This window comes from Dipodomys spectabilis, unplaced genomic scaffold (assembly GCF_019054845.1).
Source record: "Dipodomys spectabilis isolate Male_0828 unplaced genomic scaffold, ASM1905484v1 ptg000234l, whole genome shotgun sequence".
NCBI lineage: Eukaryota > Metazoa > Chordata > Mammalia > Rodentia > Heteromyidae > Dipodomys > Dipodomys spectabilis.
In genome coordinates, this window is record NW_024870911.1 from 19930278 (window position 1) to 19991225 (window position 60948).

General features: G+C 49.1%; 2 protein-coding genes across 3 annotated transcripts; one reads left to right on the forward strand and one right to left on the reverse strand.

Annotated features, from left to right (window-relative positions):
- The first annotated feature begins 20197 nt into the window (after window positions 1-20197).
- Window positions 20198-29062, forward strand: Ppp1r1a (protein phosphatase 1 regulatory inhibitor subunit 1A). Its single transcript, XM_042698764.1, has 7 exons — window positions 20198-20363; window positions 24324-24384; window positions 25852-25889; window positions 26274-26337; window positions 27223-27375; window positions 28274-28368; window positions 28932-29062. The coding sequence occupies exons 1-7, from the start codon at window positions 20280-20282 to the stop codon at window positions 28935-28937; spliced, it is 501 nt and encodes a 166-aa protein (XP_042554698.1). The 5' UTR covers window positions 20198-20279; the 3' UTR covers window positions 28938-29062.
- Window positions 29063-29841: 779 nt separating this feature from the next.
- Window positions 29842-60373, reverse strand: Pde1b (phosphodiesterase 1B). Of its 2 annotated transcripts, XM_042698763.1 has the most exons (16): window positions 60180-60373; window positions 59943-60065; window positions 41537-41650; window positions 40120-40302; window positions 39877-39943; window positions 38989-39105; window positions 36055-36195; window positions 35590-35690; window positions 35361-35486; window positions 35133-35234; window positions 33541-33661; window positions 33164-33245; window positions 32736-32844; window positions 32111-32241; window positions 31685-31804; window positions 29842-31285 (listed from the first exon to the last, which is right to left on the reverse strand). In XM_042698763.1, exons 2-15 carry the CDS (start codon window positions 60050-60052, stop codon window positions 31701-31703), a joined length of 1608 nt encoding a protein of 535 aa, XP_042554697.1. In that variant the 5' UTR covers window positions 60053-60065; window positions 60180-60373; the 3' UTR covers window positions 29842-31285; window positions 31685-31700. The 2 variants fall into 2 exon arrangements, with proteins under 2 accessions (XP_042554697.1, XP_042554696.1); XM_042698762.1 differs by having other exon boundaries at window positions 29842-31804.
- Window positions 60374-60948: the final 575 nt, after the last annotated feature.

The following is a 60948-nucleotide window of genomic DNA, read 5'->3' on the forward strand; positions in this document are numbered from 1 at the left end:
CGGAGACAAGAGACTAGCTACATCATGCCTTTTTCTCCCTGAAGTAGGAGTGCTGTCTCTAGCAACTCCAAAGTTGACTTGATCTATTTGTTCCTCCTTTTTTCATTTTTTTTTCTTTCTTTTTTTGTAACAGTCCTGGTGTTTGAGCTCAAGACCTGGGTGCTGTCCCTGAGCTTTTTCGCTGAAGTTTAGTGCTCTATACCATATGAACCATACCTCCACTTCTGCCTTTCTGGTGGTTAATTTGAAATACAAATCTCTCACAAACTTTCCTGCTAGGTCTGGTTTTGATCTGGGATCTGCAAATCTCAGCCTCCTGAAGAGCTAGGATTACAGGCATGAGCCATCAGCATCCAGCTTTCTTTCTAAATCAAAGTACCTAGGTCATATGGAAGATACCATGACATCAGCTGCTTATCAGCAAAACTTAGTGTATTCTCAATTCTAGGGCAATTATATGCCCAGAACCTACTGCATGACTTTTTTAATTAGTTTCTCAGAAGCAGCAAAGACAATGCCAAAGAAACCTTAATGCAAGTTGAAGGCACAAGAGAAAGATGTTACAGAGGGCTGTGTTCAGCACAGCACCTCATGTGTGCATGGCTCCAAGGAGATCTAAAGTGACTGATCAGTGTTGTTTGCAAGCCTTATCCAGTTCATGCTCCTCTTGATATCAGGTCCATCCATCAACAGCTAGCTCATGGGAGCTTAAGGGGCAGGAATTTGTTGTGCTTAGCCAGGACAGCAAGCTTCTGGAATGGAAGAGGTAAAGGGCAGGCATCTCATGACATCCGATGTTTAAAGTTTCCTGTTCAAATGACAAAGGATATCATAGGCACAACAAGCTGAGCAGGAAACTTCATGGTTTCTGAGAGAAGGGAGAGATTGACAGAGAGAAGATAAAGAGAGAGAGGGAAAGTGAGGGAGAGTTCAAGTCCTTCGATTCCACCCCACCATGCATGTGAATGGAAGCCTCAAGTGGCAGAAATCTCCCATGGAGAAATTAATGAAAAGTGAGCGCATGCGCACTGCCTCTTCTGTGATATTTAGGGATTTGAAATATTGCTCTCATTAGTCCCAGCTTGACTCACGTGTGACTAGAATCTACTTCTTTCGAACTCCCTTTAGAGTGTTTCATCTTCTCGGTAACTACGTGGCACGTTTCCCGGGCACATTTGCTCAGAGCATAGACAATATTCTGCCCTAAAAGAAAATTTAACTACGGCGCTCTGAAACTTACCTAATAATGATTGGGGTTTTACCAAAAAAACACGCATACAAAAAAAAAACCTCCCACCTTCCCTCACTCTGTGCAAGTGATTGTCTACAATAGTTCCCTGGGTCCACACTCCCTCTAGTGGCCACATCTGGCTTGGCATCATTGTTATATCTGGCCCATTTACCCTCTTCTGATCTACATAGTAAATATTCTTTTTTAGTTCCATCCTTAAAAGTACGCAGGCATGGAATCACTTCCACTTATTTTGTTAATTTTTTGGGTGATATTGGTGTTTGAACTTAGGACCTCATGCTTGCTAGGCAAGTGCTCTCCACTTGAGCCACTCTTCCAGTCCTTCCTTTTGTTTTCTTTTCTTTTCATATTATTTCAAGCCTGGGCTCTTTCTCCAAAGACAATATTATCCTTGGACTGTGCGAGTAACTCAGTGGTAAAATTCATGCTTCACATGTGCAAAACCCTAAGCTCAATGGGCAGAAGAAGAAGAAACAAGATAGAGAAGGAAGAAGAGGAGGAAAAGCCAGAGGAGGAGGAGGGGAGAAAGAAGGAGACAGGGAGCAGGAGAAGGAGGAGGAGAAAGAGAAAGGATGATTACTTATTCTCCCAATTCAATCAAGATAATTGCTTCTTTCTTTCCCTCCTCTTCTGATTTTTCTCAGTACAGGGCCACAACTTGTATCCTACAGGGGCCCCATGGTTCTGACTCTGAATAAATCTGATTTTTAGAGACAGAATATCCCAGGTACAAGATTTGTTCATTTCTCTCTTACCCTTTAGACCTGTAATAATTTCACTAACCTTTTCTCCACTCTTGTTTATTTATAAAGTCGAACACATACCATGGTTAGACCCACAGAAGACATGTGACATCCACAGTCCCAGGCCAGGCTCAGTGGACATACAAACTCAAGCCAACCAGAGTCCATGGGATATGAAATAATTCCCAATGCCTGTGATGAAACCGTAAATGAAACCCCTCCACAGTTCCTTCTGTGACCCCAAATGCCACTCAAAGCCATGGAGACAATCAGGAGCTGGGATGGCCACCCTGGCCTCACTTACAAAAGATGAGTACACATAACCTGAAGCCAAAATTTTACAGTCTGGTGCTCTGCCGCCACACGGAATTTCAGCCCAGCTCAGCTGCATTTATACAGCTGTAGGTCAGTTACCTGCAGAGATTTGACCCACTAAAACCCACTGGGTAGTTTTTAAATTCACCATCAAGGAGGGAAGGGGTGACATTGTCCAAAAAGAAATGCATTCTTTACCTGACTTATGTAAATATAACCTGTTATCACCTTTAAAAGCTTTTTAAATAAATACATAAGCTGAGCACTGGTGGCTCATGCCTGTAATTCTAGCTACTCAAGAGGTACGATCTGAGGGTGGTAGTTCAAAGTCAGCCCAGAGAGAAAAGCCCCGGTGAGACTCTTTTTTTTTTTTTTTTTTTTGGGGGGGGGGGGAGGGTCCAGTCATGGGGCCTGAATTCTGGGCCTGGGCACTGTCCCTCAGCTCTTCAGCTCAAGGCTAGCACTCTACCACTTGAGTCACAGCGCCACTTCAGGCTTTTTGCTTATGTGGTACTGAGGAATCGAACCCAGGGCCTCAGGCATGCAAGGCAAGCACTCTACCACTGAGCCAACTTCCCAGCCTCCCAGTGAGACTCTTATCTCCAATTAACCACAAAAAGTTGGAAGTGGAGCTGTGGCTCCAAATGGTAGTGCACTAGCCTTGTGCAAAACAGAGTTCAGGGACAATGCCCAAGCCCTGAATTCAAGCCTCACGACTGGTAAAGATAGATAGATAGATAGATAGATAGATAGATAGATAGATAGATAGATAGATAGATAGATAGATAGATAGATAGATTCACCATCTAGGCTCTAGGAAGGCCCACAGCACATCATCCCTCCACTCTCCTAGCCCAGACCAGTGGAGAAAACATCCAGAGAATAGAGATAGGGACAGGAAGAGGACCACAAGATCATTTTATTAATGGCCAGATGACTGCCAGCCAGCCAAAGCACCCTGACCTATCTGGCGATGCTAAGCTGGAAAGTTTTCAGGACACAAGTCCAAAGGGGCCTCCTTGCCTTCCTGCTGTCTGACTCATTTAACAGAGAAGCAAACAGCAACCCTCTCCCAGAAGAGAGGTAGGGAGCATGAAGGCCCTGTTCCAACCCCTGCCTTCACTAGAAAGGGCAGGAGAGAAAGGGGCCAAGCTATTCAGAAACACACCCCTGTGGATGGATGCATTAACCCGGCCCCTTGTGAAACTCAGCCTAGGAAATGTTCTGTCTCTCCAGCTGTCAGAGCCTGCAGGAGGGAGAAGTCACTGTGAGAGGAGAGCCTTTTATGTTGCATGAGTTTCCTAATTGCAAATTACCACAGATTCACTAGCTTCATACAACACCGATTTATTATCTGGCAGTTCTATACTTCAGAAATCCCAGATGGGTCTCACACTAGGCGTGTCTGCAGGAAATCTGCTTCCCAGCCCTTTCCCACTTCAAAGGGGCGGCCCACATTCTTTGGCCCCGGGCCTCTGTTTTCAAAGCCAGGCCAGCCAGACAAGGCCTTCTCACCTGCCATCAATCTGGTCCTCCCTTCTGTCTTGCTCAACCACATTGATCAACTCTTTGGATTGATTATCTTGGGCCTGTCTGGATAATCAAATCAATCTCCTTTTGTTTCCTGTTATTTTATTTTACTTTTTGGTGACTTTTTGGGGCTTGAATATAGGCCCTGGGCACTGTTATTAAGCATTTTTGCTAAAGGAGAGCACTCTACCACTTGAGCCACAGTTCCATTTCTGGCTCTTTAATTGGAGATAAGAATCTCATGGACTTTCCTGCCCTGGCTGGCTTCAAGATCTCAGCCTCTTGAGTAACTAGGGTTACAGGCATGAGCCAACCGAGTCTAGTAATCTCCTTATTTTAAGGCCTGTTGATTAGCAATCTTAGTGCAAGTGTAACCTTACATATTCACAGTATCTGGGGATTGTCATTGTACAGAGCCATTGATTATTCTGTTTCCTGTAGGACTGGCCATTGTCAGGTCTGCTGGGGGCAGGGCCCCATGCACATGTGGCCCTTCCTTGAAGTCCTAGGCCAGCAACAGTAACCGAGGTAACTGGCCTAGGCTCTGAGGTCACTTCCTCTTCCTTTGAGGTCACAACCTCCTTCGGACTCTGAGAGGTTCCCAGGTTCTGAGGTCACTTCCTCTTTCTCTGAGGTTATGCCTCCTTTGAACTCGGAGAGGTTCCAGGCTCTGAGATCATGTCTCTCCTTCCCCGCCCCCCCATACATAATCAATCTCCATCATTAGTGCCCTCTCTGCACACCTGGTGCACCCTCTGCATACCTCCATCTCATGTGGGCCCGAAGTTTGCCTCTTCCTAATAAACTTTTCCACCCAAACAATCACATGGAGGTCCCCTTTCTCAATCCTTGCCTTAAACCATCATCTTAAACCACTGATGCCTAAGACTCCCAGATCATCTTGGTAGGTACTGAGATCTATACTGCCACACCTGAGATGCTGGCCTCAGTCAACACTAGGCAAAACCTCCAGAGACCTGTGCTATCCAGACCCCTATTCTCTGCTCTGCCAGCTCCCAATCCTAGCCAGTGTTTGGCCCTGCTCCTCCTCCCTGCCAAGGTTTTTCATTGTGCCTCTAGTACTTCTCCGCTACAATCTGAAAATTCCTTGATATTCCTGATATCTTTTAAATGTTCTATTACCTAATCTTTTTTTTTGGGGGGGGGGGTCGGTCATGGGGCCTGAACTCTGGGCCTGGGCGCTGTCCCTCAGTTCTTCAGCTCAAGGCTAGTGCTCTACCACTTGAGCCAAAGTGCCACTTCCAGCTTTTTTTGCTTATGTGGTGCTGAGGAATCGAACCCAGGGTCTCATGCATGCAAGGCAAGCGCTCTACCACTGAGCCTCCTTCCCAGCCCCTATATTACCTAATCTTAAATAACTTTTTTTTTTCCTGACAATCCTATGGCCTCTCTAAACCTCTCAAGCGGAAATACCCTAAACCACTAGTTACTTACGAACCAGAAGGTAGAAGAGTTGTCTGTCTTCTTTCTCCCCTGTTGCTGCTCTAAAACACATTCCCTCCTTCTCCTTCATGCCCTGATGAACCCACTGCCTGGCCTTCCTCTTCCGTTCCTGCAACATTCACCACTCATGAAGATGGCTCCGATGCACTGATTTCTCAGTCCTTGTGCCAAGTTCACTCCACCTGCACTGTACATGGTAACTCCTAAAATCCAAAAGTGAGGGGTCCTACTGAGGCCGGATAAGTTAAGGAAAATAAGGCCTGGGGAAGACAACTCAGAAACAAGGTATTTAGAAACAACAAAACACTATTTTTGCTTCTAGGACAGACAACAGGAGACCCTCCTTACCTGAAAAATAAACATCTGTTTTATGGCAGGATGCAGTCTTACCTGGAAGGAATGCCCAACACATCCAAGAACTCAAAAGTGTCACACCAAGCGATTAAGAGCAAAGATGAACATCTATCTTTGCATAACTTTAAAGTCAGACCCCCGGTTTTTTTTTTTTCATATAAATACCCCTCTGATGTCAAAGAGCTGTGCATCTCTCTCCCTTTGAGCACACCCACACTCGGTTAGGATGTGCCCCTGCCTTTCTGCTTGTCTGTTTGGGTGCTTTTTGGCTGCTTTCCTGCTTGCTTACTTACTCAATAAGGCTCTACCAAGTTTTCTAACCATTATGACTTACCCAGAAACTCTTATTCTGCAATCAAAGTCAAGAACCCTACGTGAAAAGTCCCTGCTTTTAGAGGGAAACGTCACAAATGCTCACTTGTACCGGGTGACACCACTTTGTTTTCATCCTTCTATTTCCATTGTTCTGGAGGTCCAGGTGTAACAACCTGGTGATCTAATCTTGACCATTTTTCCCCAGATAATTAATGACCACATTTTACCCAGCTTCCTCTCAGCTAGATGTACTCAGGTGACTAGGTTGTACAGAAATAAGATTTGAGAAAAGATTAGGACAGATAGGAATGGTGCCCTTAATGGCTGTCTTCTCATTCTCTTTTCTAAACCCTTACCCCTAACAAATGGAGTAAGACAAAGAGATGGGAGCCAGAAGGACCTCACGAATTGGTTCAGAGGTAGAGCACCAGCCTAACTAGCAGGGGAACCTGAGTTCAAACTCCAGTATTTGAGAAAAAAAATATCCAGGCACCCGTGGCTCACGCCTGTAATCCTAGCTACTAAGTAGGCTGAGATCTGAGGATCATGACTTAAAGCCATCCAGGCTAGGAAAGTCCATGAGATGTTTATCTCCAATAAACTACTCAAAAAAAGCCAGAAGTAGGGCTGTGGCTCAAGTGGTAGAGTGCTAGCCTTGAGCAAAAGAAACTCAGGGGCAGTTCCCAGTCCCTGAGTTCAACCCCCAAGACGGGCAAAAAAAAAAAAAATGGTGGGAGCTAGAGGAGCCATCTCAGGCCACTAACTAGAAGTCATATATTGAAGAAGAAAGAGAAACAAGACAGAAAATCTTCAGGTTTGTGTTTAACAGGCCCCCTGTTTAACTTCATAGTATTATGCCTTGGTATTTTTTTTGGGGGGGGGGTCCAGTCATGGGGCCTGAACTCTGGGCGTGGGCGCTGACGCTCAGCTCTTCAGCTCAAGGCTAGCACTCTACCACTTGAGCCACAGCGCCACTTCTGGCTTTTTTCTTTTTGCTTATGTGGTGCTGAGTAATCAAACCCAAGGCCTCATGCATGCAAGGCAAGTGCTCTACCACTGAGCCACCTTCCCAGACCATATGCCTTAGTATTTATGCCATGGTATCAAGACCTTTCATCATACCTGAACTACTATCTCAATATTCTTGCCCACCTCAACTCTCTATCTCAGTAATTATGGCCATCCATTTCTAAAATCAAACGCCTGAAGGACAGTTTTGATTTCTGCCTGTCTCTTGGTCTCCACAATCAACAGACCAGCAAGGCTACAGACTCTATCTCCTGGTCACATTTTGATTTCACCCTCATCTTCCCACCCCCTCTGCCACCACTCCAATTCCAGGTCAACTCCTCTCACCTGCATTAATCACTACTTCTACTCTTCCTCTTCCAGGCCCACCTCCATTTAGCATTGAAACAAGCGAGATCTTTCTAAAGTCTAGATCAGATCCTGGCAGTCAGCCTGCTACTTCAAATCTTTAGGGAGTGTCCAACTGGGCTTCAAAGAAAATCCAAACTATTACTATTATTATTTCAATGTGTGTCCAGAGCCCCACACTCACTAGGCAAGTGCTCTACCACTTGAGCTACCTCCCAGCTCAAAATCCAAACTCTTTACCAGGCATAGCCTGGCTTCCAAACATGCCCCAACCTTATCTTTTTCCATTTGCCTGCTCAATCTATTGTAGCCATGCTTTTATCCTTCATGGTTCTTAGACAAGATGAGCCCAGTTCAGGGCAAGGGTTCCTGTGCTTGTCCTCCTCTTGCTGTTTGCTTAACAGGCTCCCTCAGGTCTTAGCTCCAATGCTACCTTCTCCATACAAGCTCCCCTCCCACCCTGTTCAGCCACTCTGTCACCTTCCTTTCTATTACCCCCATTGCACTTTCTGTGCTCCAGAATTGGCCTATTTCTACATCGGTTTGATTTGTACCTTACAAAAACATAGGAAACCTGTGAACTTATCAATGGTCATTATCCACTATCTTTCTCTCTCCAGTACCTTGAATAGTAACTACTAGGCCAAGACTTGGAGTTCAATGAATGAAGGTGGGTGGGACCCAGGAGTGAGCCAGACACATGAATGGATGCCTGGTGAATAGCGGCTCTTTTCCCAGAACAGAGCAAGCAAAGAACAGACAGGGGTTTTAACACTCACCCATGGTGAGGAAGAAAGCAAGCGTTTCTCCAATAAAAGGAGAAGCAGAAAACAGCCCGGCTCTCTCAGAGTCACTGGGGAAGAAACAGATTCTGGGAAGGGCTGAGAAGCCCTCTTACTCAGAGGCTCCCCTCCTAGCCTCTATGGAATTAGTGTAGAGCTGAGAAGGCCTCTGTCCAGAGAACCTGATGCGGTAGCAGAGATCCACACACATAGCCTGAAGTTATGTTTCAAGAAGCCTTTGCAATGCATGTAGGGTAAGGGGTGGAAATTACTTTCTCTTGCTCCCACCTCCTGCCACAAAATATGGAGCTCTAGCAGGAGGAAGGGCAGACAATTTCCACAGACCTGCCTCGAGCCCTCCCCTGAACTAAGCAGGCAGAGCGTCTAAGGCCCCCCATAATCTAGTAAAACAACTGATTCTTTCCACTGCTGGCTGCTTCTTTCTGTCCCAGGTACCCCTTCTCCTTCATAATCTTTCACCCATTGACTCTGATATATAGTTTTAGAACCACCTAAGATCCCAAAACATTAAGCCAGACAGCTTCTGCTTGGGCACTTCCAGCAACAGAGTAGATCTCCAACACACAGGCTCTGGTGGCCCATAGGGAGTCTACTCCCTCTCAACTAGCCCAAATCTCTCTCCGTCTAACTGACATGGAGGGCTTCAGGCTGATGGAGTGGCACAGATAAGTCCGTTTTTGTTTCCATGTGAGCTCTTGGAAATATCTGAAGATAATGATTATTCCAATAATAAGTGCTACCATTTAACAAGCTCTTACTGGGAATTATGCTGAGAACTTAATGTATACTACCTCCTTCAGTAGCTGCAACCATCCCTAGAATGTAGGAATGGTTGTGGTCATTCCACTGACAAAATAAGAAGCTCCGAGAAAACAAAGCAACCAGCCCACAGGCATTCAGGTACTAAATGAATCAAGATTGTCACAGGGCTGGGTGCCAGTTGCTCACACCTATAATCCTTGCTACTCAGGAGACTGAAATCTGAGGATCACAGAAAAGTTCATGAGATTCTTATCTCCCACAAACCACGAAAAAAAAAAATCAGAAATGGACCTGTGGTTCAAGTGGTAGAGCACTAGCCTTGAGCAAAAGAACTCAAGGAGAATGCCCAAGCCCTGAGTTCAAGTTTCAGGACCACACACACACACACACACACACACACACACACACACACACACACACACACACAATGTCCCAGGGCCACCCAAAACCCAACCCTTTCCGGTTATACCAGGCCCATCTTTCAATAGAGTCTTCTCCTAAAGAAGAAAACTAACAAACCACAGACATCCTGCAGGCATTTTTTTTAAGATAGCCTGTTTCTCTCTCTCCCATTTCCTTCCCTAAACTCCAACTTCAATAAAATCCTTGAAGCCACCTGGCCTCATACACCTTCCCCGACACTGAGAATAAATAACAGGAAGTAATGCTGATACTCAAAGGCGGAAACAGAATCTTCCCCCAAAGCACTGGGACTGGGCCTCCATCTTCCTTCAGTCAATACAGACCCAAAAACCCCACTTGCTGCTACCCTCCGTCTGCCTCCTTTGTCACATTTTACCTCCCACTTCCCTCAGAAATGTATCCGTCCACCTCCTCTTTGTTCTCACATTCTTCTTTTCCAAAGTCCTATTCAGCCTGTAATAAAAGAAAAGGAAAAAGAACAATCTAACTCCAATGCGCCCTGCTCTGCAAAGCTTTCCCTAGTCTCTTGCTCAATGCTCCCAATGCCCTTATTCCTGCCCTCCTAACAGCGGTCACTATTCAGCTGTTCCTATTGTCTGTTCTCATGTCTCCCTCCCTAGCTGAACTTCTCCAGAGCAGAATGTCAGCTGCAATCTCTATAGCCGTTACAAGGTAGTAGTTTCACAAATGGCTATGGGTGTCAAAGACAGATTGATTCACTTTTGGTACCTCAAATGGAAAAACAGGAGTTATACTGCAGAAAGCTTGGAAGCAGGACCAACAGCAGCCAGCAGCTGAGCCCCCCAGGTTATTGGACAGAATAATGGGAGATTGGATAAAATAAGGTCATTCCAGTAAGTCCCAGGAAATAATCAGGGGTTGACACAGGATGTGCTGCCCCCTAGTGGCCATTTTGCCTCCGGGCTGTTTCATTTGCCTCCTCTTCCCTATCAGAAGAGAAAGCTGGTGTAGACTGAGAACCTGGTACATTTGGAATTACCTCCATGGCTTTTGTGAAGGGATGTTAAAACTGTGATTTCAACAAGGCCTTGTATTTGTCAGACTTTGCATCACTATGACAAAATACTCAATGAAAACAAGGGGAGAAGGAGTTTTCGGGCTCACAGGTTGAGAAGTTTCAGCTCATAGTCCTTGGTGCCACTATTCTGGATCTACAGTGAGGCTGTGATAGCAGGTGGCAGAGGCTACTCATCTCATGGTGGACAGGAAGTAGAACGGAACAGCAGCAGGAAGGGGCCTGAACAAATGCAGCCCTCAAAGACATAGTCCCAGTGGCCTTTTTCCTCCAACAAGGCCCACCTTCCAAAATTTCACCATCTCCCAATAGGCTGTCTCTTCAAAGTCTGAATCCATCCATGGATGAAACCATCCATTAGGTCAGGGTTCTCATGAGCTAATGGTCTCACAGACATAGGCAAAAGTGAGCTTTACTAAGTTCAGTCCAACCAAATTGACCATCAAGATTAACCATGGCAGATACCAAGCTGTAACAGGTTAAATTTCAAAGCAAGGAATCCAAACAGCATATAAAGAACTCATACTATTTTTATTTTGGAGACAGGATCTAGCTATGTAACCCAGGCTAGCCTTCAACTTACCTTAGCCTATTGAGTGCTGATTACAGATATGTTTCACCATGCCCAGCCTTCATATAAAGAATTTCAAAGGGGATTTAAAAAAAAAAAAAAAACTATTCCTCACCACCTCAGCCAGATTATAGAGAGTAAAGGAGGCCCCTAGTCTGGAGGGAAAGGGGCATTTCATGAGGAAGAAATAGAGGGAGAAAGTTATACTTACAGGGTGGCCCAGGAGCTGAGTGTGTGGCCCATAGGTGTGGAGAAGAGTCAGAATGTTCTGGAGTCTGAGTGCTTACAGAAGTTTAAGACATCAAGTCTACTCAGGAGGCTGAGATCTGAGGATCAAGGTTCAAAGCCAGCCCGGGCAGGAAAGACCGTGAGACTCCTATCTCCAATAAACCACCAGAAAACCGGAAGTGGCGCTGTAGCTCAAGTGGTAGAGCGCTCGCCTTGAGCTGAAGAGCTAAGGGACAGCACTCAGGCCCAGAGTTCAAGCCCCATGACCAACAAAAAAAAAAAAAAAAAGACATCAAGTGCTCATGGCCCATGCCTGTAATTGTAGCTATTCAGAAACTGAGATCTAAAGGATGGAAGTTTAAAGCGAGGCCCACCAGAAAAGTCCTTGACACTCCATCTCCAAAATCAGCAAAAAGCAGAGCTGGAGGCTCACGTGGTAGAGCACCTTCAGCAAGCAAGCAGAATGAGTGTAGGGCCCTGAGTTCAAACGCCAATATTGACCAAAAATAATAATAATAATGTTTAAGAGAGACAGGACTAAGGAACTTAGTAGCCTGGCAGGGCTTGTGTGAGATCCCCTGGGCTCCGAGAGTTTGCCTGACAAAAGAAGAATGAGCTGTGGTACCCCAGGAGAGGGAGGCAGGTACACCCGCTTGAGTCAATCTTGGGTCCCATCCAATAGGGACTCAAGGGAAGAAAGGACCTGGGCGGATGAGGAGGAGTCTCAAGCTCCTAGAACAAGAAAGCACAAGTGAATGGGGCTGATGGGACCCCTGAGGAGCCAGGGAAAACCCATGAGAGAAAAGTAACTAGAGAGCCCAGAGGAAGCCCAGGGATGGAACCACAGGGAGGAGGAAGAAGCTAAATACCAACTGGAAGGGTGACAGCTATGCTGCTTGTCTGCTCTGTACCCTCCACACGCACACAGACCACCCCACACATGCTTCGAAGCACACCTGCAAAAGCAGGAAGGCCTGGCTGGAGGGCAGGGACAGCAAGGCAAACAGAGGCCCATCTCCCACCATTTTAACCCAGGCCAGGGCTCAGAGCCTGAACAAGTAGTATTATCTCATTGCAGCATCGTATATTTGTCCTTTGTTCTCATTTCTGAATGGAGACTGTACCTTATCTCTGTCAGAAAGAAAGGAGTCTTTATTGGATTTTCATCCAGGAGCACAGAAGGAATACATACATATATGTATATGTATATATATACACTACTATATATATATATATGTATACACTACTACTACTCAGAAGGCTAAGATCTAAGATCTAAAGATGGAGGTTAGAAGCCAGCCTGGGCAGAAAAGCCCCTGAGAGTCTAATCTCCAATTAACCAGCAAACAGCTGCATGGGCTGTGGCTCAAGTGGTCAAACCAAGTGAGAACGTGAGAGTGAAGGCCTTCAGTACCCATGCATTCAGAACCTCAGCATGTAGAAACAGAGATGCTGTGAATGAAGGATCTCAACTTGAAATTGCCCTGGCTTTGGGGTGAGCCCGAAATCAATGCCTGGTGTTCCTATCAGAGGAGAGGACACGGGAGACACAGGGAAGAAGGACACTCAAGTTCTGCTGCCATATTTCAAGGGACCACGCGGGACACTGGAAGATGAAATATTTTTGCAGGGCGCTAATGGCTCATGTCTGTAAGCCTAACTATTCAGGAGGCTGAGATCTGAAGATCACAGTTCAAAGCCAGACCTGGTAGGAAAGTCCCTGAGACTCTTATCTCTAAGGAAGTAGAGCTGTGGCTCACAGTGGTAGAGTGCTAGCCTTGAGCAAAAAAGCTCAAGGACAGCACCCAGGCCCCAAGTTCAAGCCCCACAACTGACAAAAACCAAAACATATATATATATATATATATATATATATATATATATATATATATAATGTGCATTATATATTATATATACATATATATATATATATATATCCATTCTTCCATAGAGCCCCCGACCCAGCCAACACTCTAATCCTGGACCTCTGGCCTCCAGCATTGGGAGAGAATGAATGTGTGTTGTTTCAAGCCACCCAGCTGGTGGTACTTTGCCCTGGGAAGCCATACTGCTTGGTACCTCCCAGCTCAGCAGCACAAATGGCTCCCTCCTGGCACAGGCTGGAGCCTGGGCCTGATGTTCTCCAACAAGTCTGTAACTTTCAATTGACCCCATCTTCCTTTAGCCACTGTCCCCTGCTGAGCAGCCCCAGGAGAAAACCTGGCATCTGTTCCCTGTGCCACCTATCACAACATGCCCAGAGCCCAGGGGGCCTTCTCGTCCTGATCCTGGTAACCTACCCTCATCCTGTCCTGTGGCTCCGGAATTTTCCATCCTCCAACCCCCAGTCAAAGTCATTAGATTTAATCATTCACAGGTCGGGCGTTAATTAGTAGGGCAGGGTGATTGTCCCTGCTGATGAGGACACAACTGGACATCAAGAACCGCTGATCTGGCAAGGGGAGGGGAGGTCCAGGACCAAGACCTGGGCAAAAAGACACAGGGGTGTCCTCCCTCCCAAACTCAAAGCATTGAAAGTCCTTTCTTTGGATTTGATTTGGGGGGGCGGGGGGGACAGAGTACTGGTATTTGAACTCAGGGTCCAAGCACTGTCCCTGAGCTTTTTCACTCAAGGCTAGCACTCTTCCACTTGAGCCACAGCTCCACGTCCAGTTGTTTAGTGGTTAATTGAAGATAAGAGTTTCATACACTTTCCTTCATAGAGTTGGTTTCAAACCACAATCCTCAGCAATCAGCCTCCGGAATAGTTAGGATTACAGGGGTGAGGCACCAGTGCCCAGACCTGCTTCTGCAGAAGTCAAAGGAGAAAACATCTCATGGGTGCTAGGTAATTTGGGACATTGGCTTCTCCAACTCTTGTTGTAAAGTCCGGTTTGTTTCGTTTGTTTGTTTGTTTTCATGCGGTCCTGGAACTCAAGGGTCCTTGAGCTTCTTTTGCTCAAGGCGCTACCACTTGAGCCACATCTCTACTACTGGCTTTTTTGGTAGTTTAGTGGAGAAAAGAGTCTTACAGACTTTCCTGCCTGAGCTGGCTTTTAATCACAGTCCTCAGATGACAACCTCCTGGGTAGCTAGGGTTACAGGCATGAACCACCAGCATCTGGCTAGGAAGTTTGTTTTAAGGCTAAGGAAATTGACTTCAGAGTTGGGAAGCATCTTGTCCAATGTCACAGATCTCCTAAGTGTCAGAAGTAGGATTTGAACCTATGGAGACCCCCCACCCCCCATTTCAAAGACAGCTAAGCATGAGGAGGAGCAGTGAGTCTGAACCACCAGAGGTCACTCCCACTTCCCTCTTCTGTCCTGCTGTCCCTTGTGCCCAGCATCTTGTCCTTCCACTTCTGTAATTCTCAAGATTGATCACTACTTGGCTACACATCATGCTCCTAGATTATGCTAGGCTGAAAGCTGTTATAGACAGAAATTGGATCCGCTTGGAAGTACACTATAACTTCTGCACTTAGCGTAGGGCCTGTCCTGTAGGGTCAGTCAAAAAGTATTATCTAAAGAATAAATTTGAAGGCTGAGAAGTTGGCTCAGTGGTAGAGTGCTTGCCTCGCATGCATGAGGCCCTGGGTTCGATTCCTCAGTACCACATAAGCAGAAAAAAGCCTGAAGTGGTACTGTGGCTCAAGTGGTAGAGCGCTAGCCTTGAGCTGAAGAGCTGAGGGACAGCGCCCAGGCCCAGAGTTCAGCCTCCACAACAACAACAACAACAAAAGAATAAGTTTGAGCTGTGCACTGGTGGCTCACACCTGTAATCCTAGCTACTCAGGAGGCTGAGGTATGAGGATCACAGTCTAAAGCCAGCCTGGGCAGGGAGGTCAATGAGACTCTTATCTCCAATTAACTACTAAAGGGCTGAAAACAGAGCTGTGGCTCAAGTATTAAAGTGCTAGCTTTGAGCACAAAAGCTCAGGGACAGTGCCTAGGCAATGAGTTCAAGCCCAGGACCAGCACACACACACACATACACACACACACACACACACACACACACACACACACGTGGAAATTTAACCTGTGAGTGGGTTAGAGATAGAAGGCTAGCTAGAAGCTACCTAGGGATTGGCCTTCTAGACTGCCAATGATCATAGAGACCATGGATTTCAGGAGGTCACTGGGTCCACCCCCTGCTTCAGTCCAGCCATTCCCCTGCCATAACTGAATCTGGCTTCTCAGGATAAACCCCAGCATGGCTGGGTCTTAGGAAGCTCCTGTCCCTTTCTAACCCGAGGGGCTGGGATGGCTGCTTCCTAAGTCTCTTCTTCCTCTGCCAGTGGTGAAGAGGCACAGCTCTTTGGAAATGAGAATCCCTTCTGCTCGAATCAGCAGCTCTGGCCCCATTCCCGGGAGTGCCAGCTGCAGGGAGTGTGCACCGGAGCCTGGCAGAATTGCAGCATGGGCTTTTTCACAAGCAGACAAGGCCCTGTACCGTCAGGGGAGGCCCAGCCTTCCAAGGCATTCCAGGACACCAGTCATCTAGGCCAGCAGTGCTTCAGGGACCCACAAGACACTCTGGAAACTTCTCTTGAAGACAGGACTTTTAGCCGGGCTTTGCAGCAGTGTGGGACACATGGTCTCATGGAGAGGCATCTTCCTCCAGAGAAGGCCCTGCTCCCACACACACACCTGTCCTCCATCCTTTTTCACAAGATGTAGGCCCTAGGGATTCACAGTCATTTTCAAGAGAGCAAAGCTATCTCCAAAGAACAAAGACTTCCTCCTCAGTGAGGGTTTCCAGAGCATATACCATAGGCCCTGCGACCAATCATTCCTAAAGAGTTTCCAGGAATGCGGGAGGAACAGCAACACATTAGTGTGAGCATATGGCAGTCTGGGGGACCACTTGGATGGGGTTAGTGCTCCTTTGGGTTAAAAACAGCTTTTAGTTAGGCACCAGTGACTCATGCCTGACGCATGACTCCTAGCTACTTAGAAAGGCTGAGATCTGAGGATCATGGATCTGAGGATCACTTTCTCAGGAAAGTCCAGGAGACTCTTATGGCCAATGAACCACCAAAAAGCCAGAAGTGAAGCTGTCACTCAAGTAGTGGAGTGCCAGCTTTAAACAACAACAAAAGCTAAGGAACAGCACTCAGACCCTGAGTTCAAGCCCCAGCACACACACACACGCACACGCGCGCGCGCACACACACACACACACACACACACACGCAGCCTTTAACCTTACCACCTTAGAACAATGCGTGCAAATGTTTACATGCACCATGTATTCAACACACAGGATATGGCTGCTACACACTTGCCAGGCCAGAAGAAATGCAAAGACAAAGGTAAGGTCTCTGCCTGCAGGTTCTAATCCCAACTCTGAGACTCTCCAGCTCTGCATACGGAAATAGGAGAACAGGAAGACTCTTGTAGAAGAAGAAAATAAGCCCCCATGGTGGGATCACCCAGGGTGTTGTTAGCAGAGGGAGACATTAAACCCAATCTTCCACATCCCAGCTCCAGCAACCAATCACCATGTCACCACTCCACACCATGGGCCCGATAAGACAGCAACTAGCTCCCGCCCTCCTTCCTGGTGGCTGGTGAGGTTGAGTGAATTAATGCATGAGGACATTAGTGGAAGAAGGGAGGGGCAATGAGTAAAAGCAGAGTGCTCAGGGCAACAAAGAGCAGCCACTGAACCCTAAGTCCGGCACGGGGAGGGGTGTGTGTGTGCGCGGGGAGTTGAGGGAACCATTAAGTGACTGCATCACCAAGTCACACGGTTGTCACCTTAAATATTCATGGACCAGAGGTATGCGCCCAGGCTGGACTGCAGACAACCCGGTCCTACCTCATGTAGATTAATGCGTGAGGGCTAGGGTTGGGACTGTAGGCTCTGATTCTCCCTCAGCTAGGTTGGCTCCCAGAGCAGGTGCAGGCTTCTGCAACTCCCAGGCCCTGGGTGAGCCACCCACGCCTGTTTACATACACCCCCATGCCCAGCAGGCACTAGCAGTTACTCACTCAGCTCTGGGCACAAATAAAGGGCAAAGCAACACGCATATACACACCTTCACAGAAGGCTAGCGCCAACTCACCCGGTACCAGAGCCTGCGCTTTCAGCCACACTCCACCGCCCGCTACCCACAAATGCGTCCCACACCTGTCTCTCCGGTCTCCTCCTCCCCCTCCTCCTCTGGGAGCTCTCTCCTCCCTCTCTTCCTTCCCTCTTCCTGCTCTCTCCTCCTCTGCCCCTACCCTGGCATTTTACTCCTCAGATCCCTCTCTCCACATAGTCCTCTCAATCTCTCCCCAAGGACCTAAGCACTCTCTCCCTCTTCTCCCTCTCGCTAACCCTCTTCCTCCCCCCTTTCTCTTTTTCTCTCTCCTAATTTGTAGCTTTCAAATAAATCTGGGGAGGGGGGAGGCAGTCTCTGAATCTGGAACTTACAAAAGTGAGACTTAGGGAGGAATTCTCATGATCAGACCAAAGTTTGAGGAAAAGGAAGGAAAGGACAAAGAATCTAAGCACTATTAACAGCCAAGAGCTGGCAGCTCATACCTATAATCCTAACTACACATTGAGAGCTGAGAGGATTGTGGTTCTGAGCCATCCCAGGCAAGAAAGTCCACGAGACTCTTATTTCTAATTAACCACCAAAAAAAAAGCCCAAAGTGGAGCTGTGGCTCAAGTGGTAGAGTGCCAGCCTTCAGCAAGAAGGTTAAGTGAGAGTATGAAGGCCCTGACTTCAAGCCCCAGTAAGCAGGCGCGCGCGCGCGCGCGCGTGTGTGCACACACACACACACACACACACACACACACACACACACACACACACACACACACACACACACAGAGCTAGGCACTCTGGAGAGCGTGGAGAAGTGACCCCTAACTGCCAGTCCTGCCTGAAAACAAGAACCAGTCACAAGCAGCTCTTGATGAAGTGTGTTAGTCATCTTAACATGCCTAAGACTGATACTCAATCTTCATCTTAGGAACCAAGAACTTCGCCCATTTCACAGAGAAGTCTAAGGCTCAGTGAGCAAGGCCTAGTACCCAGAGAGAAGGATGGAATCGATGACTTCAAGTCCCACAGCCCTGGGAGAAGGGGACAGGGAAATTAACCTATTCAACTTCCCTTTCTCTGAGTGTGTCCCAGTAAGAGGAAGGTGAGTGAGGAGAAGAAATGGTCTCTAATAGACCAGACCCTCCATCTTCCCAGCTTCAAGGCTGTCACAACCTTCCACTGCCCCTTCTGGGATTGGGGGTACACAGACATTGGTGGCCACTGGGGATGAGGGGTGCTTGGAAGCCTGATCCACTATTTAAGGACCAGGCCCAGTACTCAGACGGAGAGCAGAGGCCTGCCCCCCTGCAAGTGTAGTCTGGGTGTGAGAAGGCATTCCTAGAGTCCAAAACATCACCCAGGGGCCAATAAACATGCAAAGCAAGGTCTAGCAGCCAGCGCCTTCAGGGTCTTTATAATCCCAGCCTCCGCCCTGAGAAAACTGAGCCGAGCCTCCTAAGTAAAAAGATCCTGCTAGGGGAGGAGGACCCAGGAGGCTATTTTGGGAGGCAGTTGGGGAAGGGGCCAGACAAATATGGGCCAAGAGGGTAGAAGACTGAGAGTTGAAGCTGCCCCCTTCAAGGGGAGAATGGATGACCATCAGATTCCCCAGAGAAAAAGGCAGAGATCTGCGAAGAACCTGTCAGTTGCTTGGCTTGGGGTTTAAAAAGAAACAGAGCTCCTAGCTGAGCCCCTGCCCCTCCTCCAGTACTCCCTGTCCTTCTCCCTTCCACGGCTCTGCTCCCCTACCTCCTCCCCTTCCCCCCCCCCCCCCACCAAGAGGCACGCAAGCTCATGCCCAGCACCTCCCCCTCCCTCTGTCCAATGATCCCCAGTCCCTAGCACTGGGCAAACCACAGCCTATGAATAACCTATCTCCCTCTCTGGCTAGTTTTGGTTGACATCTTGATCTCACACCAAACCAGTCAGTTCTTCACATAGTCTAACCTCCAGGTCTTCAGGCACAGCAGCTGATTTTCATCCTTCTGCCAGTAGTGAAACTAGACAGACAGCCCAACTGTAAACATCTCCACCCCGACCCAAGGGGCTTCCTTTTACCAACCCACCCCATTTGCCCCTTGCCAGCCTTTCACCTATTTTACAGCCCCATAATGTAGCAAGCAGAAAGTGAAATCTATTTCACAAGCATTCTTTGGCTCCCTATCCCCAGTTGCTCCTTCTGCCGAACCCCAGATGGTCTCTTTCCAAGCTCTCCACCTATTCCCATTGACACTTGAAGACAGGACCCTTCCTCCCCCACCACACACACACCCTCTGAGTCCTGCAGCTCCTTCTCCCTGCCCCGACGGGTGTCCCGACTCTGCAAATCCCCTCCAAGTTTTCATCTCCATTCTAGTGTTTTCCTCTCAAGGGAGTCCCTCTCCAAGTCTAACCTTAATCTTCTTCCTGCGGCATGTCTAGATTCCCATTTTTTCCCCCACCTTTTCTCTAGGTGACAATCGCCTTTAGCTCATAAATGGAAACTCTCGCGTGTGCCACCTGCTCTCCGCTGTGTCCCTCCACTTTCCCACCCCCTCCCCGCAGAACCTGCCCAAGCCGGAAGAACTTCTTGATAACGGCTCCCCCATCTCCACTCCCTGCCCACACCTCCGAGGATACCTGGGTACCTGCCCTGGGTGTCCATTAAGACAACCCCGGGGCGGCTTCTGGCTGGCTGGCCCCTAGGGGTGGTGACCCACTCACCTCCACCCCCTCCTCCTCCCCCGAGCAGCTGGCGCAGCCACCAAGGGGTTAAGGTTCCAGGCTGGGGAGGAGGGAAGGGTGGAGAAGGGAACCGGGAGGGGCGGGTGCCGAGCCAATCGGTGGCCGCGGAGTCCCCGGTGCCGGGGAGCCCGGAGCGCAGTGCCGGGAGCCTCGCACAGAGCCGAGCGCGCCGGGCTTGGGGCCGGGGCCGGAGCGCAGCGAGAGGGAGCGCGCCCGCCCCAGCCCCGAGTCCCCGCCGCGCCGCGCCGCGCCCTCCCCGAGTCCCGGCCGCCGTCGCCGCCGCCGCCACCACCGCAGCAGCGCCGGCCCCGCGCCCAGCCCCGCCGCCGCCAGCCATGGAGCCAGACAACAGCCCCCGCAAGATCCAGTTCACCGTCCCGCTGCTGGAGCCGCACCTTGACCCCGAGGCGGCGGAGCAGGTGCGCAGCAGGGCGGGGCGCGGGGCCGGGGGACCCGGGAACGCCGGATGGCACACCCCGGGATCCCTTGCCTGGTCCTGCCTCGTTCTCCCTCGCCAGTTCGACACCCACCCACCCCCACCCTACACCCCTCTTTTTGTTTTGGAGGGCGAAGGCTCTCCATTCGGGAGGGAAGAGGGGAGGGGGTCTTTCATGCCCTCCCCACCATCGGAGCCACATTCCCCCCCCCCCCCGCCATCGGCGCTTCGAGGATGGACGGAGCGTGTCCCTTGGAGACGGGTGTCCCCCTAGAGTGGCTCTCTCCCCCCTCCCCAGCCCTGGGGGAGGGGGCTTGCCTGAGGACACGACCCTCTGCCCCGCCCTTGAGCAATGTCGCACCCCCCCACCCAGTCAGCCCCTTCCCCTCCGCCAGAGTTTCGCAGCTGGGTGTCAGCGCGGAGGGGCGGGCAGGGTGGGCAGGGCGGGGGTCGGTAATGGAGGAAGAGTCAGAAGAGGAGAAATGGCCCTGCCGGTCCCCTCCTTACTAGAGGAGGGACTGAGGACCACGGGCAGGGCTGGGGCAGGGGGGATGGAGAGGGGTGGTGGGGATCTGCCGACTCAGCCTCCCTCGCTCAAGTCTGAACACGTGGGTCCTGATGTTCAACTACTGCCCTTTGGAGTGGGGGGGTGGGGGAGTTGAGGGGGTGACAGTGGGCTGGGGGCAGGGCGGGCGCTGGATGGGGTCCAGGAGCTGGGGTCCGCACGGAGCCATCTGCTGGCAAGGTGCGGGCCTCGGCGCAGAGGTGGGAGGCCGGGGCCCTCGCCCAGCCTCCTGGCCTGGTCTATTTTTAGCTGGGAGCAGCCTGGCAGAGCCAGTGTGCGCGCCGTGTGTGTCTCCGTGAGAGTAAGCGTGTGCGGGTGTGGAGGTTACAACCGACTGCCTGTTTGCCCAATATTTGGCTAGTGCCTTCCTCTCCCCCTTTTTTTCTTTGCATTCTTTATTTGCCTAGACCTCCCCATTCCTAAGGAGTAGCTAGTTCCCACAAGGCCAGCACTGGAGAGCCCCCAGGCTCAGTCCCCAGACTCCCCACCTAAGAAACTTTGTGACCTCTTAGGTTGAGCCAGAGATGGTGGCGTTTTTGTTGTGTTTCATCATTGCTCGGGTCGAACAAGGTCTGAATGGGCACACAAAGGGCGGGTTCCGCGGGTCTCCCAGACTGTAGCTTCCCTAAGTCTAGGAGGGATCTCTTACCCAGTGCCTCCTTCCCCTCCTCCCTCTGGCCTGGGGACAGTCTCCCCCTCCACCTCGCTCAGGTGTGGCTTTAGGAAGAGACTAAGCTGAGAGCTCACAGACTGAGGGTGGGGAAGATGGGCAGTACTTCCGTGGGGTGAGGGGAAAGGCTATTCTGCCTGGTAACAGAACGAAGACACCGCTAAGAGGACTGGCTAGGATGACTTCTAACCCAGGGGGAGAGGGAAGACTCCAAAAAGTGGGCCCCCCCCCCCAGAGGACTGGGGTTCCAAGGAGAACTACCTCCCACTAGCACAGAGCCCACACCTGCTTCTGTTTGGTGTGGAAGCAGGCAGGTGTGTCCGGTGTGTGTGTGTTGGGAGAAGGAGGGGGCCAGCACCAGGACCATGACACTAGAAAGCCAGGGGTAGGGAAAGAGCTGGGACATAAGCCTGCTCTATTCAGACGTCTCTGTCTCCTTCGCCTGAAAGTCTACCTGCAAGTCTGACCTCAGCCCCTCCTGCTGGGCCCTCAGTGTGTAGGCAAAAGACTCCAGGCCTGGCAGAAGCTCTGAGTTACAGAGCAGAGCGGCAAGGGGTGGAGGGGTGCCCCCCAACTATCAAAGCTTTGGCATAAGTTTTGTGAAAACAAATCAGAAGTGAAGCTCCCGTGTGTCCTTGAGAGCTAGGGTTTTGGGGTAGGTACAAGGAAAGAGAGCACTTCTTCTCCATGGTTCCAGAGGCTAGGAGTCAGGGAGCCTGACTTTCCTCCCAGTGCCAAGAGGATTTCACCATTTCCCAGGATGCTGAGCACTTCAAAACCCAGTCCAAGCCTGGGTACTGGTGAATCAAACCTATAATCTAGTGACGGAGGAAGCTGAGATCTGAGGCTATCAGTTCAAAGCCAGCCCGGGCAGGAAAGTATATGAAACACTCCTCTCCAATGAACTACCAAAAAGCTGGAAGTGGAGCTGTAGCTAAAGTGGTAGAGCATTAGCTTTGAGCAAAGAAGTTCAGGTACAGTGCCCAAGCCCTGAGTTCAAGCTCCAGTACATGTACACACACGTACACATGTAACACACACACACACACACACACAAGAAGAAAAAGCAGTCCAGGGCTAGGAAATTAAGGACTATCACATAGCCTTGGGACCCTTCTAAAGGCCATTTTTGTCACATGTGATGTCTCCCTGGGCTACCAGTTCCTATATTCTCTCAATCCACCCCCTCCACCCCACCCTCTCACTCAGGGTCTCCCTCTACTCTTCTTACTCCCATCCCTTCCTCACTAAGGCTGGAAGAAAGCTGGGGAGTACTCCCCTAGTAAAGTGATGCCCCCACATACATGAAACGCACATGCCAGATGCTCCATCCTCCGCCTATTTGTACCAGGAATAGCCACAGACAACTCGCAGTTAAGGTTTGGACAGTGTGCGTGTGTGTGTGTGTGTGTGTGTGTGTGTGTGTGTGTGTGTGTGTGTGTGTGTGTGTGTGTGTGTGTGTGTGTGTGTGTGTATACTGCAGGGACCTTGAAATGTCACTAAAAACAGATGCCACTGGATTCTCCAGGAATGACAGTGCCCTACCCCCATACTGAGCATACCATTTTTTTCCTTTGGGGAAGAGTCTCCCTGGCTAGCTTTAATAGCCCCTCTTGCTCTACCCACTTTAAAGAGAAGGGCAAGGTTTCAACACCACAACCTTCTACTGCCAGGAATGATAGTAAATCCTCACACCAAGATGAGGATTTCATTATCCAGCATCTCCTCTCTCCACTGCGAACAATTTTAGGCCCTTCTCTGGCCCCATTAGTCTTTCCTGCCCACTGCTGCCTGGAGGAAACAGGGGCTCCAAACCCATTGTCTCACTCTCTTCCAAATCTTTAAAGCTTTCCCCAGAGAAGGCAAAACTACATGTCCCAGAAGCCTTTGGACTGACTTCAATACAAACAACTTTATCAGCAACAGGACAAAAGAACAGCAGGAGGAGGAGGGGTCAGAATCCTAGCAGCCTAGCAGCTTATATGTTAATTTCTTAGAAGAGGATGAGAACTAAGGAAAATATTTTGTTGTTGTTTTGAGACAGGATCTCTCTTTATTGCCCAGCTGGCCTTAAACTTTTACTTTATAACCTCAGCCAGCCTCTAACTCAGGGACACCCCTACCTCCATCTCTATCCCCACCCCCAAGTGCTGGGATTGCAGACTTGTGCCACCAGATCTTCCCTCTTGGAGTCCATCCTCCCAGCCTGGGTGGGCTTGAGGAAGGCTCTCTGCAGACACTGGCCCACAAAAAAGATCATCTATGGTGGGAGGAGGGCTGGGAGGCTGAGGGAAAGCCCTATGCCCTCTCCGGTTATTTTCTGACCATTGATCCAGGATGGACGGAAGGACAGCAGGCCAGAGATCGATGCCTTAGAGCAAACAGAGCTGCTAAGATGGAAAGCTGGATGGACCCAGGGGAGACAGAGAGACAGAACAGGGGGGTGGGGCCACACAGGGAGCTAAGGTGGTCTTTTGGGTCGCTTTCCCAGGGTCCTTACCTACTTCTCAAGGTGAGTTGATCCCACCCACTCAGCCCTACCGAAAGCGGGGGATGGGCATGCGACTGCCCACTCTAGCCTACTGGGCCCAGTGTAACCTGGGTGTGGGGTTTTTTTGTTTGTTTTGTTGTCTTGTTTTTTGAGGGATGTTACTAATTGATGTTGAGTGAGGTCCTGTGTGCATTTGACCTCTTCCTCCCTCTCCCAGATTCGGAGGCGCCGCCCCACCCCTGCTACCCTTGTGCTGACCAGTGACCAGTCATCCCCAGGTAACCCAAGGGATGGATTATAGGAGGAAAGGGGGAGGGGGCACAGGACTAGCCACATGGACAGATCTGAGAGCTCAGGCTTCTCCTCCCATCTCAAAGGCAAAGAGGGAGTGTCTGTATTATCCAGATTTCTCTGGCTTTTGGAAAGATGGAGCAGTGCTAGAAAGTCAAGGGGGCCACCTGGTTCTTAAGCCCCCCTAGGAATTGGGATGGTCAACTGAGTGCTGGTTGCTGTGGCAACAGCCTTCCAGGTTTCTCCAGCAACTGAGACACAGGCTGCCCCCACCCCCAGAGGCAGTGACAGCTGTGAGGGGGAGGGACCGCCTCCATTAGCTAGCTTCAGGGCCCTCAGAGGGGAAGGGGAAGGTTAGAAACAGCTCAGGGTGCAGCTGGGGATTCTGGTCACCAGTCTCCCCACCAAGGTCTGAAGAGAGAATAAGGTTTCTGAGATTCTGTTCTATCCAGGGAGCCTGACTGAAGTGGAGGAGAGGTGGGCAGGCTGATGAGCCAGGCTGGCATTTGAGGTGCCCTGAGTCTCCAGCTCCTCTCCAGCTACCATCCATGATATATGTCCCTGGATCCTGCACAGAATAAATGTACTGTTCTCCATCAGTGTAGACTATGCTGGCTTACTGTACAGGACTCAGTTCTAGCCTTGGGGAATCGTTGGAAGGTGGACATAAAGAAAGGAAACACTGAAAGACCACAGATTGTCTGGGGTCGGGAAGGTGGCTCAGTGGTAGAGTGTTTGCCTTGCCTGCATGAGGCCCTGGGTTCGATTCTTCAGCACCACATAAGCAGAAAAAGCCAGAAGTGGTGCTGTGGCTCAAGTGGTAGAGCACTAGCCTTGAGCTGAAGAGCTGAGGGGCAGCACCCAGGCCCAGAGTTCAGGCCCCACGACTGACCAAAAAAACAAAAAAACCCACAGATTGTGCCTTCAAGAACCTCAGGATCGCCGGGCTCTGGTGGCTCACGCCTGTAATCCTAGCTACTCAGGAGGCTGAGATCTGAGGATCGCGGTTCAAAGCCAGCCTGGGCAGGAGAGACCTTGAGGTTCAAAGCCAGCCCGGGCAGGAGAGACCATGAGACTCCTATCTCCAATAAACCACCAGAAAACCAGAAGTGGCGCTGTAGCTCAAGTGGTAGAGCGCTCGCCTTGAGCTGAAGAGCTGAGGGACAGTGCCCAGGCCCAGAGTTCAAGCCCCACGACCAACCGACAAAAAAAAAAAAAAAAGAACCTCAGGGTCTGAGTTAAAGATGCACACACAGATCAACCCCAGGGTCAAGGCCAGGCCTAGTGGAGCTTGCCAGGGACACAGGAGTCACAGAAAGTAGAGCGACTTCCTAGTGACAGATCAAGAGGAAAGTGATTGATTATAGAGTCCCCTCCCCTTAGGTACTCAGCAATTTGGGGACCCCTCCCCTGGATTTCCTGGCCTCATGATCTTCTTTCCTTATTCCCCTCAGAGATAGATGAAGATCGGCTCCCCAACCCACTTCTCAAGGTGAGCTGGCTCCTCCCACTCAGCCCAACCCCCCAAACCCACAGGCAGATTTGGAGATTATTCCTCAAGACTCTGTCCCTTCTAGACCTGGGAGTGTGGCTCAGTCTAGCAGGATGGAAGACAAAAGCTCTGTGTCCGACTTGCAGAACCTTTTGACTTGCACTCCCCCTAGCCCCCCACCCCACCCCCAAAAGTACATGGCTGGACCTATACATATGCCCCCAACACACACATTCTCCCTGCTCTCAGGATAGGGTTAACTGGGAAGAAGGAAATTCCCTCCACGTTCTTCCACATTCTGAAATCTCCCATCTAAAAGCATGACAAGGCAGAAGAGGGGAGCGGGAGGGCCTGGCACCCATCTGTGCCCTATGTCCTTCACAGTCCACTTTGGCAATGTCTCCACGGCAACGGAAGAAGATGACAAGGACCACACCCACAATGAAAGGTTTGGCAGACCCTTCCCAGCCCTTGTCCCCTCGGTGCCTGAAGCTAGGGGGAAGACCCTATTGACCCCTTGAGATGGAGCCCTGGAACTACTAGGTGAAGTGGTGGGACTGAGACCCAAACTCTGCCTCTGAGTAGGGAAACTGCTTAATCTCTACCAAGCCTCAACACTGCCTCACAGTAGCAGATAAATAATGTATGTGGCTAGGCCTTGGTAGTTCATGCGTGGAATCTTAGCCACTTAGGAGGCTGAGATCTGAGGATCTCAGTTCAAAGTCAGCCTGGGAAGGAAAGTTCATCAGATTTACCTCCAATAATTATCTAGCCAAAATACTGGAAGTGGATCTGTTGCTCAAGTGGTAAGAGTGCCAGCTTTGAGCAAAATGCCCAGGCCCTGAATTCAAGTCAGGTACCATCACACACACACACACACACACACACACACACACACACACACACACAAATAAACACATACACCAAAATAATATTAATGATGACAGTGTGTGTGAGTTCATCAGCAGGTCACCCAGCTCACATAAGGTATTCAAATATTTCCTGAATCTAAATTGAGTCTTTTACCCTGCTTCCAAGGGAGACCACATACTCCAGAAAGTTAGGAGGATCTTTTTCTTAAAGGCTCTTTTCTCATAATCCTCCCTTACCTTTAAAAGTAGTACCTGTTGTGATCTAACGTTCTTCTTTCCTTCTTGGCCAGCTAATGTCCCCTCCTTGTTTAGATCTCAGTGCATAGGAAAGACAAACACCCAGCAAGTATGTGCTAAGCTGTTAGTGGGGATGGCAGATTGGGGGGGGGGGGGGGCGGAGTGGGGAAGAGAGACTCTAGGCAGTCATGTCCAAAGTCTGCTCCCTCTCTCTGTGCTCCCAGAGCTCCAGACGATGGTTGAGCATCACCTGGGGCAACAGAAGCAAGAAGAAGCTGAGGGAGCCGCTGGGAGCACAGGGACCCAGGAGTCCTGTCCACCTGGGATGCCAGACACAGGAGCAGCGTCAAGGCTGGGCAGCTCGGGGACAGCACAGAGTATGTACAAGCAGGGAAGGGCGCCCCAGGCCTCCCTGAACTGCTAGGAAACAGGGAAAGAACTGGAGCCTGGCAGAGGTCTAAGAGCAGCCAGGGCTATGGATATATTTGCATGTATTTGAATCTTCTGACTGTATGTCAGGGGGCCCTCCCACCTTGAGCCTCAAAAAGCCTTCTGGTGGCTGGGGGGAGGAGGGGTAGGGCATAGAGGAACAGCCCTCAGCCCTGGAACAGAGCCAGGGCTACAATTCTGGCTCTGCCATTTGCCACTTTACCAGCTGAAGGGCCTTGAGCGAAACTTAACCTTGATCTATAAAATGATAATGTGATAACGGATGGTGCCTATTTTATTTGGGCTGTGGGAATTGGAATGAGTCTGCCTCAGTTCCCTGACACATACAAAACCTAGGGTAGTAGTGTGGTATTCAGCCAATGGCCACCGTCCCTTTTCCCCTGGATGTATTCCAGGATTCAGAATGCTTCCAACTTTATGAAAGTGATACAGAATATAATACTGTATATAATACTCCCTGCAGAGCACCCTGTAATCAAATACATGAATATTTCAACAATCCAATGAATGGTCTAAGTGGGATAAATAAGGACTAAAAATAGATCCGTATCAGTTCAGGTCAGCTCTAGCCACACATAGAGATTGGGCAATTTTTATATACTTTTTCAGAGGCTTTTTCCCCCTCCATTTTCTGGTTGTAGGTTAAAAATAATAGTAATGCATTTTTTTCTTTAAATAATGAATCTCTCACAGTATTTGGGATTAGGGAAAAACCCTGTTGATCTTGCCAGTCTGCACCTGATTCAGCCTGCCATGAGAAGCAGCAGCCCCTTCTCTTCAAGGCTTTTATAAACACTCCTTTCTCTTCCCATTTTCCCTCTTTAGAGCCTGCAGGATCGACCCCCAAAACTCAAGAGAGGTGCAGTGAGGAGGAGCCCTCCACCCACATGCCACCACCGGATTCCCAAGGGGCCAGTTCGGTAAGACACCCCACTCCCTCATTCCCCCACACCCCCACCGCCAGGTGAGCCACCAGGCCTACAGGAGAGCAGCTGTGTGGATAAGCACAAGCAGTAAATATTTGGAATCAGGGGTGGGAGGAGGGGCAGACACAAAGGACCAGCTTCTGTCACTGTAAAGTCAGCCTTATGGTAAGAGGACTGGCATCTTCCTCCCTGACAAAGAATCCCTCCTTACTCCGGTAGGAGGGATTCACATTAAACTTTGAATAGGCCAAGGGCCTACTCACTTGGAACAGATGATAGAAGTAAGCTATAGGATGTTTTTTTTTTCTTTTTTGTAGTCCAAAGGAGATCCTCACTTAGTAAAAGTAGAGGCAGTGAGGAGACTAAAGCACTTATTTTATAATTGTCAGTCCTCACCCCTCCACCACCACCCCCATAATAGGTTGCAGGGGGCAGAGATGGAAAGCCACATCAGAACAAGTGTCCTGAGAAGATGAGTAGTTGTGCAGATCAGAGGAGACAAAGTGACCCTCTGGCCTCTAGGTCACCTGCCCTTTCTGCCCCCTTCCCCACAACAGGTCTGAGAGGAGAAGGTATCCTGGACTCCTGCAGTTCGGGGATGCATGGACACTGGATCTCTTTCTTATTCCTTCACTTTGGGGAAAAAAAAAATCTTGTTTTTAAAAAGTGATAAATTTGCTGTTAGGTCCTTGGCACTTTCCTTCTTTTAAGACTTAGGGAGAATCCTTTCTCCATCCTCTCGTCCTCATTCTCGACAGTCCAACTGCCTAGGGAAGGAAGAAATTGGGAAGCTGGGCAGGAATTCTCCCCTAGTCCAGCCTTCACTGGCTGTGGAAGGAAAATGATGGTCAGGCAGTAGGAAGATCAGCTTCCAAAAGGAAAGCTAGCTCCCCAAGTTCTCCTTTCTCACTGACTGAAAGTGCGCTCCACCTGCCCAGGAAGCTGTGACTGTTTGGGGTGCCATCTTCTGGACAAAAGCAGGAAGTGCATGCTGTCCTGTGCCCTAGGGAAAGATGGAGGCTGGCTGCAAGTGTCTACTCCTCCACCTGTGAAACCACTGTTCCTGATTAGTGGCTGTTAAGAGGCCCTTACTGGCAACCAGGGTTCATCTTTCTCCTTGTCTTAGGCAATGAGGAGCCAGGATAAAATCTAGGCTTAAGTGAAGACATGTTCTTTGATCCCACAGCGAGGCATCTCCTGCTGCCATTTTTTTTTAATTTTCCCAGGTGGTAGAAGGTATGGGAAGGCAAGATCTTTCCCCTTCTTGCTGAAGCTGCAGTGTAAGTGCAGAGATAAAAGAGCAGAGCTTGGGAAGTATGAAGTGTTAAGGTCCCACCCCCAGGCAAGGCCTCCTCTCCAGGCCTTGGCTTGCACAACAGAAGAACCCACCACGATCCTATCAAGCTTAGAAAAGACAAGTGTGTGTATGAAGACTTCCACCCAGTGAACATCACACACACACATAGCCAGCCTGGTCTCCCTTCTTTATTGATCTCTGGCTATAGCAGGGGCCTGGGAGACCAAGGGCAGGGGTGAGTCACATGCGTCTCTGCCCCACTCAGGTGGGGTGGGAGGGACAAGTCTCAGAGTGGCAGGTCTAAGAGACCATGGAGATGGACTTCACAAGAGCAGGGCCCACGGTACAAATGTATGGCCAGTATTTACAAGGAAGGAGGAGGGCAGTCACCTGGACTTTGACCTTTCCTGGGGCAGGGAGGGATCGAGGAGGGGCCTGAGGACTGGAAGGGGCATGGGGTCTGGCTGGGCTCTCCAGAGGTTGCAGCAGCAGCAACAGCAGCAGCAGCAGCAGCCCTGAGCCCCTCCCACATCTGCCTTCCACCCAGCAGTGTCCCAGGGGCTCTTGGTGCTTGTGGCTGAGCCAGTTGGGGGAATGGAGGGGGTGGGGGGAGGGAGGTACCATCTCAGTCAACAATACATGATTACTAGATTATACCTTCCCCTCCCCCACACACCCTGGAGACCTCAATCTGGCTAGACTTTCCTGCCTGTGCTCATAAAATACATCCTGAAGGTGCTTGGCTGGGAAGACCTCAAAGCACTTTACAGACATTGGTCGGATGGGAGCCTCCTAGCTGTAGGGAATAAGGAAGGAGGTCAAGGGCCCCCAACTCTGCTTCAGGGCAGGTGACAAGCCCCAGGAGTCCAGACCAACCCCAAGTTTTCACAGACTTGGGAAAGACCTGCCCTCAGTCCCTGGTCCAAAAGGCTCCTCTCTTTCCCTTAGTCACCCCTTGGGCATGGGAGAGAGGGAAGATTGCAAGGTTGGACGAGGGGTGGGCTAAAGCAGTGCAAGTCTGGGGTAAAGAGGGTACCCGCCACCTCCCCCACCCCGTACTAGAAAGATCCCACACCCTGAAGGACTCCCCTCCCCTCCCCACACAGTAGGGCTTTGAAAACCCCCAGTTCATTATCCCAGGGAGGAGAAGGAAAACCCAGACCTGCCAGCAAAGATCTGGGTTGGGGGGCTGGGGGAACCCCCAAAATGTATTGCTTAGAAACTTGGAGGCAAAAAGGATAGGGGAGGGCCCAGGGGGGCTGGCATCTCTCTGACCCTCCCCCTCTAGGCCCTGGAAAGCCTCTGGAAGCTCCCCCCTTCCCAGGTAGCCATCTGGCCATCTGGGGTGGAGTGGGGGGAGTGTGGAGGCAGGGGGGGATGGGCACAGTGACCACTGGGAGCCTGAAGTTCCCTAGGCTTGCTGCTAGGAAATTAAAGTGCACCCCAATGGATGTCAGGTGAGGAGGGGCCCTTCCCCCAACCCCACAATCTCTGGCATTTGGCCTTTGGGTGGGTTGTCTCTTCCACGACCTCCATGCTCCCTTGGAGCAGATGGGGGAGCCAGTCCCGATGGATGGTGCTAATGACATCAAACACTTTGGACTCAATGAGGACCTGGGGAAAGGAAGAGTGAGATAAGTCAGTTCCCTGGTCTCTGCCTTCATTTCCAGCCTGGCTTTCCCCACTCAGTCTCTAGTTGAGCACAAATGGCCTGGGCTGACACACGTCACTGAGCCAGGAGGCATAGCCCCGCCTCCCCCCCTCCCCCACTCACACAGGGTCAAGTGGGGGAGCCACTCTGCCTGTGCTGTCCTTTCTCCCTGCAGGGACTATAGGGCCAAAGAGGGTGGGAGGATTTCCCTCCTTCCCACCCCACCCTACCCCAGCTCAGGGCTAGCTAGCCATGCCTTTACCTAGAAAGAGAACAGGAGAAACCTCTCGCCCACCACACCCCAGGGAGATGAACGGTAACCATCAGAGGCCACGATGACCCAGCCTCCACCAGCAGCTCACCTGGGCCAGCCCTGGGCTAGTCCAGATTCCCATTCTGGTTGTGCTCGTCTTCTGCCGGGGAGGGCGGGGTCTCTTCTTCACAGGGGGACAGCTCATCAATGGACATCTGGTTGGTGATACCTACAGGAGAGTGCAGAGGAGGCTGACGTTAGATCGAGAAGTGGTATTTCCCCTAGAACAAAGGAGTACATGAAGAAAAGCTGATGATTCTCATCCACCACCCATCTCTGGAAGACCCTTGCAGACACTCACAAGGCAATGCCTCCATGGCAGAGCCAGAGATGCCCAGGCACCATGCATAGGCATCTGGTTGGTTCCATTTCCCACTTCTAGGTGTTAGAGCTGCCCTGGGGTTTCTCTGCTAAATTCTTCTCCCCGGGTTTGAAGGTTCACTGCCCACCCCACCCCCCATCCCAAGGCACCTACCGCTTGCTGCCCGTTCCTTCCATTTCTGTTTGTTCTCTTGAATGTACTTGGTCCAGGTTGAACGGAAGCTGACCACATCAGGGTTGGGGTCTCCCACATCCACGTCTAGGGAAGGCTGGCGCCACTGGAAGCTACAAGCCAAACGCACACATGCACACCCCAAAGCCCAGTTCCAGCCCACGCTTGAATCTGCCTTGTAGGTTCTGAGGAGATGTTAGACCGGGATGAATTTTAGGGGACTGAATTTTCCTGTTTTCCCAGATAGCCACCCCCACCTCAAGTCCCTCTCCCTCTTCCCCCTAATGTACCCCTCCTCCACACCTTCTCCCTTGGTAGAAGGAAAACAAAACCAAGCTTATGTGAAAGGCAATAAAGACCGAAAGAGGAAACAAAACTATGGATGTGTGGAGCCCCAGGAGCAATCCCACACTTCTGATCCCACCCTTCCACCTATGACTGGGCCAAGCAATTGGGGGTGGGCTGCGGGGGGGAGGGACGACTCCCAAACTTGGAAAAGTCATGATCTGCCATGACCTCCTACCCTGAGTCAGTCCTCTGTGTACCCAACTCTGCCCCTCCTCTCCACTCCTGAACCAGGAGATCAAGCGGCCCCAGCCACCCTCACCTGGGCTGGCTTTTAGACTTGGAGTCGTCATCCACCAGGGGCTGGACACTCTTCTCTGCCACATCAGTCAGCACAGAGAATGTAGGTTCCACAATGAAGTCAATGAAGCCTATGGGGAAGGGGACGAGGCAACAGAGATGTCTTACATGGAGAGCAGCTGGACAGAGGATAGAATTGGACAGCCAATTAGGTAGAACATGGTGGAGAGGGTCCTAGGGCTGCTACCTTCCCTGTGGGGATGACTTTAGCTTGTGCCCTTGTGAGCCCAGACCACTGACCTGCTACCACAAGACCCTGTGCTCTAGCTAAGCAGCCTGGCCTCTGTCGGAAGAGCGGTTTGGGGACCGACGGTGTTGGGAGTAATCCTGGCTCAGGCCCACACAGCATCTTTCCCTTTCCCATTCTTGTCCCTATAGCAAAGGACTCACCAATCTGGGACTGAGCCACCAGAGTGGAAGTGCGATCACACAGCGGAGAGAAGGGCAGGCCCAGCTCAGCCTCTTTGTCACCCTGGGGAGAGAGGATAAACTTGGAGAGGATGCCTCATGCCTACCAGATGGGTAGGGGGTTGCTAGAGGGATAAGAAGACAAGAGGAAATTCTGCCCCTTTGACCTAGAAATGGGTGAACCGAATGTAACTATAGGCCACCATTGTTCAAATCTTGAGGTTTTAAATCACACGGGTTTAGGATCAAGTCAGCAGCAAAGGGTAAATGGAATGAAGATCTAGAGTAGCAGTAGGGAACTTGCAGAAGCCCGCCCCCCCCCCCCCATGGACAGGGGATGGGCACAGGTGCCATTCTACCTGGCGGAAGAATTCCTCCATCAAGGCCTTGGTCCAGCGGCTGTGGACAGACCACTGTTTGGTTGGGTGGCTGATGTCAGCAGCATGGAGCAGAAGAGACAAGGCCTTGGACTTGTCAATCCTGGTCAAAGCAAGTATCAAAGAGAGGCAAACTGATCTTTTAGGAAAAAATCAGCTTTAGGAAGAACAACAACAACAAAAAAAAAAAACCTGGCCATTCCCTGACTTCTCAATTATATATCCTCCCTCAGACCCAAAAACACCCTCCAAGGCTCTATACACACACACACATAAACTCACACACACACACACACTCACACACACACACAGAGGTATATGTACAAGTAGCAATATAGGTTTGTAGCTAAGAACCCAGCCTTAACATCAAAGGGCACAGGTTTGAATCCCTACCACACACTAGCTATGACCCTGAGTAAGTTACCTGAATTTTTCATATTTCATTTTCTTCACCCCTACAATGGAAATAACAACTCTGCCACATATTGAATTGTTCTGAGGATTAAATGACAGACAACAACTAAGCAATCATATAATAAGTGCTAGGTAGGTATTACTTCTAATGATAATCATTATTATTACCTTGCCCCCGACAATAGCCTGTTGTAATACTAGACATTCTCCCACTTCAGGAGACACATGCGTGCGCGTGTGGGCGCACATGCACACACACACACACAGAGTTCTGTTCCCTCTCACACACATTTATACACACCCACCCACGTCCAGGCAACATTAGATCTAATTGTGGTGTTTGGTTTGCATGGTTTGGGGCTGGATTTTTTTTTTTTTATCTTTTTAATTTTGTCAGGCATAGGGCTTGAACCCAGGGCCTGTCCACTGTCCCTGAGCTTTTTCACTTAAGGTTAGCACTCTACCACTTTGAGCCACATTGCCATTTTCAATTTTCTGGTAGTTAATTAGAGATAAAATGTACCCCTCCACAGATTTTACTTCCCCAGGCTGGCCTTGAACTTTGGTCCTCAGATCCCAGCCTCCTGAGTAGCTAGGATTACATTCATGTGCCACAGGCATGGTTTTTGTTTGTGTAGGTACTGGGGCTTGACAGTGCCTGAGCACTGTCCCATAAGCTGTTTTCACTCAAGGCTGGTACTCTACCACTTGAACCATAGCTCCACCTCCAGCTGGGTGTTTCTATTTTTAACCGCACACAGCTCTGTCAATGGCCTTATCAGAGTGGGAACTGGTGGTAAGTTGCTGTGGAACATGTTTGGTAAGAACAGCAGAGTCCAGAAGGATTGAATACATTTCCTAACATTCCTAACACTCAGCCCCTCTTTCCTTCCTTACTCTGTCTGGCCTGCAGCTGCAGGACAGACTTGCTAGACTCCACACCCCCAAGCACTCCCCAGCAGATCAGCCACCTAGGCTGTATGTAGTCCTACATTCACATACACCGTGAGCACGTACACAGATATGTTCAGATAGGCATACACAGCCAGGCCAGTTTCAATGGGTAAAGATCTGACAGACCAACTACCCAGTGTCCACCCCAATTCACTTGCCCCACCTCCCCAGTGTCCCAGCCCCTACTGCTTCCCCATGAATGCTACCTCTCCAACTGCTGTAAAGCCGTCTTCATGGACTTCACTTGCTGAAAATGGCAAGACATGTCTGTAGCCAACACCATCTCAATGACCAAGGCACGAAGCTCTCTGTGTGGACAGAAAAAAAATGACACTATCAAGCCCTCTCAGACCACCTGGACAAGGAGCTCCAGGGATGGGGGAACAGGTTGGGATACACAGTCTCGGGAAAGTCATGCTTTCTCTCCTGCTCACACAAACTCGTCCTTGGTGAGATTGATGAAAATGTTCATCTCATCGTCCTGCATCATCCGGAAGACAGAGCTGATGTGGTGATTCTCTAGCACAGAGCGGTCGTTGTACAGGATGGCACATTCTGACCTACAGAGATAAAAGTTATCAGGCCCAGCCCCCCTCAGAACACCACCTGGCTCCTCCAGGCCCCTGCCATGTCCCCACGCGCTCCTCCCCACCCTCAGCTCACTTGGTCTGGATGTGGAAGCTGTTGGTCGTGCCTGTGTGCTCATAATCATGGATGGCTGCAGCAAAGATGATGGCCAAGACCTCAATCTCTGACAGGCAGTGCTAGGAGAAAGAGACAGAGAGTGAGAGGGTTAGGCCTCTGCCAGTCACTGGCCTAAGCGGCACAAGTTAGGCCACTCAGCCCATCTTTGGTGCTTCAAGGCCAGCTGACAGTGAATGCACAACAGGTTATCGCAGTTCCTGAAGTAGCAGGGACCTTCGTCCTTCCCCAACCTGCCCCATCCCCACCGCGTCCGAGGGCATGTCCCTAGAACTGCCCACAACATTTTGGTACACTCAGGTTTTCTGCAGAAGCCTTGAGATGCTAAAAGAAGAGTCAACGAGAGGCAAATGGCCTGCAAAGGAGAGCTGAGATTCCCCAGTTCAGAGGTAGAGTCAGTCACAGGCAGGACCCCAGGGCACCTACCACCATCCCTGTACGCAGCAGGAAGCAGTGCACTGTCTGGGTGACATCAGCTGCGTGGATCTGGTTATGATAAGGGTTCTTGTACTTCCCGTAGCCTGTCTCCAAGGCCTCCAGGAAAGACATCAAAAACACAGTGGGAATCTGCACCAAAAAGGAAAATGTCAAGATATGTCAAGGGCCGGGCACGGGTGGTTCACACTTATAATCCTACCTACTCAGGAGGCTGAGATCTGAGGATCACAGTTCAAAGCCAGCTCAGGCCAAAAAAAAAAAAAAGTCCATGAGACTCTTATTTCCAATTAGCCAGCATAAAGCTGGATGTGGAGCTGTGGTTCAAGTGGTCTAGCACCAGCCTTGAGCAAAACGCTTAGGCCCTGAGTTCAAGCCAAAAAAAAAGATATGTCAGCTATGACAGTGACAGGACCAAGTTCAGCAATCCCCTCATCCTTTAGGAGACAGCATGGCAGCTGGGCACTGGAGAGTCTAAAGCAGAGCATTGAGAGTTCAAGGCCAGTCTTGGGCAAGCTATTGTCTCAAACTGTCACGACTACCAAAAAAGAAAACAGCACAGAGAAAAGTATGAGCTTTACATCCAGGTGAATTTGGGCTCCCATCCTTCTCTCCCAAGAAGAGAGAGCTGCTGGTGTGACCTTGGACAAGTCACATACCTCCTTATGCCTCCAATACTTAATTGCAGGATGAAGCTAATGCCACCTACCTGGAATTTAATGAGATAAGTACAAGGCACTTAGGAAGTGCTCTCTAAAGAGTAGCTATAATTGTGATTATTTCTCTGGAGATTTCTAAGAAAAGGAAAGAAAGCATCCCTCCTACTTTCTAACCACCCTACGTCATCCTCAAGTCTAATACCACAGAGAAGAGCTCAGAAGCAGAGGAAAAAGTAAGATAACCTCACTAGAGGTTGGCCCAAGTGGTAGAGCACCTGCCTAGCAAGTCAAGACCCTGAGTTCAAAACCCAGTAACATACATACAATAAACAAACAAATAAACAAACAAACAAAGTGACCTAGAGAGTACCCTTCTAGCAGCTGTGTGGATCATCCTCTCTTCTAAGCATGCAAACACAACCCCACCAGTTCACACACACACACACACACACACACACACACACACACACACACACACACACACACGAGACCAGGAGCAGCCAAACACCAGTGGCTCAGGTCTTCAATCCTGGCTATTCAGGCTGAAATCTGAGGATCCCAGATAAGACAAGGCCAAGAGACTCTTATCTCCAATTAACCAGTTAAAAAAAAAAAAAGCTGACAGTAAGAAGTGTGATTCAAGTGGTAGAACGCTAGTCTTAAGCAAAGATGCTAAGTGAGAGTGAAGCCCAGAACCAGCATTAAAAAACAAAAACAAAAAAGACCAAAAGCAGAGATCTGTCCAGCTACTCTTGATTCTTCCCCCGGCTGTATACATGCCCTGGAGTATCTCCGCATCCTCAAGACTCCCAGAGGGTGGGCTGGTATGCACCTTTACCTACCCCTGGATGTCCTGAGGCTGAAGGAAAGGGACAAAGGTTCAGGATTTGGGGAAGCTTCCATCAAGATGAGCTATAAGAATAACAGAAGACACAGACAATGTGCCACTGGTCAGAACCTAACCTCCCCCACCCCTACCCCTGGAGGGCTGTGCCCCAAATTCAGGAAATTTTAAAGGACGGTTTCCATGACAACTGCCATTGCTTTTGTGTTGCCATGGCGTTCCTGTGGAAGGAAAGGCAGGGGAATAAAAGGAGCTGGGGGACCCAGGAGAAGAAGAGCAGATCCCAGTGGAAACAATAAGCACCTCCCTTTCTCTCACTGCCTTAGAACAGGAAGACTGGTCAGACCTAACCCAGCACAGCTGCTCTAGGGGTTCCCCAGCACCCAGTCATTCCAGGTAAGGAAGAAAGTTTGGCAAAGGCTAGTGAGTGATGTAATCTGGGTACCAGTGTGGAAGAACATGGGCTGAGTAAAGTAAGAACCCTGCTATTATTCTCTGGCCTGCAGAAGGCAGGACTAGAAAGAAATAAAATACCAAAGGACAGGAAGACACTGAAGGAAATCCCAGCTGAGTGCCTCAGAAACATTACAGAAATTCTCTTGGGATTTGTTAGAAGAGGAGGGGTCAAGGATCAAAGGTCAGAAAGACAAATAGTCTGTTCTAGCAACGTGAGGCCAAGAATGGCTGGAACAACTCTTCTATGTGGACAGCTCTCATTGCTCATCACATACATACACATTTCCCTTCACCTCTAACATCTACCCAGGTACCCTCCAAATATCCAACCCCATACTCATCACTTGGTTTTCCCAGGTGGAAATGTTTCTTTCTGGCCCTGATCCATCCCCTCCTCCTAGTGCCAGCTATGAAGAGGTCTTATATCCAGATTATCCTTCCAGTACAGCTGGAGAGCAAAACAGAGCTCACAACCCAGCAGGTCCCATACAGCCCCACCCTAGTCCTGCCAAGAAATGCCCCCACTCCCACCCCTAGGAAAATCCCAGGAGAAGAGACCAGAGGTGAAGGGCAGGCCTGTTTTGTTCGCTCTTCTCTTCCCTGACCTCAGGAAACAAATAAGAGTGACTCCAGTCTCAAAGGCTCTTGCTGACAGCATTGGGCTCCAATAATCCACAAACAGGAGAGGTAGAACTGCAACTAGCCCAGACAGAACTAATCAGGGGAAGGCAAAGGAGTGAGCACAGCATCCCCGCTAAGCACCTGCAGACCTATAACCTTTCCCCAGGAAGTGATAAGTGAAGTCAGAGACTACACCAAGTACCAGAGAGGTTAGACTGGGTCAAGCTCTAGAGACTTCTTTGCCACGGAAGACCGAATGAAAACATCATGGAATCTACTTGTGGGGAATGTTCTGGAATATGAAGGAGAGGAGGGGCAGGAGGCAGAAGTAGGATGCTGTCCAACCTTGAAGCGGCTAATGAGGTTATGGCGAGTCAGCAGCTCAAAAACAATGGTCCTCAGGGCGTGGTCATCTGCTGCCCGGTTCAAGGAAAAGACATCAAAGCACCAGAGGTCCAGGTTCTGCGGAGAAACAGTGGATTATGTAGGGAGACTCTCTTTGAGACGTAAAGTTAAACTTCAAGGAGGGATTCCCAATGATTACAGAAACTTGGGAAGCAGAAAAACAAAGAGGTGGTAGACTAGACCTCTTTCTTCCCAGGTATATCTCAGTATGGAAGGATTTTGCCTCTAGAGCTGGGCAATGGTTGTTTGGAAGAACATGGGAACAGCAGTTAAAAAGGAAAGCATGGGGGAACTGATAGGCAGATAGCAGAGGTAACATATGAGAGATAACATGTGGCCCTTCGTGGTGCTTCTTATTCCTATACTGCCTCTAGTTACCATCTAAATTCTTCCTCTTCCCATAATGTTCTGGGTGCCCATTCAACCAATGAAAAGATCCGGGCACCGCATACACAGGCCATCAAGCAATGAATGCAAAGCCCAAGGGAGGGGCTCTGGGAAGAGACTGGGACTATAAAAACCTCCTACAGACAGGACTCCATTGAACCCCCTGGTCTGGGTTCCTTCTCTTTGGAGAGTCTCTCTACTTTTGTGGCTTTCCTTTAACTTTCAAAAAAAAAAAGAGGGCGGGGATGAAAGGAAGAAAAAAGGAAAGGAAAGAGGGTGGGAGGGAGGAAGGAAGGAAGGTAGGAAGGAGGGAGGGAGGGAGGGAGAGAGGGAGGGAGGGAAGGAGGGACGGAGAGAGGGAGGGAGGGAAAAAAATCACACCATGTAAACAGAGCTTTTCCAACCCCCATCCTTCTTGATATTCCAAAACCCAGGGGTTACCTTGAGACAATTGTGGACTGCCGTGGAGTAGGTGGGAGCCACAGAGGTATATGTTCTTCGGAACATCCTAAATGAGAGAATGAAATCTATAACATCTGGGGAGTAGACATCTGATCAAGTAAGTGGGTCTAAATGCATAAGCCATGATCATGGAATCCTATGGCTGGTGAGGTCTTAAAGAAACACAGTGGCTGAAAAGAACACAGTAGAGGCAAAGGAAGACCAAGTACTGGCAAACCTTACCGCTCCACGAAGATTCCAGCCTGCACAGCATGCACGATGCTTCGGAACTTTGGCTTCTCCTCTGCCCTGCGGCCTTTGGCTCGGGTCTGCTGGGTGAAGGTGGAAGCCAGCCAGTCCCGTACCTCTGAAGGTACGGCATCTGACCGTAGCTCCTGCAGCTCGTCCTCTGTATCCAAGATTTGCCTGGGATCCAGAAGGGAGAATCATAGGAAAAAAGATGGCAGGTGTTTCCATAGCCTAGAGACCCTGCACCCAGCCCCAACCCAAAATAAGTAATGTTCCTACCAGCTTTCTCTGTCATGATCTTCCTCTCCTTTCTCTTACTATATCTGTGTGTGTGTGTGTTTGTACACACACGTGCACACACGCCAATCCTGGGTCTTGAACTTAGGGCCTGGGCGCTGTTTCTTAGTTTTTTTGCTCAGAGCTAACCACTTGAGCCACAGCTCTACCTCCAGCTTTTTGGGTGATTACTAGAAGGTAAAAATTTCCTGGTCTTTTCTGCTCAGGCTGGCTTCAAATCTCAATCCCCAGATTTCAGCCTCCTTAGTAGCTAAGATTATAGGCCGGAGCCTCCGGTGCCCAGCCTCTTACTATATCTTTTTCTGTCTGGATTGCTATCCAGCTTCTTCGCTACTCACTGTGTGAGGTATCAAACAGCCTGTCTATGGCCACATTCAAGCAGACAATGAATTATCATCTGCCAGAGTGTTACAGAATAGAACTGTCCAGTAGAAATAAATTGCAAGCCATGTACATAAAAAATTTAACATCCTAAGAGTTACATTAAGAAGACAGAAAGAAACTGATTAAAAAATTTGTTTTCGTGATAAATTTTATTTAAATAAATACCTCCAAAATATTATCGTTTCAACATAAATCAACATAAAATACATCAATGACAGATTTTTACACTTTTTTTTCTAAGTCTTCAAAATCCAGTGTGCAATTTACATGCATTATATATGTAAATTATTGCCACATGGCAAGTACTCATCAGCTCTGTGGAATCAGAGGCTCCCAAATTGGCCAGCACAGGTCTAGAAAGGTCTTCTACACTGGGAAGGTTAACATTAGATGTGCTTTAGGGTTCCTTCCAACTCTGAACTCATTGTGTGTGTGTGTGTGTATGCCAGTACTTGAGAGCTTGAACACAGGGCCTGGGTAATGTCCCTTCGCTTTTTCTGTTCAAGGCTAGCACTCATCCTCTCCTCCACACTCCTGGTTTTTCTTTTGCAGTACAGCATGTCTCTCTGCCTCTTCCTCTGCTCCTCTATCTCAGCTCAGAGCCCTTTCTACCTATCCTATCCTCTCTCTTTCTTCCTGTCTATTCCCCCCACACATCCCTCATCTCCAGCCTTCTGGAACCCTGGCTACCTGCTATCTTTCTCCTTCTCTGTCTATAGGTCTCTCTCACCGTGTCTCATCAATATAGACGGCCTCCAGTAGAGATGCTGTGTATTCCAGGTTTTTCTTCAGCTCCTCAATGTTTACCTCCCCATTCTCCAACTGCTTCACCATGTAGCGCAGCCTGTGAGGGTGTAGGTACAGACATCCTGCTTAGATACTGTTCCCTTGTCAGGAAACCACCAATAGGGGACACTCTACAGAAACATCCTCAGTCTTCCATTCACTCGTTAATAATTTGAAAATGAACAATAAGCAGCTAATGCTTTTCCTCTCGGGCTGTAGGTGATGCCTGTAGTACATTCTCTCCCCACCCCCACAAAGTTTAAGCCTAGGCTTTTCTGACCCCATCACTCCATCTACCATCATCTGATCTCTCCACACGGTCCTTCAACCAGCAGCTTTTGCAAACTCTTGCTTAGACTGCCTGAGCCCCACAAAATCAGGCCGATACAAGCCACTAGGGTAATGTTTGGGAGATGATTTGTTAAATAGTCTGAACACTGACCCACAGGAAGGGGCTTTGGGATTAACAGCAATGAAAACAGCCCCCTGGGATCAAGGCAGGGAAGGGGAGCATGGCCCCAGCCCCTCTGTCCCTGGCAGAGATGGCAAAGACACAGAACAAAGCCCTTTCTGAATGCTTTCGCCTGGCCTCACTCCACGCAGGCAGAGCTAATGGATTATGATTCCAGAATCCATCAGCCAGGACAAAGCTGGTTAACCCCTGCCTGCCTGGGCTTGTGACACACAGAGAGAACCTGGCCCATTCTCTGCCAGCGGTCAAGTCCAAGCTCCTCCCAGGCCAAAAGCAGTGAGATAGCTCCAGGACTCTCAACTCACTGGATGTTTTGCCTGAACCGACCATCTCCTCACATTTTACACGTACAGATCTGGGGTGCAGAGGGGGGTGGTTAGGAACTAACTGAGAGGTTTCTGAGAAGTCTAGTCTATCCAGTTCAGGCAGGCAGTCACAAAGCAAATAAAGTTCCTCTAGTTGTAGAGGGTGATTTAAAAGAGAACCACAAAACAGGCCTTTTTCTCTGCTCTCTTCACCCTATCCCACCTCACCTGAAGCCAACTCAAGGGTGAAATGGAAGCAATTATAATCCCCCCTGAAAGGGGCTTCAGAAACCCAAGGTCACTCTCTGAGTCAGAGAAGAGAATGAGTCAGGAACCAGAGGCTGAAATTAGCATCAATTCCCAGGGATGCTGGGGGGAGGGAGAGCAATGGCATTCCTGAACAGAAGCAGCTCCAAAATCCTGGGGGGGGTCTCAGCAACTTTGGAATGGGGGGGGGGGAGGTTGCAGCCCCAGTAAGTATCACAAGCCAATTCTCATATCAAAGCCCAGCAGCTCTGGCCCACATGTCTGAGAGCAAATGGGGCAGAAGGGAATGGGGCAGAATGGGAGAAGGGGGAGCAGAAGTCTTCAGCGGGCTACGTCCATCCGTCACATCTCACTTCCAGCTGCCTCCCCTGCTGCACTGTTCCATGTGGACCCAGCAGGTTGTTTAACAGGAAGAAAGGAAAGAAAGATTAGGAAAGCCAGCCTCACTCCTGATTCAGTAGGGAAGGAACAGAGAGAGACAAAACATAGGCAGTCTTCCCCAGCCCAATGAGGTACACCCCTGCCTTTGAGGCCCAGGTACTAGCTGAGTTTTCCATCTCCCTGTCATGTCCCTTCTCCCATCATGACCTGGGACCATGAAATTTAGGGATACACAACACAGAAAGAAAAAAGAAAAAAGACCTCCCCTCCTGCCTATGGTTCCATCTGTCCCCCTTGTGGCCGCCCATCCTAATCTTCCACTTCAGTCAACTCTTCTACAACCCCAAATCCCATCCTCAAGGGTCAGTGCCCACCACCAAAGTTGTCCCAGTTCCTAAAACACCTCTTAAAGCACTCATCCATCCCAACACTGGCTCCCAAGTGAACAGCCACACCCACACGGGTGCTCATTTTCATACATTTGCATAATCTCTAACAGTGCTGCCAGCTCCACTTTCTAAAAAGCATTTTTTTCTCCTACATTATCTCATTTTATCCTCACAATGGGCCTATGAGGGAGGGAAGTGGAGAAAGAATTGCAAACTACATCTCCAATGCAAAAAAAAAAAAAGACTCAGGAGAAAGCTTTGGCATCAGATGCTTCTCTGCAGTCTGGAAGGCTGGAATCCTAGCTTCAAAGCCATCTCTCCCTGTGGTGAGTTCCAGGGAAAGTCACCAACTTTTAATCAGCCCTTATTGTAAGGTAGCCTGGAGACTACCAGCACACCTGTCACCTTGGATACCTGTCAAAATGTAGATTCTAGACTTTGATGCACACCTACTGAATCAGGACTTCTGGGAGAATAGTTTGCGGGGGGGGGGGGGGGGTGCACTGAAACTGGGGCTTGAACTCAGGGCCTCACATTCTTGTTTAGCTTTTCACTCAAGGCCAGTGCTCTATCATTTGAGCCACACCTCCACTTTCTGAGTTTTGCTGGTTAGTTGGAGATAAGAATCTCTAGGATTTGTCTGTCTGGGCTGGCTTCAAGAACCTTCATCCTCAGATTACAGGAGTGAGCCACCATTCCCACAAGTTTATGCTTTAAACAAAAACAAAAAACCACTCCAGACGATTCTAGCTCATTCTAGAGTTTGAAATTTTTTACTGTAGTGCCTCAGTTTCCTCATTTGTAGAACAGGATGATAATCAAGTAGCCTTGCATGGCTATGAAGAGAATTAAATGAGGATTAAATGTAAACTCACACTTACAATCCTACCTACTCAGTCGACTGAGATCTACAAAGCTGGAAGTAGAGTTATGGTTCAAGTGGTAAAGTGCCAGCCTTAGTATACAAAGAATTCAAGCCCCAGGATAGGCATGGGGGGAAGAAAGATAAAATGAAATATTATGTGCAAAAGAAGTGGCATGTATTAAAGTTCTCTATAGGTTTTGAGTAGGAATTAACTAACTAGCATCATACTAGCTCCACAAAGCTTATGTTGCACTCCTTTGAAACCCAACAAGCACCTGCCTGCTCTACCCCAGTCCAGCACAACAAAATACAATCTGGATAGAGAAGGTGATGAGGAAGTCCCTCAACAGAAGAAACAAGAGTTGAGAATGCCTATGATCTCTAATAATAATAATAACCTCATATGATTTTCACAAGCTATGAAGGAAGCCAGTGACTTGTCCAAGGTCATACAGCTTGCTGATCTCATTCAGCTTGGCAAGGCCTACAACTCAGGCTAATGGCACCTGCTTAGGTTCCCACACAATGAAGGTGTTAGGGCAAAAGCAGCTCAATCCTGTAATTAGCTAGGAGAGAGGCAACCCTAATTCTACCAAAGCCTCTGCAGCCACAGGCAGTTCTGTCCTGAGTGTTGTGCTTTGGGCTCTGCAAATAGGAGCAGGAGAGACAGTGAGTGTCTGGAAGGTACCGACAGTGCCTGGTTTATCTTGGCCTCCATATTCAAATGCACAGTGATCAGTGAAAGTTCCACCAAGTAAGCACCAGGAAACAGGAGCAGACTAATCAGGAGAGATGCCACCAGTCAGAGCTCCTCATAGAGATTCTGGAGCCAGGACTTTCAAAATGCTAATGGTGAGCCTGGGTAGAAAAAAGTGGAGGGCTGGGAAGGTGGCTCAGTGGTAGAGCACTTGCCTTGCATGCCTGAGGCCCTGGGTTCGATTCCTCAGCACCACATAAGCAAAAAGAAAAAAGCCGGCAGTGGCGCTGTGGCTCAAGTGGTAGAGCGTTAGCCTTGAGCTGAAGAGCTGAGGGACAGCACCCAGGCCCAGAGTTCAGGCCCCACGACTGGACCCAAAAAAAAAAAAAGAAAGAAAGAAAAAAGTGGAACCCTTAGTTGACTTTGAACTCAGGGCTTCTTCCAAGTCCCTCCCCTTCCCTCACCTCTAGATCTCCTCCAGAAGCTCTTATACAGCTTCTGTTGAAGTCTGAACCAAACACAACCCAGACACCAAAAGGAGGGGAGGCAGGGGAGGAAGGAAAGAATAAAGAATAAATTTGACAAATGAAGAGTCCAAGAAGAGCTGGACTCAGACAACTGAAAGACTCCAGGTGCTAAACTGCACCCTCCTAAAGTCAAACAAACGCTCACACACATATATGCCTGTACACACTGATGAGCATGCATGCATGCGCGTGTGCGCACACACACACACACACACACACACACACACACACACACACACCATACTCTCTGGCCAGCAAGGCCTTTCTTGTGCCAAAGTCTTTCAGAGCTAAGATCTTCCCAGATCCACCCAAAGTCTTCAATTCACTGTTCTGTGGGAATACTCTCTACCCACATCAGTTTAAACCACTTGTGCAAAAACCTCCAAGAATCTGGCATGGGAAAGATCCCCTTTCCTGTAGAAGTAGATGCTCAACCCCAACCAGTCCTCATTCAGCCCCAGGAAAAACTAGAAGCTTTACCACCTACCAGCATTACTATCTCCTTTATCTTCAGCCCCTGTCCCAGGAAAAAAGCCATAGGACCTGACCCCTATTGTCTTCTAGAGGCCCCACTGTCCTCCAGCCCTAGGAAACCAGCGGGAAGATAAGACCAGCTGTTAAAAAGCAAACAAACAAAAACCAATTCTTCAGAAGAGCCCACCTTCCCCAGTTCCCACCACAGGCGACTGATGATCTTGGGATTTCCATAGATCCCTGCCTCTATTTCCAGTATTCACACTCAAAAACAAACAAAAAACCCTACTTAGGAAGTTTGGAATAAGACAGTCTAAAGTTAGAAGGCTAATTTGGGTTCTTAAAGGGTGTGTGTGCATGTGTGCCTCTGTGTGTGTGTGTGTGTGTGTGTGTGTGTGTGTGTGATTTCAAGGGAGTGTGAGGTCCTAAGAATGCTTTGGATCAGGAAAGGAAAGTATGGGAAACGCTGCAAACTCATTTGTCATAGCGAAAAGGAATCAGTAAGAAGGAAAAGGAGATGAAAATGGGAGGATAATAAGGTAAAGAAAAGACACTAGAAGCCGGCTATTGGTGGCTCATGCCTACAATCCTAGCTACTCAGGAGGGTGAGATCTGAAGACTGTGTGGTTCGAAGCGAGCCACTTTCCAGGAAGCTGACTTTTCGGGCAGGAAAGTCCCCAAGTCTCCAATTAAACAGCAAAAAGTTTGAAGTAGAGGTATGGCTTAAGTGGTAGACCACCAGCCTTGAGCAAAAAAGTTAAAGGACAGTGCTTAGGCCCATCAATCTCCATTACTGGCATACACAAATACACACACAAACATACACACACACACACACACAAGTGTACCAATTGGCTCGCTCTCACACAAATCATACAGAGATGATCAGGTTTAGATCTTTCCCCTACAACAAACTAGAAATGGTGGGTTCATAGGCAAGCTCTTCTTCCTTCTCTCTCCTCTTCCCTGGCACCTACCTGAGTATGGGGCCCTGGAGATGGCTCCTCTGAACAGGAACAGGACTTGCCATGGAAATCAGTTTCCTGCTTCTCAATACCAAAACTCTGACCCCAGGGACCAAAGGTCCCTATGGGGGAAACAACTCTCCAGACCCCAGCTTCCTCCAGTTCCCAGGAGAACAACTGCGCGACTAACCAGATGCTCTTTGGGGTGGGGAACTGGAGGGGCCTGGACAGAGGAAGAAGGGAGTGAGGCAAGACCCAGCCCACAGGAACTGGGTGAGAGGCCGCGGGAAAAGTTTCACATCTGAATCAGACTGAAAACAAGAATCTGTTGTCAGAAGAATCCCAGAAAGGACAGAAATAGCACCGGCCAGCCCCTTGCTCTCAGGAGGTGGGGCTCTTCTTTGGGAAAAAGGGATTACCAGGCTGCTTTAGGATGCACAGGACAAGGAACTATCCCGAATCTGCCACAGAGAAATCTGTCATGGGAGAGAAGGGCCTGCAAGGGCCCCTTGGAGAGGCTAAGCAGATTCAACTCCCTCTCTGAGTCTTTTTCCAAGGTCATTTCTTCCAAGTGAGTCCTTAACCTACCTGAAAGAATGGAAGTAAGACAGGAGGATGGACTTCCCACTGATAATTAGAAGCTGTAGTAAAAGAGCTCCCTGAAGCTACGAAACAGAACCTTATGTAGACCAGACACTGCTTCCCAAGGGAAAGCGTCCCCAACTCCCAAGCAGTGAATGGAAGTCAGGAGAACTTTGTCCATTAAAAAAAAAAAAAAAAACAAAATCAAGGCTGGGTGAGATGGGTGAGGTCTTGTGTTAAGGAGTGGAGGGGTGGGGGGAGAGTCTGAGTAATTTGAACATTTCCAGCCCCCAGTTTTCTCATCTTAAAAGTAGAGATTGGTGAGTTAACTATACAGAAGTCAATCCAGCCCAGAGGTAGAGGAGAAGCGATGTATGGCTCAGGAAGCGAGGGCGGGGGGGGGGGGGGGGGGGGGAGGAGGGGGGGGAGGGGGGGAGGCCCCCAGAAAAGTTTAAGGGCCAAGACCCCCTTCTACCACCTCCAGACTTTGATCTCTCTGGAGCTGGGGAGGAAAAGACCCGTTTTTGCAGCGCAGAAGAGGACGTGCGCACACAGCCCCAGCCGCCTCCCTATTGGCTGTGAGATGACATCACCAACACAAGCGCATGGGGGCTACGATTGGTCAGCTGAAGTGCTGGGCGGGGCTGAGAAGGGCAGATGGTGGGTGAAGCTCCCTGCATCCAGTTGCAAAGAGAGTTGCCGGTGTACATGTTCTTCGCCTGGATGGACAGGGTGCAGGGCTGGGGGTGGTGGAAATGAATATGGCAGGAGAAAGGGAAATAAAGAAGAAACGTGCCATAAGCTGGATTTTATGGAAGGAAGTCTTCTCTCTCAGTCCTACCTCTCAAAAGCAAAGAGAAATCAAAATACCCTGTCACTGTGCCAAAGCCTTGAAGGATAATAAACAAATGAAGTTTGGGAAGCGGCTGTTTCGCAGCTCCACTGAGCACTGGGATGAGTGGAAATGGACTTCAGTGACAACCAAAACAATGGAGGTTAAAGACCTACAAGCTGTTTTCCAGTGAACTCCCCGTGGCCTTGAAACCTGGCTGCTGCATATTGTCGAAGAAAAGACGCTCTCTCTCTCTCTCTCTCTCTCTCTCTCTCTCTCTCTCTCTCTCTCTCTCTCTCTCTCTCTTCCTGTCCCTCCCCACTCCAAGTTGTGCTAACTTCAACCCTCCTATTGAAAGGTAGAGCTTAGACTAGAAGAAAAGAAAATCTTGTCTTCCTGGATAGAATCAAAGTTGGTTGGACAAACAACCTGCTCACCCACATACCCATGCTGCATTGCTCATTCTAGCCTATGATCATTATCTCTTTCTAACAAGAAGGAACATTAAGCAATGACTACTGATCCTTTCCCTAGGAGAAAAACTTTCATACACTCACCCACACATATATCTATACCCTGAACTCTACCTTTGACTGAGCTAAAGCATCTGTAAACCTAGCTGGGTGCCGGTGGCTCCCACCTGTAATCCTAGCTACTCAGGAGGCTAAGATTTGAGGACTGAAACTCAAACCCAGCCCAGCAAGAAAGTATGTAAGACTCATATCACCAATTAATAATGACAAAAAAAAACAGAAGTGGAGCTGTGGATCAAGTGATAGAGCACCAGCCTTGGGTGAAAAAGGAAAAGCCAAGTGAGAGCACATGGCTATGAGCTCAAGCTCCAATACCAGTACACACACACACACACACACACACACACACACACAATCTGTAATCTGACTAGAAGGTAGAGCATAGATGTGAGGATCCAAGCAAAGGACTCAGCATCACTTTTCCTTTAGCTCTTAAAATTAGATTTAAAAGAGAAAGGAGCCCAGCCACAATGACTCCTTCCCCAGGCAATGCCCACCTTTCCCCACTGTGCAGAGAACTAAGGATGGGACATTCTGCCTCTGGTCAGAGAAGAGAGGAATGCATTGCATAAAGGATTAACTGGTTGATCCAAAGTCTCCAAAATCTCAGAAACTGAATGAAAACATCTATGTCTAATAGAAACAGGACATGAGTTAAAATCAGAAGAATTTGCCTGCATTCTACTATATGTGAAGTCACTCTGAACTCTAATTTCTAAAGTGAGTAAATTAATACACCCTTTCCAGAAAGCTCACAAGGAACCAATGAAATGTTGCATGAGAGTATTTTGGAAACAATAAATTGATACATGAATGCAAGGGATTATTATTTAGTTCAATCCTTTAATTAGTTCAGTAAATACACATTGAGAATTCTCCATTAACAAAATCCTCCAGTCTTGGACCCAGGACCCAATTTTCCATCTAGGGCTCAAAGGATACCAGGGTTTCTCTGTGGAAAAAGCTCTGGTCTCCCTGTCACTACAATTCCAGATGCCTAGGGCTTCTCTCTGCCTTCCTATTTCAAACCAACCAGAGAGGCCAAGGATTTTGCAGAGCATGGAACTTCAGACCCAAGAGCACTCAGCCCTTAATCTCGCCCAAGCTATCCTGTTTCCCTCACTCCAGTGGATTTCTATGGCAATACAAGCAGCCCTGATTCTGGCAGCTGGCTGGGCAGAGTGGCGGGGGTGGCTCCAGAGATAAAAATAACCCCCCTAGTGGCAGAGCTGGAGTGCCATCCTGGGAGGCAGCAAGCCTCAGGTTGACATGGCAGCAGTAGTGAGAGATCTTCAGGCGCTGGACTCAGGAGAGTGGCAGAGGAGGATCAAAACCAGGAGAATGGAGAGAGAGGAAGGAGAGGGGCAGCGGGTACTCTAGAAGGGAAGGAGGGAACAGGGGATGGGGGGAGTCTGTTTCCTCCACACTGTGTCTGAAGACAGTCTCTCCCCCCATCCTACCCCCACCTCCTAACCAGAAACCGTTTCTAACAGGTGTTCCTAGCAACAGACCAACACAGTGGAGGAAGAGAGTAATCTAAGCAGTTTGATCCTTTAGCCAGAAGAATAAGAACCCAGGTGTCCCAGCTGGCAGTCCCAAGATACAATGAGTCACCTCTCCCTTAGATTTCAGTCCTTGAGAAGGCAGAGATTGGGAAGGGAAGGCAACAATGTCAGAAGATGGCAGATGGGAAAGGAGGCTCTCAGGACCCAATCCAAAAGAACTCTTTCTCCAGCTCATTTGTCCACCCTTTCTCTCCCTCCCCGAGCTATTTAATTCTGCTCATTAACCACCTCCACATGGACCACCCCATAGCCCTCCAAGTACATCCCAACAGATGTTCCCAGCAGATGCCCTGCTTCCAGGGGGTGGAACAGATGCTCAGGGCAGCCTGGGATGGGAAAGTGTATTGGAAGCTTGGCAAGGGAGGTCTGCAGGTGCAAGGGAGCAAGCACACGATTCAAGTCTGATTCCAGCACTACTCTCCATCCTGCTATCTATCTCTGGGCATCATTTTCCTCTCCCGTCACACATCACCTGTCCGATTCAGAGCCTGCCATATAGGCTTTCGCAAAGTAAGATGCCTGGGCCTCAACTGCCAGGCTCAAGTTCATCCTTTCTGACTCGAATCAGTTTTCTAACCAGTTCTTGGAGGAGAAGAATAGCTTTCTTCTTTCATCAGAGAGAGGTCGCATTCTAAACCTCCAAGAATTTCCCATGAAATTCTCCTGCATAGCTACCTCTAATCCACTCTGCTGCAATCAAAGCCATAGCCAACTGAGTTGGCATTTCAAAGGGGAGCAGAAGGGGAGAGAATGGAGTGAGGCTAGAGCAGCTCAATTTGCCATATATCTTTCTGCCTGGAATGTCTGGATCTCTTGCTTTATAGCGAGATGGTCAGGGTTAGGGAGCTCTTGGCAACACCTCTGGCATGTGTGCTTACTCTGCCAGACCCAAGAAGTTTCCAAACAAAGTAGACAACAGAGGAGAAAATGAGAGAGAAGGGGCCAAGCGAGATATGTAAGAACTGATCAACAAGGGAGGCAGGGAGCCGAGGGCTGGGACTAAAAGGAAAAACTTCCTAACCCTCAGTTCCTGCCTGCCAGAGAGGATCACCGAGCACACACACACATACACCCACCCACACCTTCCCCACCCCACCCCACCCCCACACACACTCCAGCAATCTACACTCTCTTCCCAGCCTAGATGGTGCCAATACCAGCTGGTAGCCTAATCACCCCACTGCAGCCACTATAATTATTTGCAAATCTAACTTCTCACTGCAGCTGTGGAATCAACCCACCTGAGGGGGGGGGGGGGTCGCCCTCCTGAAGTGCTCTCTTTCCTAACTCTGCTCCTAATCCCCAGGGCTCTCTGGATACACCCTGATCTTTTCCCCTGCCTCTTACAAAATCCCTATTATATCTCCCTCGGTGCCCTTCCACCAGGTCTGGGATGCTGAAGGCAAATCCTAACGACGTTTCTTCCCAGATGGGGATAAACCCGGCAGCTGCAGCAGGAGCTGAGGGAACAGGAGCAGTTGCAGGATATGAGGTCTGAGCACTGGCTCTGGGGACATCCTTCCATGAATGGATCACAACCCAGTCTTCTCCTTTTCCCTACTCAAGCCCTTCTTTCCCCATCAGTCCATTTGTACTCCTTGCTGGAATTTTTCTCCCTAGGTTTCTTGGTCTGTCTTGTCTTTTCCCCCTTAGGGGACTATCTCATTATCTAACAACTTCCAGTCCCTCCAGTGTCTCACCTCCACTCCACCTGCTGCCCTGTTTTTGTCCTTCTTTCTTTGCAGCCGCCCTGAAGAGTTGGAAAATAGCTACTCAACTTCCCATACCTGAGAAAATCAGTCCCTTGAGATTCAAAGGCAATTACTGCACTTCCTCCCTAGAGGAGCTGGGAGGATGAGGTCACTGGGCAGGCAGAAGAAAGGCCTTGTAGAAGACAGGAGTTGAGATGAGACTCCTGCGAAGGCCCCAAAGGGTGCCTGCAGCAAACTGTACCCTATACCCCAGGGAGGGGAGGGAGGGGGGACTGGTCCCAGAGATTTTTTTCTGGCTCCTAGACAAGATGGGGGAGTAGGAGACCGAAGGTCAGAGGGACAGAGTAAGTCAAAGGAGAAATGGAACAAGAAAGAGGAGCAAAGAGAAGCATAGGAAGGAAACGCAGCTGAAGAAAGATGATGGCAAAAGAGGAAAGAAGAGAGGATTCCTTCAAGGATTAAAAAAGAGAAAAAGAAGCCAGGCTCAGGTGGCTCACACCTGTAATCCTAGCTACTCAGAAGGCTGAGATCTGACGATTATGGTTCAAAGCCAGCCCCAGACAAGAAAGTCCATGAGACTCGTCAAATAAACTACCAAAAAGCTAGAAATGGAGCTGTGGTTCACATGGCTCAAGGACAGAATCCAGGCTCTGGGTTCAAGCCCCAGAATTGGCAAAATGAAAAGAGAGAGACGGAGACAGAAACAGAGAGACAGAAGGAGACAGAGAAAGAGACCAAGAGACAAAGAAAGACCAGAAGTGTTACAGACTAATTCTCCATAATTCCTTTATAGACTCTCTCAATACTTCTTTCAATTTCTTTTTCTTTATGGTTTGGGATATAGTTGACAAAAAAGAAAGGAGGGAGGGAATGTCTAAGATGCCCAGGCTTCTTACCTGGGCTGTCAGTCTCTCTATATCCTCAAACTCTTTCACTTTCCTCTGAGCAAAAGTGACAAATGTAGCCAGGCATGGTGGCATCCGTTAATCCCAGCTACTCCAAAGGCAAAAGCAGGATGGCCAACCTGGAAAAAGCTAGCAAGACTCTATCTCAAAAGAAGAAAGAAAGAAAGAAAGAAAGAAAGAAAGAAAGGAAGGAAGGAAGGAAGGAAGGAAGGAAGGAAGGAAGGAAGGAAGGAAGGAAGGAAGGAAAGAAATATAGGGCTGGGAAGGTGGCTCAGTGGTAGAGCGCTTGCCTTGCATGCCTGAGGCCCTGGGTTCAATTCCTCAACACCACATAAGCAGAAAAAGCCAGAAGTGGTGCTGTGGCTCAAGTGGTAGAGCGCTAGCCTTGAGCTGAAGAGTTGAGGGACAGCGCCCAGGCCCAGAGTTCAGGCCCCACAAGCAAACAAAAAAGAAATATAAATGAAAGGGCTGAAAATATGGCTCAAGTGACAGAGGACGTGCCTAGCATGGTTTGGTCCCCAGTATCACAGAAGAAAAAGTGACAAATGCAATCTCAAGTGTGGAATCTCTTCTCTGTCTCTTACCACCCTGCCCCCTAAGATTCCTGGACAAAATGAGTGACATTTGAGTTCTAAAGGACTTATAGAGGAAATGGGAATTATTTTTTAAAGTAGGCTAGAGAGACGGAAATACCCGATGGGAAAAACAGGGAGAAAGGTATAGTGGCATATGCTTGTAATCCCAGCATTTTGGGATTGGTTTGGCAGAAGAATCATGAGTTCAGGGCCATCCTGGGCTATATGGCCAGACCCTACCTCAAAAGATAGATAGATAGATAGATAGATAGATAGATAGATAGATAGATAGATAGATAGATAGATAGGCAGATAGACAGATAGATAGATAGGATAAACAGACTAGGGAAGAAGGACTCCTTATGATGGCATCTCTACCAGATAACCATTCATCAACTCTCTTCCAAGTCATAACCCAAATACTAGGGCTCTAACATATTCGATAATTCATATTTCTTCCCCTTGAGTCCTTATCTCTTCCCCTCATTCCTGCCAATAGCCTCTCCTTCATTCCCATTCCCCTGCCTCTTCACAAACCAAGCTCTTTCATGCTGAAAAATCTCCAGGCTTCCTCATTGAACAGCCACTTTCCTATGGATAATATCAAACAAAAAACTGAAACTCTGAGAGATTATGTATATTATAGGCTTCAGATCACACAATTAGTCATCAACAGCATGGAAATACAAACTCAAACTCCAGGCCCCCAAAATTCACTCTGTTAGTCACCTTCCATCTCTCTTCCTTCCCAATTCCCTCCAGCTACCAATTCTGGCTAGAGGTGTATAGTGTTCTTCCTTCGGTCTACACTTGATTTCTGTAGTCCCTAAACCTCTTCTTCACCTTACTGCAGGAATTCTCTACTCCCTACCATCTCAGAGATGCTATGGAGTCCTCATTCAAACAAAACTGCTGGAGGAAAAAGGAGATGGGACACATCTGATGAGAGAGGGGAGGAGAAAAAAAAGCAAGCCAGAGAGGAGAGATTCCTTGAACCATAGATGGAAATGGAGGAAGAAGGGTTTTCCTACACACACACACACACACACACACACACATATACACACACACACCTGCCACCAAGGCCTAGGATGAATGATGCTTCTTTTTCTCCAGAGGTTCAAGGAGCTATAATTTATCCTGCAATCTTCACAGCAGCTCCAAAGTTATAGGCAGAGAGAGGAGGAGAGCAACTTGATTTTCCAAATTGATAAGAGCCAGCTGAGTACCAGTGGCTCGCATCTATAACCCTAGCTACTCAGGAGGCTGAGATCTGAGGATCACAGTTCAACGCCAACCTGGGCAGAAACGTCTGATTTTCTTATCTCCAATTAACTACCAAAAAGAATTAAAAAAAAAAAAAAAAAAAGAGCCAGAAGTGGAACTGTGGCTCAAGCACTAGTCTTGAGCCAAAAAAAAAAAAAGTGCAGGGACTAGAGCAAGGCCCTGAGTTCAAGCCCCAGGACCAGGACAGAAAGAAAGAAGGAAGGAAAAGAAAGAAAGAAAGAGAGAGCGAGCGAGAGAGAGAGAGAGAGAGAGAGAAAGAAAGAAAGAAAGAAAGAGAGAAAGAGAGAGAGAGGGAGGGAGGAAGGAATAAAGGAAGGAAGGAAGGAAGAAAGAAAGAAAGAAAGAAAGAAAGAAAGAAAGAAAGAAAGAAAGAAAGAAAGAAAGAAAGAAAGAAAGAAAGGAAGAAAGAAAGAAAGGAAGGAAGGAAGGAAGGAAGGAAGGAAGGAAGGAAGGAAGGACGGAAGGAAGGAAGGAAAGAAAGAAAGAAAGAAAGAAAAAGAGAAGAAAAGAAAGAAAAAAGAAGAGAAAACTGTTAAGAGCCATAGAAGACTGCTCCTTGGAGCACATACAAAATGAGAACATTTTGAAAGGGGTAAATCCTGCCCTCTGGATCTCCCCAAGATTGTCAAAAAAAAATCGTGTCACAAACAGAAACACAAAATCACACACATTATCCCATTCCTTGTAAGCTAACATGAATCCATACATCATCTCATTCAGACCTAGGACAATTTCAGTTATTCAGGTTAGTGCGTACTTTCCAGGCCCACTTATTATCACATGTGCCACTTAAAAACATAAAAACAAAAGGGTATCCTTGGCAGCTCTGCCTCCGGCACTCACATCAACCTTCACAGACACACATGGATACATATAGCAGACGTTCACAATTTCAGCCTGATGTATCTCATTCACACAATTTAAATATCATAGCTTCTATGTCCTTTCTATAGTTCATTCAATTCCAGGCTCTGTACTGAGGTTCCCAAACCTCAGACCTTTAAAGCATTACCAGCTTACAAAAAAAAAATCATCTTCCTTTCCTCCATCTCCATTTCCTACCTCCCTCTCCTGCGTGGAGGTATATAGACACGCAGCACAAAATCAAGAGACAGAACTGAGCTTTATGACAACTGTACATATATTCATTCACCCATTTGTTTGCATCTTTATTTAACAGTATTTATTGAGTGCCTATTATGTTCAAAGTACCACCTTAGACTCGAGTGAAACAAAGATTAGCGGGGGAAAAAAAAATCCCTCGCTAGGTCCTCTGCTTTAATCTCAGCTGTTATGACCTTAAACCGTAGTGTAGGACACTGTGGGGGAGGGGAGGGAGACTATGTCTACACTGTCCCACAACAAAGAAGGGGAAAAATATATTCTATCTGTAAAATTCCAAGGGAAACTGGAGCAGGGAGCAACATTTGCACTGTCCTGGGAGAGAGAATTCATATGCATTTCCTGTGTATGTAAACTTCCCTCCCACCCAAAGGGGAAAAAAAAAAAAAACCAGGCTTAAATCCACCTTGGTAGAATTGTCTTTCTTAGGTGGATGTAGGTAGCAAAATGAGGACCTCACTGGACAGGATTGAGCCAGATTCTAAGCCCCATGGACCAAGTCTATTGTGTCTACCACTGCAGCCCCATCTCCCAGCACATAATCTGGTCCAAGGGCCATTCATCCTGTTGTTGGATGAATGAAGACGCTGAGGCGGGAAACCCATCACTGCTCAGACGTTTTCTTGATTCACAAAAAGAAATACAGAAAACTCTTACTTCTACATTTTCTCCCTACAGTCCCAAAAGGTCTCAGAGAGTGGACAACTACATCAAATCCTTCATCTTAGGTTTAGCAAGGCTGAAAATCATCTTGACCAACCCATCCTTTCCAGACTGTCTCTCCCAGCCTCTTACACACTTCAATTTATAGGGTTGCTTGGTTAGAAAAAAATTTCCTAAAATAATAAATAAAAATCTCACCGTTGGAGATTTTTTCTACTTCATATGCTCCAGATTTTCAATTTATCCTTTACAGGGTTCTAGGGTGGGAAACAAAATCCCTACATGTTTTTCCCAACAAGAGACAGTCCTGCACCATTATATTGTTGGGGGTCTTTTATCCAGAAGCAAAAACACTCTAAAGAAGCCAGCTGCCAGTGGCTTACACCTGTAATCCTAGCTACTTAGGAAGCTGAGATTGAGAGGATCATGGTTTGAAGCCAGCCATGTTAAACCAGAGTTGATGTACATCTGTCATTCTAGGGTGATTGAGATAAAGAGGATCACAGTTTCAGCAGAAAAGTCCACAAGACTCCATCTCATTGGAGGAAGTTGAGTGTGGTTGTATGTGCCTGTCATCTTAGCTACAATGGGAAACCTAAAACAGGAGGATCATGATCCAGGAACATGCCTGGGCAGAAAGTGAGACCCTATCTCAAAAATAACAAGTGCAATAAATTAAAAGGGCTGGAGGCATGGGTAGGTGGTAAAGCACCTGCCTAGCAAGCATAAGAACCTAAATTTAAGCCCTCATACCAAAAACACACAAACAAAAAACCTCCTAAAATGTGTCGATGCCCTAGATTAGAAATTAAGAGGGTAAGAGGAGTAGGACATATTGAGTAAGGGAAATCAAGAAAGATATATATAGATATATAGACATTCCATCTGTCTTCATTTCCATTCAGTACTCAGTCCAGAAATGATTGTTTGAAGCTTATTTCCAGACTAACAACCCCTTTCTACTCTAAGTCATGAAGGAAGAACTGTATTTCCATTGAAAGGAATCCTTCCTTATTCACCTCTTTAGAAACAATCTGACCCCAGAGAACTGGGAACTTCTGCTCAGCAAAAGCCTTGCAAAGACTTTACTTGCCTTTCAACTGATGGTCAAAAGCTCCCTAATATTCAAAAAGGCCATTTCCAAAAAGCCATTAATTTGGGATCTACCTTGAGATCCAGATCTTCCTCTGCTTTCAGAAAATGAGATTGAGAGACTACTTCTCGTGAGGAATAATCTTCTGGGTAAATCATTATATCTAAATTGCTACACTCCTAAGAACCAGATTACTAGAGTGACGGCCAGAGTAATCAAATCAATAGTTGATAATCCTACCACAAAAGGCCACTCCTGCTAAAGCACCCATGAAGGCAGCCTCTACTCCCTTCTCTCCCCAGAGTTCAATTCCTCTTTCTAGGATCCTCTGTTCTTACCACCGAGCACTTATCACACTCAAGGTAGAAACCGCAATTCACAATTCACCTTTCAGGAAAGACTTTGGGTTAGGAAGATGTGAGAGATGATGAAACTGTAAAAATCCCACTCTTCTACAGAACCCTCCCTGCCCCCCGACCTGGATCAGAGGCCAGGTGAGTGTGGTCAAGCCACTAGTGCCGTGGGAAGTCATCCTGAGACACCTCAAATTCTTCCATGTAGAGACCCTGAGGCCTATTTATCCCTGGCTTTTCATCCACTTCCTTACCTGTTTACCCTCCTTCCTCAGCTTAGTTACCATTAGCAGAGCATCATTTTCTATCAAGATTCACCCAACAAAAATCAATTCCCTCCGCTTTTCCATTTCTTCATCCCAGAACTCATTCCAAGGCTGCGCTTCATAGAGCCCAGCAAATTGCATTGGCCCAGAGGCAGCAATGGAGGGGGACGGAAGGGGAGCGTATTTGGATTCTAAGCCTTGTTGACCACTATGCTTCATTCTCCCTAAGGCCTCCCTAAGCAGTAAAATCAGACCCACCTGCCTGATATAAAGGCACACCCCTACCACCACAGATAAAGTACTTATAGAACACCACTACTGTCTGTATCTGCCCATTCCTTACCTCCTTCTGTCTCCTTATCAGAACACAGAAAATGGAAGGCTTCTGTGCTTATTACTGGGGGTGGGAGTGGAATACTGGGAAGAAATGGAGTTTGGAGGCTGTGATTACTGTTTCCTCAGTAAGCATCCATGGTCTCCTATCTATTATAGTCTCTTTCCTGGGGCTTTGGGGAGTCATCTTAGGGAGAGGGGTAATTTCCCTTCTTCTCTCATTAAGAATCAACAGACTGCGGAGACTGCCCAATGGCAGCTGACTGGAAGGTAAACAGGGTACATGGCTTGTCTTTGACCAAATCCTGTCCTCTTCTGAGGGACAGGAAGAAAAGTTCTTTTCCTCTCTGGGACTGGTGCATGGGACACATGAGTCCTTCTTTTCCCCCCTTTATTACTCCCCATTATAAGCCCTGCTGCTCCTGCAACAATAAGAAGTGATGTCTCAATGTGCTCGGACATCCTAAATATAAACAAAAGGGCTTCGATTAAGCCTTTGCTAAATTTGCGCCTGTCAATCAATCTAGCTTCAATACCACCCCCTCTTCCAGCTCCCAGTCGGGGCATTCACCCCCTCCTCCAGATTCCAGGTGTGTCATTAGTATGCAGAATGAGCTTCTAGGCTCCAAAGACGAGGAGGTGCACCCTCACCCCTACTCCCTGCAGGCTGGAGGAAGCCAAAACTAGGGATCCCAATTGAGATGTCTATGACCCACAGGTTGGCACAAGATTCCTATGACCCCCCTCCCCCCCCCCCGGGCACACAACGCTGTTCAATCACTGCACACCTCCATGACCGGGGGACACACGTGTACATGCATGTGTTGTGTCTCACATCTGCACCACCCTGCACGGGGTCCGTGTGAGTCAGCCTGGAACCTCCTGAATGCTGCCCAGCCTGCAGCCCTGCCACACCGCTACGTGTGTCACCCGAAGGTCCACAGGCACAGGCACAACCTCAGCTTTGCAACTCCTAAGCCGGCTCTACCCGACACCCGCTGGCGATGCACATGCCTCATGCATGTGGCCTGGACACGCGTGTCAGGGCTGTATTACCTTGCACCTGCTAACATGTGTGCCCTTAAGAATCTACCAGCTGGGCTCTAGCCACCCTCCCCATACACACACACACAGTCCAGCCCCCCCCCTTTCCCTTTTATCCCCCTCCCCCCGGCCCAGCGACTCACAGAGACCGCAGTTTAATCCACATCTTCTTGCTGGGGGCTGACTTCAGCTCCAGGGGTGACGGGCAATCGGACTCCAGCATCTCTGGAGGACTGCGGGGGGACAGCTCCATGCTCAGCCACCGTCTAGGGGAAGAAGAGAGGGAGTAGACCACCCCTCAGCTCAGCCCCATTCCGTCCCTTCCCCCGGAGACCCTGGTGCTCCCCCATACCCACCCATCCAAGCCAGGCCCTTCCCACCTGCGGCTGGCGTGGACCAGCCAGGCCGGTATCTCTAGGCTTGGCCCAAGCTGGCAGAGCGGCCGTTGCGGCGGTTCCTTCCGTCTCACACCGCCGGGCTGAGCTCCGGGTTCCCTCCGGGTCCCAGCTCTCCGCGGGCGCCGCTGTCACCGCTGCCGCCGCGCGCGCGCTGCCGGAGCCGCCTCCTCGCCTCTCTCCGCGCCTCGCTCTCCTCCTCCTCCGCCGCCGCCGCTGCCGCCGCCGCCGCCGCCGGCCGGGCTCCCCCCTCCCCTCCCCTCCCCTCCCCTCCCCTCCCCTCTCCTCGGCCTGCCCGCTCCCCCCCCCCCCCCCGCCGCGCCCCGCTTGACTGTCTCTCACTCGGCGCAGCCACTCCTCCCCGCCCCACGGGAACGATTGGAAGCCGAGTGGGGGGCACCCTCGGACGGGGAGCGCCCCAAGGGCGAGCGCGCGCTGCCCGGCGCCCACGGACCCTCGGGGATGGCCGTGTGCGCCCCCCTGCGCGCGCGCGGGCGGGCGGGCGGGTGGGGGTGCGGGGCGCAGGGGAAGCGGGGAGGGATGAGTGCGTGTTTACTGCAAGTGCCAGCGCAGGAGGCGGGCGGGACTCCGTGGGGCTTGAGGTGGGGGGAGCGGGGCAGGGGGGCTGCCTGGGTTCCTTCGGTGTGTGTTTGGAGTTTCTGTATAGGTGCCTAGGCTCAGGCATCCACGTGTGCCTGGCAGGCGGTGTGGGTCCCCGAGTGGGCGGGAGGGGGAAGAGTCGTTACGTCTCCCA

Excerpts from the sequence above, each read along its gene's own strand:
- Ppp1r1a (XM_042698764.1), top strand. The coding sequence starts at position 20,280 with ATGGAGCCAGACAACAGCCCCCGCAAGATCCAGTTCACCGTCCCGCTG. Across the intron at positions 20,364-24,323 it reads ACCCCGAGGCGGCGGAGCAG|ATTCGGAGGCGCCGCCCCAC; the intron begins GTGCGCAGCAGG and ends TCCCTCTCCCAG. Across the intron at positions 27,376-28,273 it reads CAGCTCGGGGACAGCACAGA|AGCCTGCAGGATCGACCCCC; the intron begins GTATGTACAAGC and ends TTCCCTCTTTAG.
- Pde1b (XM_042698763.1), bottom strand. The coding sequence starts at position 60,052 with ATGGAGCTGTCCCCCCGCAGTCCTCCAGAGATGCTGGAGTCCGATTGC. Across the intron at positions 40,303-41,536 it reads GTCTATATTGATGAGACACG|GCAAATCTTGGATACAGAGG; the intron begins GTGAGAGAGACC and ends TCTGGATCCCAG. Across the intron at positions 33,662-35,132 it reads GCTTTACAGCAGTTGGAGAG|GATTGACAAGTCCAAGGCCT; the intron begins GTAGCATTCATG and ends TGCTTTGACCAG.